The sequence below is a fragment of the Lolium perenne genome, chromosome 5 (genome assembly GCF_019359855.2).
Source record: "Lolium perenne isolate Kyuss_39 chromosome 5, Kyuss_2.0, whole genome shotgun sequence".
NCBI classification, from domain to species: domain Eukaryota; kingdom Viridiplantae; phylum Streptophyta; class Magnoliopsida; order Poales; family Poaceae; genus Lolium; species Lolium perenne.
Window position 1 is genome coordinate 196,516,946 of NC_067248.2, and position 72,089 is coordinate 196,589,034.

The 72,089-nt window shown below is 45.8% G+C and overlaps 3 protein-coding genes across 3 annotated transcripts; 2 read left to right on the forward strand and 1 right to left on the reverse strand.

Annotated features, from left to right (window-relative positions):
- Positions 1 to 17,267: 17,267 nt before the first annotated feature.
- LOC127301578 (uncharacterized) lies at positions 17,268 to 18,879 on the forward strand. The gene has a single exon (XM_051331846.2). The coding sequence runs from the start codon at positions 17,394 to 17,396 to the stop codon at positions 18,651 to 18,653; it is 1,260 nt and encodes a 419-aa protein (XP_051187806.1). The 5' UTR covers positions 17,268 to 17,393; the 3' UTR covers positions 18,654 to 18,879.
- Positions 18,880 to 21,951: 3,072 nt separating this feature from the next.
- LOC139831713 (uncharacterized) lies at positions 21,952 to 27,779 on the forward strand. The gene is made up of 5 exons (XM_071821033.1): positions 21,952 to 22,044; positions 23,195 to 24,442; positions 25,571 to 26,718; positions 26,854 to 26,921; positions 27,316 to 27,779. Exons 1-5 carry the CDS (start codon positions 21,952 to 21,954, stop codon positions 27,777 to 27,779), a joined length of 3,021 nt encoding a protein of 1,006 aa, XP_071677134.1.
- A 2,771-nt stretch (positions 27,780 to 30,550) lies between these two features.
- LOC127301577 (Golgi SNAP receptor complex member 1-1) lies at positions 30,551 to 36,790 on the reverse strand. Its single transcript, XM_051331845.2, has 5 exons — positions 36,531 to 36,790; positions 35,567 to 35,794; positions 35,221 to 35,379; positions 30,866 to 30,979; positions 30,551 to 30,786 (listed from the first exon to the last, which is right to left on the reverse strand). The coding sequence occupies exons 1-5, from the start codon at positions 36,564 to 36,566 to the stop codon at positions 30,673 to 30,675; spliced, it is 651 nt and encodes a 216-aa protein (XP_051187805.1). The 5' UTR covers positions 36,567 to 36,790; the 3' UTR covers positions 30,551 to 30,672.
- Between the last annotated feature and the right edge of the window lie 35,299 nt (positions 36,791 to 72,089).

Sequence of the window (72,089 nt, forward strand, 5' to 3'; positions counted from 1 at the left end):
CCACTCTGATTCATCATGCGGCGCTTGCGGTTCTCGCTGGCTTGGTGCAGTTTGCCTTCCATCTGGATGGCGGAGTCAACAAGGGCTTCGAGGTCGGCAAAGGGGATGTTGATCAACACAGTCTGCATCTCATCATGCAGTCCGTTCAGGAACCTTTCCTTCCTCTTCTCAGTAGTGTCGGTCTCATCCGGGGCGTACCTTGACAGTGTGAGAAACTTGTCGCGGTATTCCACCACGGACATCCGGCCTTGCTTCAGTTCACGGAATTCATCTCTCATCTTCTTTATCAGACCCGGGGGCACATGGTACTTGCTGAACTTGAGCTTGAAATCAGTCCAAGTGATAAACTGTCCCGCGTTCATGGCACGGGTGCTTGTCCACCAAGCTCTTGCTGGTCCTGCTAAGTAGTGCGTGGCAAACAGCACTTTCTCATTCTCTTCCACTCCAGCTACTTCTAGATTGTTCTCCATAGTTTGGAGCCAATCATCTGCATCAAGTGGTTCCTCAGTCTTCTTTGAAAACTGGTGGGTTGGTGTTGGAAGTTCTTGAGCTTAGATCCTGGATGATCATGGTGACCTTGATTGTTGTTGACAAGCTGTTGAAGTGCTTTGCAATGTTGGCTTGCCTTTCAGCTCTTCTGCTTCTCTATCTTCAGCATAACTTGCAACATCTGCATCATAGCGTCTTGGTTCGTGTTGCGAGTTGGAGGGGCCATCTGAGTATTGAGATTGATTATGAGAGAAGAGGGAAATTTCTATGGCTTGTTTTGTGGTTGAGTTCAGAAGTTTAAAACTTGAAGTCTTTTCATGATGACACAAACCTACATTCATTCATAGCAAACAACACACATTACAAGCTAACACACTAAGGGTTTTAAGAACCCTTCTTTTCCAAGCTACGATACATGGGGCGGGATACAACTCACACCTACGATAGTGCATAAGTGAACTACTCCTCCTCATCAACATCGATGGGGGTGTGGTCATCATCCTCGTCGTCCAGGAAGTCGTAGTCTTCCCCCTCGGTGTTCTCATCCTCCTCGAAGTCGTTGTCGTCACTCAGGTAGTTGCTTCCTCCCTGAATGTCTTCTCCATCTTCCTCCATCTTCTTCATCTGCTCTTCTTGGGCCTTGACAGTGGCCTCAAGTGCTGCGATCTTCGCGCGGAGGCGGTCGATAGTGGCATCCTTCTTTGCGCGCTGCTGGCGGAGAGTCTGCGGTCCTTGGCGAGCATCTTGATGCGATCGCCCTGCTCGATGATGCGGGCGTGAGTCTGGTTGGCGTACTCACGGGAGTGGTCGAGATCTGCTGAGTGTGGTACAACATGAAGTCGAGATGCTCCACGTGGTGCTTCAGCTGCGGGTGCGATGACATGTCCATGGGTTCTCCAGCAGAGTTACGCCTCGCGAGGTGAGAAAAGCGAGGGTGCTGGAGTGCCTCCCCGCTCATCCCGCACAAGCGTGCGAGTCCCTCCTGAAGGCCGCGAGCAAGTCCGTCCAGCCAGTTGCTCTCCATGAAGGAGAAGAGGATCCTCTCAGAAGTGGGAGGCTCCATCTTGCCCCTCAAGTCAGCGGTGATGATCCACTGCAACTCGCCTCCTGGCTGGTTCGCGATCTGCGATCCGTGGAACTCCGGGTGCGGGCGACCAAGGTGGTCGGACAGGGCGTTGAGGTCGTGCTCGAAGATCAAGCTTCCCCCATTTCCAAGCTGGTAAAACTTCGTGTTCACGGGCTCCATCTGAAAGTGAAGTAAAGGATTAAGTTAGAGAAGTGAACAAGTGTGGCAAAATTTTAGTTATATTTCTAAGGAAGAGCATGACTTCTTGTTTTTCCAAAGAGCTCAAGGAGAAGACAAAGATTAAAATTTTCAGAAGTACTTCATTTCTTTTTGAAACTCAATTTTTCAGAACGTCCATTTCTAACTAGGGTCTCCTAAGGTCAAACAATGGCTCTGATACCAACTTGTCAACACCCGGATTTTTATGTCCGGATGCCTATTATGTCATACATCGCAATCCCAGGAAAATTGTTGTTGCGAGGCATAATAGTTAAGTATCACGATCTTCATTCATTACAAACCATAATGTCTTACAACTTGGAATCACATGATCCATATTACACAAATAGTTGATCTAATGATCAACGAACAAACACCAGTTCATAGCGGAAGCGTAAGATACAAGGACTCTCTAGTCCACAGGCCAACGCTTGACGTTAGAAGCTCCTAGTTGTGGTAGACGTCCTGCTGATCGTCCTCCTCGTACTGCGGCTCGGCTTCATAGTCTGGCCATTTGAATAGCCAGGGACAAAGCCGTGAGTACTTTATGTACTCGCAATCTAGTACTAGTGTAAGTACTAACATTACTATAGAAAGTGTTCTAAGCTCTAAGTTTATTTGCATAAAGCCAAATTTTATTTCATAAACACTTTTGTAAACACTCCTCAAGTGCTAACTAACTCAAGTGGGAACATTAGTGTCATTCCCACAACTCAGTTGTGATTCAAAGTCAAAGTCACCTTTCAAGTTCAAGTTCAAAAACACCAGTTACATAAATTCTGATGACGGAAACAGAATGGCCTTTCCAATTGTCCATATCCGCGGACGCGGCTATTCGAATAGTTCTACACTCTGCAGAGGTCGCACACTTGTGCCACAACATTTGATTACATCCGTCAGGGGTAAAACCCTGAATAATCGTAACTCAGTACGCGGATCATCAACCATTAACCTTTCACTTACACACCCTAGTATAGGCACCTCTCCCCATGAGCTTGGCCTCCCGGTGAAAACCAACTGTTAACCCGGGAACTGCACAGGGCTTGGCCGTACAATTCACCTTCAATTCACATCATTTCTCAACAACGGAGGCAGCCTCAAGCATAACCCCTATGATGTGTGTTCAGAGGGAACCCATACTAAGATACATAAATTTCCAGCTAAGCCCTACCCATAATCAGGTATTGTGGGGGTACTCAAAAATTGGAATGGTATCGCATCCAATCAATCATCAGTTTTTTTAGCCAAAGTCACCAAGTCAACTTCAGTGTCATATTCACCTTCAAAATCTTTCAATGGAAATGACTAATCATTCCAAGGTTTTCACCGTCATCATTTCATCAACACAATGTTCCCATCTAGAGTAGTCATCTTAAATTTAGCACTAGCCACTATGTGTGAGGGGTGCTAAGTATTGGCTTTGCTTCTAGGCTAAGTTTGATGCTCTTGTACTAACTCCCTACTAAACTACTAAATCGTAAATCAACAAGTACTTTGATAAAACAAAAGTAAATAAAGCTTGTAAAGTAAAACTGGGAAATAGGGTTATAAGCATAAAGTAAAATGGGGTAATGCCTTGCTCATGGTGAGCTTTGCACTTTGCAAGAGTATTATCTTGCCTTGGTTGGGAAACTGGTCAAAGTGGTCTTCTTCTTCCTGGAAGTAGACCTCCTCCTCCTCCTGGTACTCCTCGGTACTAGCGTCTAAAATACGAATACGGGGTACACAATCATCACACCAAACTAATCTACTAAACTATGCACAAACATGGTTCACACACTTAAACTAGCATCACATATTACTATTAAGTTGGTGGATGGGTTCTTCTTATTAATTAAGAAAAATAATTTCCTCTCACACTAATATTAAAGGTTACTTTGAATTATTCAGAGAAATAATTTCCTCTCATTCTCTTATTAAGATTTAATTTCTCTCATGCATAATATGTGACCTAGGTTGACCCAAGTCAACCTCTTCACACTTATCATTTGGAGAAAAAGATTTAAATGAGGTGAGCACCTCATACCATTTAATTCTAGCATAACAAAGATTTAATATCACCAACAATTCCTATGGGACCTAAATAACCAGAGTCTCCACTTCATTTGGAAATTGTGGTGACAAGATTTAAATGAGGGAAAATCCCACATAAGATTTATTAATAGTTTTGGACAATATCTTTGACTAGAAAAATAGCCATAAAGGCATTTAAAACAACTAAACCATGATCATTCAAAGTAAGCATAGCATATTCTTGTAGAAACAATTAGTATAAGTGAAAAGTGAATTATTGGAGGTGGAATTAACTGAAAAGCATTTATGGTTGATTTTTAAGAATTATTACAAGGCAGAAAAGTCCCTGCTTTGTTTATTTTGCCACTTTAATTCTACACAAGATCTAGGGTTCTATCCAGTGGCAAAGTGTAGATAATTTCTTAAGGTTTCCAGAAATATAAAGTTTGTAAAATTTGGCTGAGTAGATTTGTCACAAATGAATTTCAAAGTTTGCTTCAGATTGTGTATTTTATCTAATTTCCAAATTTGAATTCAAATAGGTGGGCTTGCGCGGAAACGAACTTGGGCCGGCCCAGTACTGCGTCTAGCGCAGCGAGCCGTCTGACCGCGTGGGGGCCACGCGTCGGTGAGTATTACTCACCGAACCGGTACGGGGAAGTGAGGAGAGCGTTGGATCGAGCGATGATCCAACGGCTGGAGGTTGTCGTCGTCGACGGCGAGAAGCGATGGCGACGCGGCGGCGAGGGGGTCGGAGCCGTCGTCGGGGCTCCGACGGTCGTCGGAAGGGTGCGCCGCGTCGTTGTCGATGATGGGGAGGCGCTGGAAGCAGCGGCGCGTCCTGGGGCGGCTTCCTTCTCCGGCGAGCTTCGGCTACGGGCGGCGGCAACGAGCTAGCAATTGCAGCGGTGTGGTGGCTATCTGGTGAAGTTGAGGCGGCGAAGAGAACTCTGGTGAGGTGGGGAAGAGATTGGCGTGCTCAGTTTGGGGCGCGGAGTGCTCCTTTTATAGCGGCTGGAGGTGGCCGCGGCGCCCGGCTAGGTTCGCCATGGCCGCCGTCGGTCCGGGGGCCGCGAAGAGCCAAGTGATGGGCGCGGAGTGTTGGCGACGTCCATGCGGTGCTGACGCGCTTGATTTTGGGGAAAACGAGGCACTACAGCGGAGGTGAGCTTGACGGGAGCTCGCGGGCAGTGGCGGATGGGCGTCGACGCGTTCGTCACCTGCGGCGTTCCGCGGGCCAGCGGCGTGTCCGGGCGTGTCACGGTGAGGTGAGCGTCGGCGGCGGTGGCGTGAGGGCTGAGGTGATGCGAGGACGCGGGCGTCGTCACGCTACGAGCGTCCGGGGTGCTCGCCATGCGCGCTACGGCGCGGCATGGGCGTTACTGGCGTCACGGCGCGCTGTTTCCGGCGTGTGCGTGCGTCGTGTTGACCATGGGATGGTACGGGCGTGTCCAGGAGAGTGAGGGGAGGCTAGTGGACACGGTGGTTCAGGCTGGAGATGACCAGGTGAGGAGATGGCATGGTGAGGCCATGCCATGCCACGGCATGGCATGTTTGAGGTGATTTAATCCAAACCTGGCCAGTGCAAGTGGTGAGGTTGATGTGGTGAGGTGAGAGGGAGACTCCAGGGTGCAGAGAGGTCAAAGTTGGACCAAGTCCAAGTTGAAAATGAGGTATGGGCTCAAATTGATACCCTGCCTGCCAAGTGTTTGTGGAAATGCCCGAAAGAAAATTATTTTCGAATTTTGAAATTCTTTTTGGTGGGTTGTATTCATATATTGAAAGGAGCATTTTGGTGGTGGTGGTGGTCAAAAAGGAGTTGAGATACAAAATCACATTTTGCATATGATCTTGTTTATGTGAGAAAGTTCCAACTTTGCTTGCTTCCCATTTGAAAATGGTGAAGAATTTGGGGTGGTGGTTTTGGGCAAAGTTGTAGTGCTTGAGTTTGTCTTGGATGAGATGAAAAGGTTTGACAAAGTTTAGAAGTGGAAAGAAGAGAACCAGGGGCTCAAAGTGGCCATCAGACTAAAAATGGCATAAGTGACCATATTGCATGTGACTTGGAATTTGAGTTTGATTTTGGTTTGAATTGAGTTGGCTTGATTTCAAAGGTGTTAATAAGTGTTTAGTAACCATTTACAAGTAATGGTGCAAACCAAATTGGCCTAGATTAAGTATTTGCAAAAATGGCATAGGCCTTATGTGAGAGTGAAATGGATTTTTGGGATTTCTTTTATATTTCAATTTTAATTGGCTAAGGGTGATCAAGTGATCATTGTTAGGGTTTTAGAGTGAGAGAGAACACATAAGCCAACATCATGGCAATTGCACACTCAAAATAATTAATAAGGTGATCTATATGCATAAACCTATATGAGGAGAAAAAGTTTTTGTTAACCCTGATTTTTGGATTCTTGATCTCTCTCTTGTTCATTTTATTGAAACTTGGGATGTTACAATTGCCCCAGATGCGAAAACCCTAAAGATATCACAATATTCCACGAAGGGTTCCACAGCGCCGCCGCCATCGACGACAAGTTTCGGGTGACAGAATCTCTGTTCCGGCACGCCGCTGATACGCGTACAGCACGCGTCCGTTGGGAACCCAAGAGGAAGGTGTGATGCGTACATTGGCAAGTTTTCCCTCAGTAAGAAACCAAGGTTTATCGAACCAGTAGGAGCCAAGAAGCACGTTGAAGGTTGATGGCGGCGAAGTGTAGTGCGGCGCAACACCAGGGATTTCAGCGCCAACGTGGAACCTGCACAACACAACCAAATTACTTTGCCCCAACGTGACAGTGAGGTTGTCAATCTCACCGGCTTGCTGTAACAAAGGATTAGATGTATAGTGTGAATGATGATGTTTGCACAAAACGGTAGAACGAGTATTGCAGTTGATTGTATTCGATGAAAAGAATGGACCGGGGTCCACAGTTCACTAGTGGTGTCTCTCCCATAAGATAAATAGCATGTTGGGTGAACAAATTACAGTTGGGCAATTGACAAATAAAGAGGGCATGACCATGCACATACATGTTATGATGAGTAGTGTGAGATTTAATTGGGCATTACGGCAAAGTACATAGACCGCTATCCAGCATGCATCTATGCCTAAAAAGTCCACCTTCAGGTTATCATCCGAACCCCCCCCCCCCCAGTATTAAGTTGCAAACAACAGACAATTGCATTAAGTATGGTGCGTAATGTAATCAACAAATACATCCTTAGACATAGCATTGATGTTTTATCCCTAGTGGCAACAGCACATCCACAACCTTAGAACTTTCTATCACTGTCCCAGATTTAATGGAGGCATGAACCCACTATCGAGCATAAATACTCCCTCTTGGAGTTACAAGTAACGACTTGGCCAGAGCCTCTACTAATAATGGAGAGCATGCAAGATCATAAACAACACATAGATAGATTGATAATCAACATAGCATAGTATTCTATATTCATCGGATCCCAACAAACGCAACATGTAGAATTACAAATAGATGATCTTGATCATGTTAGGCAGCTCACAAGATCCAACAATGATAGCACAATTAGGAGAAGACGACCATCTAGCTACTGCTATGGACCCATAGTCCAGGGGTGAACTACTCACTCATCACTCCGGAGGCAACCATGGCGGTGAAGAGTCCTCCGGGAGATGATTCCCCTCTTCGGCAGGGTGCCGGAGGCGATCTCCTGAATCCCCCGAGATGGGATTGGCGGTGGCGGCGTCTCTGGAAGGTTTTCCGTATCGTGGCTCTCGGTACTGGAGTTATTATCGATGAAGGCTTCTTATAGGAGAAGAGGTAGGTCAGGGGGCGACGCGAGGGGCCCACACAATAGGGCCGCGCGGCCAGGGCTTAGGCCGCACCGCCCTGGCATGTCGCCGCCTCGTCGCCCCACTTCGTTTCCCTTTCGGACTACTGGAAGCTTCGTGGAAAAATAAGATCCTGGGCATTGATTTCGTCCAATTCCGAGAATATTTCCTTACTAGGATTTCTGAAACCAAAAACAGCAGAAAAAAGCAACTGGCTCTTCGGCATCTCGTTAATAGGTTAGTGCCGGAAAATGCATAAATATGACATAAAGTATGTATAAAACATGTGTGTATCATCATAAAACAAGCATGGAACATAAGAAATTATCGATACGTTGGAGACGTATCAGCATCCCCAAGCTTAGTTCCTACTCGTCCCGAGTAGGTAAACGATAACAAAGATAATTTCTGAAGTGACATGCCATCATAATCTTGATCAATACTATTGTAAGCACATGTAATGAATGCAGCGATTCGAAGCAATGGTAAATACAATGAGTAAACAATTGAATCATATAGCAAAGACTTTTCATGAATAGTACTTTCAAGACAAGCATGAATAAGTCTTGCATAAGAGTTAACTCATAAAGCAATAAATTCAAAGTAAAGGCATTGAAGCAACACAAAGGAAGATTAAGTTTCAGCGGTTGCTTTCAACTTGTAACATGTATATCTCATGGATAGTTGTCAACATAAAGTAATATAATAAGTGCAATATGAAAGTATGTAGGAATCAATGCACAGTTAACACAAGTGTTTGCTTCTAAGATAGAAGGAAATAGGTAAACTGACTCAACATAAAAGTAGAAGAATGTCCCTTCACAGAGGGAAGCATTGATTGCTATATTTGTGCTAGAGCTTTTATTTTGAAACAAGAAATAATTTTGTCAACGGTAGTAATAAAGCATATGTATTATGTAAATTATATCCTACAAGTTGCAAGCCTCATGCATAGTATACCAATAGTGCCCGCACCTTGTCCTAATTAGCTCGGATTTACATGGATTATCATTGCAATACATATGTTTTAACCAAGTATCACAAAGGGGTACCTCTATGCCGCCTGTACAAAGGTCTAAGGAGAAAGCTCGCATTGGATTTCTCGCTTTTGATTATTCTCAACTTAGACATCCATACCGGGACAACATAGACAACCGATAATGGACTTCTCTTTAATGCATAAGCATTCAACGACAAATAATATTCTCATAAGAGATTGAGGATTGTTGTCCAAAACTGAAACTTCCACCATGGATCATGGCTTTAGTTAGCGGCCCAATGTTCTTCTCTAACAATATGCATGCTCAAACCATTCAACTCATGATAAATCTCCCTTACGCCAGACAAGACGAACATGCATAGCAACTCACATGATATTCAACAAAGTGTTGATGGCGTCCCCAGGAACATGGTTATCGCTCAACAAGCAACTTAATAAGAAATAAGATACATAAGTACATATTCAATACCACAATAGTTTTTAGGCTATTTGTCCCATGAGCTATATATTGCAAAGACAAAGAATGGAAATTTAAAGGTAGCACTCAAGCAATTTACTTTGGAATGGCGGAGAAATACCATGTAGTAGGTAGGTATGGTGGACACAAATGGCATAGTGTTTGGCTCAAGGATTTTGGATGCACGAGAAGTAATCCCTCTCAATACAAGGCTTAGGCTATCAAGGTTATTTGAAACAAACACAAGTATGAACCGGTACAGCAAAACTCACATAAAAGACATATTGCAAGCATTATAAGACTCTACACCGTCTTCCTTGTTGTTCAACCCTTACTAGAAAATATCTAGACCTTAGAGAGACCAATCATGCAAACCAAATTTTAGCAAGCTCTATGTATTTCTTCACTAATAGGTGCAAAGTATATGATGCAAGAGCTTAAACATGAGCACAACAATTGCCAAGTATCACATTATTCAAGATATTATACCATTTACCACATGTAGCATTTCCCGTTTCCAACCATATAACAATTTAACGAAGCAGTTTCAACCTTCGCCATGAACATTATGAGTAAAGCTAAGGACATATTTGTCCATATGCAACAGCGGAGCGTGTCTCTCTCTCACACAATGAATGATAGGATACACTTTATCCAAACAAAAACAAAAATAAAAACAAACAGACGCTCCAAGTAAAGCACATAAGATGTGATAGAATAAAAATATAGTTTCACTAGAGGAACCTGATAAAGTTGTCGATGAAGAAGGGGATGCCTTGGGCATCCCCAAGCTTAGATGCTTGAGTATTCTTGAAATATGCAGGGATTAATAATCGGGGCATCCCCAAGCTTAGAGCTTTCACTCTCCTTGATCATATTGTATCATCCTCCTCTCTTGATCCTTGAAAACTTCCTCCACACCAAACTCAAAACAACTCATTAGAGGGTTAGTGCATAATCAAAATTCACATGTTCAGAGGTGACATAATCATTTTTAACACTTCTGGACATTGCACAAAGCTACTGAAAGTTAATGGAATAAAGAAATCCATCAAGCATAGCAAAACAGGCAATGCGAAATAAAAGACAGAATCTGTCAAAACAGAACAGTCCGTAAAGACAAATTTTTTAGGTGCACCAGACTTGCTCAATGAAAATGCTTAAATTTAATGAAAGTTGCGTACGTATCTGTGGATCACTCACGTAAATTGGCAGATTTTTCTGAGTTACCTACAGAGACTACTGCTCAAATTCATGACAACAAGAAATCTGTTTCTGCGCAGTAATCCAAATCTAGTATGAACCTTACTATCAAAGACTTTACTTGGCACAACAATGCAACAAAATAAATATAAGGAGATGTTGCTACAGTAGTAACAACTTCCAAGACTCAAATATAAAACAAAGGTACAGAAGTAAAATCATGGGTTGTGTCCCATAAGCGCTTTTCTTTAACGCCTTTCAGCTAGGCGCAGAAAGTCTGTATCAAGTATTATCAAGAGATGAAGCATCAACATCATAATTTGTCACATTAGGTATCTTAGATGCTCCGTTATCTATAGTGGTATTAAGAGCTTTATCAATTTTAGGCCTATAATGGTTTTTTGGTTTAGGCACCTTAGAGACATACATGAACTTTTGCTCCTTACCCACATAAGCTTTCTCCTTAAACTTAATAGAAGAAAAAGTTGAACCCAAGGTTCCCATAGCTTCTTCAAGTTCACCAATCCTTTGGGTTTGATTATCATGAATAGCACAAGCTTCTAAGATGGTAATTCTCTCATTAATTCTACCTAGAGATTTATCAAGTTTATCATTGCTCAAGTAATACTCCCAAATTAGTCTCAATACTTGGAAGATTTTGCTCTATGGTCTCCAACTTTTTCATGACATCTTCAAGAGAGATTTCAATTTTAACTTTATTAATAGGTGGTATTCCAAATAGACTCTCAATAATGCAACTAGCTTCTAAAGCGGGAGTGCCTAGGAAATTACCTCCCGCAAGACAATCAAGAACATACCTATTCCAGCTAGAGATACCAACATAAAAATTCCTGAGTAGGATAGTGGTGGAGTGTTTCTTAGTGCGCCTATTATGAGCATCACTAATTCTATACCAAGCATCTTTTAAACATTCTCCCCCTTGTTGCTTAAACGAACGAACTTCAACTTCAGGATTACTCATTTTAGCAATAGTAAATAAAGCAAACTAGATAAAGTAATTGCAAGTAACTAATTTTTTTGTGTTTTTAATATGGAAAACAAGATAGCAAGTCGTAAAGCTAGCAACTAATTTTTTTGTATTTTGTTTTAATGCAGCAAACAAAGTAGTAAATAAAAGTAAAGCAAGACAAAAACAAAATAAAGAGATTGGAAGTGGAGACTCCCCTTGCAGCGTGTCTTGATCTCCCCGACAACGGCGCCAGAAAAAGTGCTTGATACGCGTACAACACGCGTCCGTTGGGAACCCCAAGAGGAAGGTGTGATGCGTACAGCGGCAAGTTTTCCCTCAGTAAGAAACCAAGGTTTATCGAACCAGTAGGAGCCAAGAAGCACGTTGAAGGTTGATGGCGGCGAAGTGTAGTGCGGCGCAACACCAGGGATTCCGGTGCCAACGTGGAACCTGCATAACACAACCAAATTACTTTGCCCCAACGTGACAGTGAGGTTGTCAATCTCACCGGCTTGCTGTAACAAAGGATTAGATGTATAGTGTGGATGATGATGTTTGCAGAAAACAGTAGAACGAGTATTGCAGTTGATTGTATTCGATGTAAAGAATGGACCGGGGTCCACAGTTCACTAGTGGTGTCTCTCCCATAAGATAAATAGCATGTTGGGTGAACAAATTACAGTTGGGCAATTGACAAATAAAGAGGGCATGACCATGCACATACATGTTATGATGAGTAGTGTGAGATTTAATTGGGCATTACGACAAAGTACATAGACCGCTATCCAGCATGCATCTATGCCTAAAAAGTCCACCTTCAGGTTATCATCCGACCCCCCTCCAGTATTAAGTTGCAAACAACAGACAATTGCATTAAGTATGGTGCGTAATGTAATCAACAAATACATCCTTAGACATAGCATTGATGTTTTATCCCTAGTGACAACAGCACATCCACAACCTTAGAACTTTCTGTCACTGTCCCAGATTTAATGGAGGCATGATCCCACTATCGAGCATAAATACTCCCTCTTGGAGTTACAAGTAACGACTTGGCCAGAGCCTCTACTAATAACAGAGAGCATGCAAGATCATAAACAACACATAGATAGATTGATAATCAACACATCATAGTATTCTATATTCATCGGATCCCAACAAATGCAACATGTAGCATTACAAATAGATGATCTTGATCATGTTAGGCAGCTCACAAGATCCGACAATGATAGCACAATTAGGAGAAGACGACCATCTAGCTACTGCTATGGACCCATAGTCCAGGGGTGAACTACTCACTCATCACTCCGGAGGCGACCATGGCGGTGAAGAGTCCTCCGGGAGATGATTCCCCTCTCCGGCAGGGTGCCGGAGGCGATCTCCTGAATCCCCCGAGATGGGATTGGCGGCGGCGTCTCTGTAAGGTTTTCCGTATCGTGGCTCTCGGTACTGGAGTTATTATCGACGAAGGCTTCTTATAGGCGAAGAGGTAGGTCAGGGGCGACGCGAGGGGCCCACACAACAGGGCCGCGCAGCCAGGGCATGGGCCGCGCCGCCCTGGCGTGTCGCCGCCTCGTCGCCCCACTTCGTTTCCCTTTCGGACTTCTGGAAGCTTCGTGGAAAAATAAGATCCTGGGCGTTGATTTCGTCCAATTCCGAGAATATTTCCTTACTAGGATTTCTGAAACCAAAAACAGCAGAAAACAGCAACTGGCTCTTCGGCATCTCGTTAATTGGTTAGTGCCGGAAAATGCATAAATATGATGTAAAGTATGTATAAAACATGTGTGTATCATCATAAAACAAGCATGGAACATAAGAAATTATCGATACGTTGGAGACGTATCAGCCGCCGGGACGGGGAATTGCCCCGGAGTCATCTCCATCGACATCACCGCCATCTTGATCGCCGCTGCTGACTCCCATGATGAGGAGGGAGTAGTTCTCCCCCGAGGCTGAGGGCTCTACCGGTAGCTATGTGGTTCATCTCTCTCTCCCATGGTGTGAACTTTATGTGATCATGAGCTTTGTAATCTAGTTGAATATGTTGATGTTACTCTTGTCTATTATGCACTCTAGAGGTTACTTTAATATGTACTCCGGAGTCACTCTCCACGGTGTGATGGTGACAGTGTGCACATCGTGTGTGATTCCTTTATGACGTTGTGGAGCTTGTTTACTCCGGCTTGAGGTGTGCTTTTGCAGCCCTACACAATGAATGGTGTTTGTTATCCAACAAGAGAGTGTTTGAGAGTAGCATTTATTTATTCAGTTACGTGATCATTGTTGAGAGTGTTCACTAGTGAAAGTATGATCCCTAGGCCTGGTTTCTAAGCATTGAAACACCGTTTCCAACAAGTTCTGCTACATGTTCGCTTGCTGCCATTTTTATTTCAGATTGCAATTACTACTTATAATCATCCATATTACTTGTATTTCACTATCTCTTCGCCGAACTAGTGCACCTATACATCTGACAAGTGTATTAGGTGTGTTGGGGACACAAGAGACTTTTTGTATCTTAATTGCAGGGTTGCTTGAGAGGGATATCTTTGACCTCTACCTCCCTGAGTTCGATAAACCTTGGGTGATTCACTTAAGAGAAACTTGCTGATGTTCTACAAATCTCTGCTCTTGGAGGCCCAACACTGTCTACAGGAATAGAAGCGTGCGTAGACATCATACCTCGTCGCTAACGCTGAGCAACTAGAGTCGGAGCAGCCATGTTCATATATTGTGCACCTGGCAACCCCGGGCCTGACATGAGCCACCTCAACCCCGACAAACCACGCTCGGACCATTTTCCCCCGGGAAGGCCAGCTCAGCGCAATACCCTTTTGAGACTGAGATAGGCATTGGGGGGCTTGGGGTGGGAAGGAGGCTTCAAGAATGTCCCCGCAGGAGGCCCCTTCATGAAGAAAGCTCAGCTAAAGATTGATGATCACTTGACTAAGAAGGTGTCACACTGTTTGGAGACCTGACCCACTTTGTTGCTATCGGTGCGCGCCTTTCAGCGCATCAAGAGGGTGAGATAGTTGCTTTCTTGATTGAAAACGCCAACGTGTTCACCTAGGATCCATCCGAGCTTTTCGGGGTCCCCTTGGAAGTTAGCGAACAGATTTTTGCGGTGGACCCCGATGCGCGTCCTGTGAAGCAGAACGTGCAGCATCAGGCATAGGATCGTCATGACTTCATCATCGAGGAGGTTCTTAAACTAGATGTTGCCGGGGTGATAAGTCGGATTTTGCATCCCACGTGGACTACAAACCCTATCATTTTGTCGAAGCCTAATCTGAAGAAGAGGATATGCGTCGACTTCACCGATCTGAATCGCGCCTACCTGAAAGACCCGTTTCTGTTATCGCGCATCGATCAAATTGTTGTGCTTCCTGGAGGCATTTCCGGGGTACCATCCGATACGGATTTTAGTGGAAGATGAAGAAAAGACCGCATTGATCACACCCTTAGGATGCTCCTGCTATACAGGGATGCCCTTCGGGCTGAAGAATGTCGGGGCCACCTTCCAAATGGTGATGCGTGAGTGCATGGGTTCATAGATGGGCCGCAACACGAAGGCCTGCATCAACGGCATCGTCATCAAAACCAGTAACCAATGAAGTTTGATCGACGATTTGCGCGAGACCTTTGAGAACCTTTGCAGGGTTAAACTCAACCCAGAGAAGTGCGCCTTTGGAGTACCGTTCGGAAAGTTGCTGGCCTTCTTGGTGTCAAATTCAGGGATCAAAGCTAATCCCGACAAGATCAAGGCTATCGAAAATCTCTAGATCCCCCGGGAATCAAGGATGTCTAACAATTAAACGGATGCATTACTACTTTAGGGCTCTTCGTCTCCTGCATGGGAGAGCGTGCCCTTTCATTCTTCAACTTACTGAAGTCAAAAGGTCCCATCAAGTGGACTGCAAAGTCTGACAAGTCGTTTGACGAGTGCATTTTTGAAGCATATTTACCGTATATTTTTGCATATACAGTGATAGGATTTTGGTATTTTACAGCGTACACACCTTTTATGCTTGTCTCCATAAGATCCCGAATTACGAAGGTATTGATGAATATATTATTTGGAGCTGTCTTAACTTTATCTAAACTTAAATTTATTTAGACGTGATTTATTTAGGGTATAACGATGCATGCTGAACGGAGAAGTAATTCATTAGTAAAAGTTTCTGCAAGCAAGGTAACAATGCCTGTATCATTTTCAGTTGACAAAACCAAATCCTTGCAGCTCTATTTAATTTACAGATAGAAGGCGACTTGCGAGGCCCGACTCTATCCGCTCGTTGAATAATTCGATTGACATTTACATGCAGGGAGTAGTACGATAGTGATATGAAGGTGGATTATTTTGGTGTCACGATGAAAGGACCAAATTAAAGTCTCTCTTGGAACAACCTAAGAGCATCTCCAGTCGCGTCCCCCAAACCGTCCCCCAAAGGGATTTGGGGCGCGCCGGATAGAAAATGTGTTCCAGCCGCGTCCCCCAAAGCCCTTTTTTGTCCGGCGCGCCCCTATACGGTGTCCGGCGCCCCGAGCCCGTCCCCGTCCCACAGGGGACGCTCCGGGGACGCCGGATACAACGAAAAGCGAGGCGGGGAGTGGCGGGGCCGACCCGTCAGCGGCACAATTAATTTAAACCTAACCGTCGCCTACCTCGCGACGGAAGTTATTGGCGCGCAGCGACGGTGCAGTTCCGCGAGAGGCGCGGCGGACGCGTCCGTCGCGCCCTGGCTGCGTGCTTGGCGTTAATGAGCGCCACCGCTCCTCCGCCTCCCTCCGGCCTATAAAAAGGGGCGCCTCTCATCGTCCCTCTCACACACAAACCCTAGCGCCTCTCTCCCAAACCCTAGCCGCCACCATCTCTCAACAAGACTCGACGCTATGTCCTGGTAGGCGGAGGCCGACCTCGCGGCCGCGGCCGTGGTCGTGGTCGTGGTCGTGGCCGCGGCATAGCTGAACGCTCGCCGTCGCCTCCCACGCCGTCGTCTTCATCGTCGGAGATGGACGTGGAGCCGGACGTCCTGTTCGAGTTCGTCCACGTCCTCAAGGGCGACCCGCGCGGCATCCAGAGGCTGCCGGACTCCTTCGCCGAGTACGTCGGCGGCGTACGCCCGCGCACGATGCATCTGCGGGAGCATTCGTGCGGCTACTGCCGGTGGATCGTCAAGGCGATCTACGACGCGCGCGGCAAGATGTACCTCAACATCGGCTGGGAGAAGTTCGCGCGCCACCACAGCCTCGAAGCCGGCTTCATCCTCGTGTTCTCCTACTTCGGCAACAGGGACATGAGCGTCAAGGTCTTCGACGAGAGGCGCTGCCTCCGGGACTACCACGTCGACAGGGACTCCCACGACGACAGCACCGACGAGGAGGACGACTGAATGAGTGTTGTTTCTTCGCAGCGAATACGTGCACGGAGGTTTCTGCCTGTTCGCCTCATCGGTAGAATCAACAAGGGCACCATCCTCCCGCTGGATTTTCCAGTTTAGGTGACTGTGTGTGCCCTCGAGTGTTCTTTCTTAGCAGCGAACACAGGAAACCTTCGATGCACGGCCTAGTTAGGTTTAGTTTTTTGCAAAATTTTATATTTGTGTCCACGACGGTTCAAACTATGTATTGTGGAAAACCACGTTCCCAATTATGTATTAGTTTGTGGAAAACCACGTTCCCAATTATGTATTAGTTTGTGGAAATTGAAATAAAAATGCCAAAAAAAAGTATTTTAAATGTTTGGGGGCGGCGTTTGGGGGACGCGGCTGGGGAGCGACGTCCCCCAAACGCGGCACGAATAAAACACGTCCCCCAAACGCTCAATCCGGCGCGGTTTGGGGGACGGTTTGGGGACGCGGCTGGAGATGCTCTAAAACGAGCTCAAAATCGAGGAGAGGAGAGCCTCCAAGCCCGGTCCAAGCGAGTGTAGTCGCAGCATTCTGGCACGGTCGCAGGGCCCCACCTCCAGCTGGGTCCAACGTGTGTGGGGCCCACAGTACCAGAGTTATATTTACCTCCAGCCTCGCTCGCGGCCGGTCCAGTCCAACCCCACTCTTCCTACCCTCTTCTCTCGGAGCCAAATCGAAGCCAGAAAATTCCCCAAAAAGCTACCGTTTTTCCGGCCGACGCGCCGGCGCCGCAGCCGCAGCGATGCCAAACGCGATACCGGCCTTCTTCCGCGCCTCGCCGGGAGGCGCGGCCGCGGCGTCGGGGTCGGGGGCGGGGCCCAGCCTCGCCACGTCGGTCTACGAGACCCGCCTCGGCCTGGCGGCGCTCTCCTGGTCGCGCGCCGCCTTCGGGCTCAGCCTCCGGGCCGTGCTCCGCGTCGGGGCGCTCGTCTCCTCCTCCTCCGCCTCCGACTACGGCTGCTACGACGACGGGCCGGAGCTCGACGAGGAGGCGGCCATCGCGGTGCGCGTCCGGCCGTGGCTCTTCTGGCGGCGCCGCGGGTCCAAGCGGTTCCACGCGCACGACCGCCGGGTGGACATCGCGTGGGACCTCACGCACGCGCGGTTCGCCTCGCCGGGCTCGCCCGAGCCCTCCTCCGGCTACTACGTCGCCGTCGTGGTCGACGGCGAGATGGCGGTCGTGGCGGGGGACATGCCCGAGGAGGCGTACAGGAAGACCAAGGCCCAGCGCCCGGCGGCGGGGCCCGGCCACGTCCTCGTCTCCCGCCGCGAGCACGTGTCCATGCGCGACGGCGGGCACGGCCGCGGCCACAAGACCTGCGTCACCGTCCGCGGCAAGGAGCGGCAGATCTCGCTGGATCTCGTCTCGCGCGGCCACGGCAGGGACAAGGAGACGGACAGGGACAAGGACAAGGGGGCGGAGGTCGGCCTGTCCGTCTCCGTGGACGGCGACCGCGTCCTCCACATCCGCCGCCTGCGCTGGAAGTTCCGCGGCAGCGAGAAGGTTGACCTCGGCGGCGGCGACCGGGTGCTCGTCTCCTGGGACCTGCACAACTGGCTCTTCTCCGCGCGCGAGCCGCCCCTCGCCGACGCCGCCTCCGTTCTCGCCGCCGCGGCGCCCCCGCCCGCGCAGGCAGTCTTCGTCTTCCGCTTCGAGCTCGGCGACGCCGCCGCCGGCGAAGAGCGCGAGTCCGCAGAGGCCAAGGAGAAGGAGCTGCTCGATAAGGCCAGGAGAGGCGGCGGCGCCGGCATCCTGTCGGGCTACCTTGGGAGATGGGGCAGAGGGGACTGGAGCGAGACCAGCAGCAATGGGGAGAACCGGAGGAAGAGGGGGCAGGCGCGCAGGCTGGCAAAGGGAAGCTCCTCGTCGTCGGCGTCGATCGCATCCTCCTCGGCCTCCTGGGCGAGCAGCTCGACAGTCATGGACTGGGCCAGCCAAGAAGAGGCCGAGCTGCACCGCGGCGACGGCTTCTCGCTTCTTGTCTACGCCTGGAAGAGCTAGCTAATGGCTGCCACGACGCTCGGCGTCGCTGCAACCAGCTGCCCGGCCGGCATTGTTACATTTGATGATGGATGGTTGGTTCTTCATTCGTTGGGAGTTTCTTCCCCTTCTGATTGTTGTAAGTTGCGATTGTTTTCCGAGCAAATGATCTTGTGCAGTTTTGAGTGACCAAATTGTTCATTACAACTACGAATATTGAACACAGCTAGCTGAATTCATATTACGACCGATGTTTGTCAAATTAGGTGGCAAATTGCTACATTTACGACCTATTCGTCAAATTAGGTGGCAAATTGCTACATTTACGACCTATGTTTTGTCAAATTCAGGCGGCAAATTGCTACATTCTTCTAATCATCATTTGTCCGGTTGGTTGATTAGGCAACACATTGTGGACTTTGAAACACGACCTTAATCTAGCGCAAGGCGATAAGACTAAAGTGGTTAGTGGTTACATGACTAGATCTCTTCACTTAGAATAGCTTGCAGCTACGCTTAGAGGGTTCCCCTGTCTCCCGTGCCACTTGCGAAGAAAAGGAGAAGCATCTGATGGACTATTATGAGAAGCAACAAATTCAATCCTCAATCATAGGTATGATGGATGACAAATGCCGGGTTGTTTAGATTGAGACATCTACATGCTGGTGCTTGGCTGGATTGGCATTGCTGGTTGTTGCCTTGCTACTTATATTTTTTTTTCCCTGAGGAAGAAGAGAACCTTCCTAATTAATTAGCTTGTTTGAGCTAGTGGCTATGGTTTTGGTTAAACAACGACAATGCGCTGTGGGGGCTCTGCTATGAGTGCCGCAGCAAAACAATGTGCTACCCATGCAGTTCTTGGTATGCTGTCATGGACCATCAGCAAGGGGGGCCATTCTCTCATAGTGGAAGAGGTTGAGGTTTTCTTAATTGCCCTGATTTGCATCAGGGGGCCTGCATCTTTAGTTCCTTTGCAAAAACACCAATCATCTCCATTCTTTCAAGCCCCAGGATGTTACCAATGTGCTCTTGTCGATCACTCTCTGGTTTTAAAAGCCTATAGGTAGGACTTTGAAGAGAATTTCTGTGAAAAGTGATGACCCGATTGATCATTTCTCTCGGTGGGTTGGAACTTGGAAGATAGAAAATTGACAAGCTTTAACTATTATTATTACTACTTTCTCCCTCCCATAAAACATGTTGCAAATTTGTCCAAATTTAGATGTATGTAGATACTATTTAGTGTCCAGATACATTTGAATTTAGAAAAAACGGAGACATGTTCAATGAGACAGAGGAAGTACCTTTGTTTATTATTATTACTACTTTCTCCGTCCCATAAAATATGTTGTAGATTTATCTAAATTCGAATGTATGTAGATAGTGTTGTAGTGTCTAGATACATTCAAATTTAGAGAAATCGGAGACATGTGTAAATGAGACGGAGGAAGTACATTTGTTTAGGATGTCTAGAGCCTTCTAGAAGATTTTAGTGTATAGATACATCGACATTAGATAAATTTTCGACATTCTTTTATAAACAGCACGGAGGGTGTTCTGTAACTATAATACTAATTATATTCATAAAAAGATGTCGAAAATTTGTCTAATTGGATGTACTTATACAGTAAATTCGGATATATATGTACATCAGAATTTAGACACTTTTAGTGTATAGATACATCTAAATTCAGATAAATCTTCGACATATAGGTACATGTAAATTTAGACAAATTTGCCATATTCTTTCATGGACAGCTTATACTGGCTGCCATCCATTCAGACTTGATTTCCTAGTTGCTCTCAGAACTAGTACACAGAAACTGGGTCGTATGCGAAGAGCTGGTAGAGCCGATGCTGAGGACGAGTAAAGAACTTGCAACGGCTGGGCAACAGTTGGAAGACCATGGACCGTTTCCGATTGCGCTGGATTCAGATTAAGCTCGCTTTGACTGGAAGCCGGCGGTGATCTGCTGTGCAAGCGTCCACATTAGAGCATCATCATGTGGGCGATCTAGTACCGCCATTTTATAAGAAAAAAATGGCGATTTCCTGTCAGGCATCACCGAATCTTGCCATGGAAGGTTAGCCGGGACGGTTGACCCGGATCAGACGCCGGCAAAACACTCCTGGTAGCTGGAGGCGCCGGAAGAAGGAAGTGTCATGGCCGTTGGTCAAGCAACTACACTACGCTAGTATCTAAAACAAGCAACCATGCACACCGGATTCAGTTCCGTTTACCTTTGCAAGCAAGTTGTGCATCGGGCTCCAATTCGTCTCTGCTCTATCCGCCACCTCCTCGAAATAGCGCAGCCTCCACCTTCATCTTGGTTTCCCATCTTTCGGTTAGCCTCCTCAGTGTCAGGAGGGGCGGAAAAGTCCGGTTTTCAATAAAAAATAGTGTGTTCATAGTTTAGGTTGGAATTTTAGTATTTTTTTTTTCTTGGACTCCATCTCAGTGGAGTTGATATCATCTACAATAAGTGATCTTCGTTCTCTTCATTTGGCGGCGAGATCTTCTTTCTGATGTCAATGGTGGCGCTCGAAGATTATAATTCTCTAGGTATGGACTATCAGATCTTACTTCACTAGATCGATTTTGGATCTTTTCTTAAGATTGTCGTGAGGAAGTTTGTCCTCGCAATATTTGTCTCCACTGCTACGTTTTTGACAATGGTTATTTGTACTCTAGGCTCTCAAGCGATGTTGACCAAGTTGTTCAGTTATTTTTTCCCTGGTATATTAGTGTTGGTACTCTTGCCGATGTTGATTGATTACTTTAATGGTTATGCACGCGGACATAGCTTTGGCCTTGCGGTTTAAATTAAAATTTTGAAACTTTCATTGGTATTTACAGGTCTATGATTGGCTACCTATCTTGAGTTGCTTTTAGAAAAGTACAAGATTGTATTATGGACAAGAAAGAATTTGAAGACCTTAAAGATTTGCTTATTTCGTTTAGACTTTATTTTGTAATCGTTGAAGTTAGATCGTGTATCTCTACCATGTATTATTTGTTACTAAAAATATATATGGTATTGATTGTCAAAAAAAAAAAATTGTGTGTCGTGCTCTGGCTGGAAACATGCTTTGCTACAGAATCTCCAAGGTGATCGCCATCCCCTCCCAGTCTTTCTGAAATACTCCGCGCGACGTTTGGTGGATTGACGTTGAGCGTCATGCTCGGCCTCGAACCATCGCACCCACAGGGCGAATCAACGGTGTACACGGTTTTCCGCTGCAAATCCGGCGGGAGGAAGGCCATGCGCCGCAAGATCTCATGACGGCGCGTCGGCATCACCGGAACAAGCACGCAGGCATGGTTCAGATGCCATCTGTGGGGCAGGTGGACATCTGGCCTAGGCAGTGGCTAGCCTGCCTCGACGAACTGTCGCGCCACCTTGACCTCCACGTAGACATGGCGCTCGGAGCGTGGTACAGGAGGTCGTCGCGCTAGCCTGGCGCCCTTGGCCGCGCACAAGAAATGGCGACTGCCGAAGCCGCCCGCCTCGTGGTCATTACGGTCGGGACGGAAGCACTGGTTGCCCTTCGCCATTGCGACGAGGCTAAGGTTTTGGACAAGGCAATGGAAGCTCGAGTATGGACTGGTGCTCGGGAACTAGATGGGGACTTGGGAGAACGAAGAGTCCCATTATTTTTCTTAAACAGAGGCAAGACTTGCCATTTTTATTAATAGAGAAGAATAGGTGGCTGGTTTACCCACTGAAGCTGCACAAACACCCCCGAAGTGAAGATCGTCGTCGAGGTTGCTCACCGGCGTCATCGTCATCACTCTGCAGCAACTCCGACTTCCACGAAGAACCAACCACCAAATAAGACCACGCCGAAGCGGCACCACGAGGCTCAAGCCGGCCTATACCAAACAGATATCTCATCGCGCAGAGGAAAGCAGCTCCGACTCGGATGACGAGCTCCAAGGGGGGATGCGTGTGACCCGCACCGAAGGAGAACTTCACCTGGACCGCCCCTTGCAGGTCATCATACGCCACCCCGATCGAATACACTCGAAGAAAGGAAGACCAACATGAAAAAAGAAAACCCGGGCACGCTGAGTATGAAGCCGACTAACAAGGTCTTGCCGCGACCAAACCATCAATCTTCACGCTATTGTTGCCACATATGCCGCCACGCGAAACTCCCGCATCGCCGGTCGGACACATGCCAACCACGATGTTGTGTGCGTCCAGCCCACAGGAAGTGAAAGAGCAGGCGGTGGGTGGATTGCGTGGTGTATGTTGCCCTCCCTCGGTCGCTGATGCACAAGCCCGAAAATAATCAAGGGAGGGCGTATGCGCTGTCCATGGCCGGCCACCGTAAAGTCAATCTAAATTTATGCTAAAAATAGAGAAACCAAACAGACTGAAATGGACACATGTGTTAGAGATAGTTTTGGAGTCGGTATGTGTAGTCGTATACGACGTGTACTCTGTTCTCTCCCCCCCATGATGTACTCCTCTTTCCATCTATATAAACAGAATAGAATCAATCTCGGGATTTATCCGAGTAGCCATAAACTACCTGATCGTCTTATATGGTATCAGGCCGGCCTCTTCGCCGACAAAACTGATCGCATCGAGTTCATCCTCGCCACCGCCATCTACTTCGTCGACGCCATGGCTTCGTCGTCTGCTCAGCTCATCAACCTGGGCTCCCCGCCGTCTGACAAGCTGACGCGGGCGAACTACTCTGGATGGCGTGCTCAAGTTCTTCCTCCGATCCGTGGCGCTCGTCTCTTCGGCCTTCTCGACGGCAGCGATGCCGCACCTCCCAAAACCCTGGAGGTTTCACCGGCCGACAAAACAGTCGACGATCAAACGCCCAAGACGGTAAACAACCCTGCCTACGATTCCTGGATCTCCCGTGACCAGATCGTGTTAGGCTACCTCCTTCAGTCGATCGGACCTGAGGTTCTACCTCACGTTCAACGAATCGAGACTGCCGCCGGTGTCTGGCAGGCAGTTGAGGAGATGTTTGCATCAGCATGCCAGACCAAGGTCACGAACCTTCGCATTGCACTGGCAAATACCAAGAAACTACAGATGAGTACTGACGCCTTCCTCACCAAGATCCAGACCATCGTCGACGAGCTTGCAGCCGCCGGCGAGTCCATCCGTACCTCTGAACAAATCTCGTTCATCCTTGCGGGTCTTGGGGGACAGTACAACTCTCTCGTCGCTGCTCTGGGCGCGGTTCCCACACCCTTGACACTGCCGTCTCTCTATGCCCAACTCCGGGCGTATGACGAGCGTCAGGCCATGCTCGGCGGCACATCTGATGCTGACTTCGAGACGTCCGCGAACGCTGCCCAGCGCCAAGGCCGTGGTCGCTTCACCAACCGCTCCCGCGGTGACTACGGTGACCGCGGTGACCGCGGCAACTATGATCGGCGTGATCAACGCCGCGACGACAGGCGTGATGGTCCCCGCGATGATCGCCAGCCTCGCCAGGGACGTGGGCGCGCACCATCTGGAGGGGGCCGCGGTCGTGGTCGCGGTCGACGCCGCACCTCGCCATGGGTAGACGTGACCTGTCAGATATGCGGCAAAGAAGGTCATGCTGCCAAAGATTGCTGGTGGCGCTTCCAGGAGGACGATGATGATTCTGATGACAAGGAGGCCCATGTTGCCTCATACGGAGTCGATATAAACTGGTACCAGGACACTGGTGCTACCCACCATATCACCGGGGAACTCAACAACATGACGGTCCGTGACAAGTATCGCGGCAATGACAGGGTCAACACTGCAGGTGGTCAGGGTATGTCTATCTCTCATGTTGGTAAATCAATTGTTCGTACCCCTGCACAAAATTTCCGTCTTAACAATGTGCTCCATGTTCCACATGCTTCTAAGAATCTGCTTTCTGTTCACCAATTCACCTATGACAACCGTGTGTTTATTGAATTTCACCCCTTCTTCTTTTTGATCAAGGACCAGGCCACGCGGAAAATCATTCATAGAGGACGCTGTGTGGGTGGGCTTTACCCACTCATATCATCACTGGTGTCATCCCGATACTCCAAGCATGCATGTGTCGCCGCCAAGCCCTCACAAGCAAGGTGGCATAGTCGTCTAGGTCATCCTTCATCAGCCATTGTTAGACAGATTATTAGCAAAAGTAAACTTCGTTTCGTTAAGGATTCTAGTTTTGAGTTAGTGTGTGATTCCTGTCAACAAGCCAAAAGTCATCAGCTTCCCTACCCCATCTCCACGAGTGTATCTACTGCTCCTCTTCAGTTAATCTTCTCTGATGTTTGGGGTCCTGCACCTACCTCTGTGGGTCGCCATGATTACTATGTAAGCTTTATTGATGACTATAGCAAGTTTACATGGATATATTTGCTTAAAAAGAAGTCTGATGCTTATGCTGCCTTTGTCAATTTTCAAAAACTTGTTGAACGCAAACTTAATGCCAAAATTCTCACTGTTCAGTCAGATTGGGGAGGAGAGTATGAAAAGTTAAACCCCTTATTTCAATCTCAAGGAATTTCCCACCATGTGTCTTGTCCCCATGCTCACCAACAAAATGGCTCTGCTGAACGAAAGCATCGCCACATTGTGGAAGTTGGTCTAGCCCTCCTTGCTCATGCACATATGCCACTAAAATTCTGGGATGAAGCTTTTCTTACTGCCACATATCTCATCAACATGCTTCCCAGCAAGGTCATAAACAATGATACACCTGTTCATCGTCTCCTAGGAACACGACCTGATTATAATTCTCTTAGAGTTTTTGGTTGTGCTTGTTGGCCCAATTTGCGTCCATACAACAAACGCAAACTTGCCTTCCGATCCAAACAATGTGTCTTTCTTGGCTATAGTCCTCGTCACAAAGGGGTCAAATGTCTTGAAGTTGCCACGGGTCGTGTGTATATCTCTAGAGATGTTGTCTTTGATGAAACAGTGTTTCCCTTTCAGCACCTTCATCCAAATGCTGGTGCTCTTCTTCGCAAGGAACTCTTGTTACTTGATCCTTCTCTACACAATTTTGAGCATGGGAACGAACACTTTGATGATCCACATGATGATAATATACATGCTACTAATCCTACCTCAAGTGTCCCTCTTATTGTTCCCCAGGATGCTGCAGGTCGAGCTAGAGGTGCACCAGAAAATTTGGGGTCAAATGGTGCTCAAAACTCTCAGAACAGCTCACATGAAATAACAGAGGAAGAAGACAACGGCGCTGGACACGAGGTGGATTCTGGCAGTCAATCCACCCCGGGATCGACGTCCTCGGATCGCGCGTCCCCCCGGTCCACTGCCAGCCCTGTCGCGCCGCACGCGCGCGCATCTGCCGCGTCAGACGCGCCCGGATCTTCTGCGGCGTCTCAGCGATCGCCTGCCTCGTCATCCAATCCGCGCACGCCCTCATGGCCCCCGGGATCTCCTGCGGCCTCGGACGGGACCACTGCTGCTCAGCCCTCAGATTCTGCAGCTGCTGGTCTGCCTGGATCCTCTATGCCGGGTCACTCTGTGGCTCCTGCTGCTGCTGATATTCCTCGCCGTGTTACACGTGCATCGCAGGGAATTCTTCGACCGAAGCAGTATTCCGATGGCACCGTCCGCTGGCTCCTGTCTACCACTAAGACTGAGCCGCCAGACGTGCAAGCTGCATTGGCTGATCCTAGATGGAAGCAAGCTATGGATGAAGAGTTTCAAGCATTGCAAACAAATCAAACATGGCGTCTTGTACCTCCCAAGCGTGGTGCCAATGTTATTGACTGTAGATGGATCTACAAGGTTAAACACAAAGCTGATGGGTCTGTTGATCGTTACAAGGCTCGTCTGGTTGCTAAAGGCTTCAAACAACGCTATGGCATTGACTACGAAGACACTTTCAGTCCAGTTGTCAAGATTGCTACAGTTCGACTTGTTCTCGCTATTTCTGTTTCTAGAGGATGGAGCTTGCGACAGTTGGATGTCAAGAATGCGTTTCTTCATGGTGTTCTCGAAGAGGAAGTCTATATGCGCCAGCCTCCTGGTTATGAAGAGAGGGGGAAGATGAATTATGTGTGCAAATTGGACAAGGCCTTGTATGGACTGAAACAAGCGCCAAGAGCGTGGTACTCTCGTCTTAGCTCTCAACTCATTCAATATGGGTTTGTTGCCTCTAAGTCTGATACGTCTCTATTCATATATCATAAGTCCAATATCACCATATACATGTTGATCTATGTTAATGATATCATAGTTGCCAGTTCTTCTTCTGCTGCCACAGATGCTCTACTCAAGATCCTAAGTGGTGAGTTTGCTCTGAAGGATCTAGGTGATCTTCATTATTTCTTGGGCATTGAAGTTCACAAAGTCGATGATGGTATAATACTTAATTAGACAAAGTATGCTCAGGATGTACTTGCTAGAGTGGGTATGACACATTGTTCAGGCTCTCCTACACCATTGTCTTCTTCAGAAAAGATAACAGCAAGGGAGGGTGACTTATTGGGTCCCGAAGATAGCACCAATTATCGAAGTATGGTAGGTGCACTTCAGTATTTGACCCTTACACGTCCTGATATTTCATATGCTGTTAACAAGGTGTGTCAATATCTGCATGCTCCCACTACTGTTCATTGGACTGCTGCAAAGCGTATATTGAGATATGTGAAGCATACGCTTAGCATGGGACTTACCTTTATGCGGTCCAACTCCACATTGGTCAGTGCTTTCTCGAGATCTTGTTGGGCGGAGTTGTCCAGATGATCGCAGGTCCACTGGAGGTTTTGCTGTGTTCTTTGGACCAAATTTGATCTCCTGGAGTGCTAAGAAGCAGGACACTGTTTCCAGGTCTAGTACAGAGGCAGAGTATAAATCAGTGGCAAATGCAACGGCTGAAATAATATGGGTACAGTCTCTTCTTAAAGAACTTGGAGTTAAGTTAAGGCAACCACCATGTTTATGGTGTGATAATCTGGGAGCTACATACTTGTCAGCAAATCCTGTGTTCCATGCAAGAGCTAAACACATTGAGATAGATTTTCATTTTGTCAGAGAAAGAGTGTTCAGGAGACAGCTCGAGATACGGTTTATTCCATCCAAAGATCAAGTGGCAGATGGATTCACCAAACCGCTTCCTGTCAGAAGTTTTGAGGAGTTTAGGTTTAATCTCAACTTAAAAAAGTTGTGATTAAGGGAGGGTGTTAGAGATAGTTTTGGAGTCGGTATGTGTAGTCGTATACGACGTGTACTCTGTTCTCTAACAACATGATCCGTTTGCGGTTCTGTTCAGAGCCTCCGTTGGAGATCACTTCAGAAGCGTATTTCTGATCCTATGGGCTGAAGCGACTAGGAGCGGGAGAGGATCTTCTATGCGACTAGGAGTGGGAGAGGATCTTTGATGCGGTCGTTGCAGATCTGGCTCTCTGAGATTGACCGCACATGGTGGTCAATAGATCTGGTTACTGCCGCGGTAAAGAAGCTGACAAAGTTACAGCTGACACGAGCCGGTTCTTGATCCCAGGTTCCACCGGGGTAGAACAAGCCAAAGGGGCATCTCTCCCGGAAACGCGCTGCACTGTTGTATCGTGACGACGTGCCCGCCAAGTGAACTGTAGTTTCGTCATGTTGTCATGCACATGCCGACGCCGATTAGCCGGGGACTCGGGGAGAGATGCCTGACACGAGTACACCTACGAGCAGCTGAGCTCTTGGGACCATGGATGACGCCGGCGACGACGGGGCCTTGCCGTGGGCGATCGGATGAAATCAGCAAAAATAAGCTAATCTTGGGAATTTTGCATGAAATAATCTGTTTTCATGGCGCTTCACCTCATGAAGGTGCAATGTTATTTTCTTTAACATTTTCTTTTTATTGCAATCTTAAATATTTTCGGTGCAATGTCTTCTGGGGCACTCCATTTATCCAAGCAGGTTCTCAAAAGAGGGCCTTCGCCCCCTTTTCTAATGGTGACCACCATAGCCGTCGTGAAGGGGTCATCATCTTTTGTGGTGCAAGGGTTCCCAAGCCCCATCCATGGTTTGGGGTCCTCCGCCCACTCGTTCCATAACCGTCGCCAACCACAATGCCAATGCGAATTTAGAGACACTGAGGATCCCATGTCCTCCAAAATGTCGGCGCGACACGGCGACATGCTTGAGAGCATCTCCACCGACGCCTCTGATAGCATTTTGGGGGCCGGCATCGAAAATGGGCTCACACCGGTGCGCCCTAAAAAGCATCAGCGCTTTTTTTAGCCCAATAGAAGCGCTGGCAACCTCGTGTTGGCCCCTTCGCGAAGGGCGCGATCGGGAGCGCCGGCGTCTCGTGAGACGAAAATTTTGGGGCATGGGAGCCGCCTGTCAGTAATGACAGGGCGCCGCGCGGGAGATCTCCCGCCACGACGCCAGGCGGAAAACTCTCCCGCCACGATGCTGCGCGGGAGGTTTCCCGCCTCGCCGCCGGTCTATATTATCCCTCCTTCTCCGCCTCTCACTTCAGTAGTGAAAAAATCTAAACCACCAATGTTCGATGCGTGGGAGGAGGCGGCGCTAGAGGCGGCCGCAGAAGTCGTGGAGGAGGACCCGTAGAGTATGAGGCGTGGGAGGAGACGGCGCTAGCGGCGACTGTAGAAGCATTTGCCGCGGACGAGAGGCAAATGCTGGAGGCGGGGCGGCGTCACCGGGAGGCGGAGCGGCAGCGTCGGTGGGAGGTGCGCCGACAACAGGGGTGGGAGCAGCTTGTGCTGCGACGGGAGATGCGGGAGCAGCAGCAGCGTGAGGATGAAGTCTAAGAGCGGCGACGCTTGGTGGAGATGCAGCTGCGGCTACGGAGGCAGGAGGTGGAGCACCGTCGGCGGCGGGAGGAGTTGGAGCAGCAGCTGCGTCAGGAGGCGGCGGCCGCGGATAGAGCGGCCTACTTGACGTTCGTGGAGGAGCAGCAGAGAGAGCAGCGGTCGATCGTCCACCTCCATAGAGTCGGGTGGCCAGTAGGTAGTAAGCTAGCTATGAAGCAAGTTTCACATCCGGGATTGAGGAGTGAATAATGTTTTACTTGGATTTGCCCTAAAACATTATTTATTCCTCGATCCAGAATGAAATGAAAATAAAACTACAAGTAAATATTTAGTTTGTCTTAAAAAATCGTATCGAGGCAGCCTGTTTGGGGGCACAGGTGTGGAAATAGCACCGCCAAATAAAGGATGCAGTGTCGACGCCCCCCATACAGCAGTGTCGGCGTCTATTTGGGAGCACCGGTAAAGATGCTCTTAGAGCAAGACTCCTTTGATGACCACGGGGGTCATGCTATAGATTATGGCTCCGTGAGATATTGCGTCATGCAAAACAAACTAGGTTTTATGCCGAGTTCTAAAAAATAGGTTGTTTTTCGTCGGGCGATCCTCACTGGAACCCGTGTGCCGTGCCGGCGTGCCCAGCTCAGATCTAACGCATCACCGGATGGAGTGGCAAGTGGGCGAGGGTCCCCGTGGCGCGGCGCTGTGCCGGCCGTCGTCCCATCTCGTCCCCTTTGGCCACTTGCGGAGCTGGGGTACACTTCTGTACATCACCATCACATCCCGTCGTCGTCCTCGTGGAAAATTCCGCTCCTCTTGGAAGCTTTCGTAGCGACCTGGTCCTGCAAGGCTGCAAGTACAAACGGTCTCTGAATTATGTCGTGTGGATATGCCTATCCGTTCGCAAAGATTGAAGATTAAACTTCCGTTCGCTGGAAGAGTGCAGAGAAGCTATTAACTCTCCAGCCAACTAGCAGTCCAGGCCACAAGAACGAATGGTTCAGGGTCCATCCATACTCAACACACCCAAATCCGGACGGTACGGATATAGTTCGACAGAGAAGCCATCGCCAGCAAAGCCACGTCCAAGAGGTCACGCATATTTTTATTTATGTACAAGTACATCAGGTATAGCTGGAGAAACGGGGACACGCAGCTGGAGCACGACTTCAAAAACTTAATAGCATTGAATCGAGATATTGTACAAGCACCAATCATCATTATCTGTACGGGGCAGTGTGATCCAAACTTACAACACTATATGATGCCTTTCTGCTCTGGCGAAACGACCTACTTCGACAGCCAGTAGATGAACATGAGGAATGCGCAGACAGACGCGACCAGCGAGAGGATGATGGTGTCCATCGACTTCTTTCTCCTGATTGACGCCAAGACGTGATTAATCTGACAGGTTCAGTGGGAAACATTGTGAGGCTCGCATCATTCGAGGACATGGAACGAGTAGGTTGCTCACGATACGTACCGTGGGGATCCGGCTGCTGACGTTGCTTATTTTGGTAGTAATGCCACCGAACGTTGACCGTTGAGACATGAGGGCACCCAGTGTTGCTTGAGCTTGTGAAATCACGGTGTCCACCTAATCATGCAAAAAAGTAAGGTTTCAGAAAAGCTATTATTCCGGGTAAAAGTCAGCTGTTACCTAATTCTGGTATAAAAAGGTTATTGGCATTCTTATGATTTATTATTAAGATAACACAAGACCATCCCAGTCATGCCTTGTGAGTATAACCCACAGGATAGCAGTACATAATTCACGTGTAGAAAAGTGCATGACTGACAGTACACTTTTCTAATAATTTGGAAAAATGCATAATTTCTAAACTATTTGTCTGGTTTTAATTTGAGGAAGCTATGGGTAGCATGATGAGGCTATCCTAGCTAAGTTGGCAGTGGAATCAGATGCACCTAACGATTGACCAAAAGTATTCTCCAGTCAGCAGCCCCTTCAGCATGAAGAACACATGTAACAATGCACCCTAGGATTCATACGGTTAATAAGCAACAAGCAGCAAATATACTAAGGGCCACTTCTTTTGAGCTTATGCTTATTCAGAAGCTGGCTTATGGAGTGCGGTGGGAACAAACTCCAGTGGGGAGAAGCTCGCAGAAACTGGCATTTCTATTCTTTTCGGCTTACGGAATTTGGGCTTATCATATGTGTTGAGCCATGAAAAGTTATTGCCTTGTTCTATAATTTTGCATGATAGCTAAACTATATTTTTGTAAAAGTCGGAATTTAGTGCCAGATGTCACTGGTAGGGGTGGACATTACTAACCGATTAATTTGGTTCAGTTTTTCAGGTTATTAAGAAATTCGGTCTTCTGGAACTAATGACCGATCGGTCTTTTGAGAAACAGCTAACCGAGAATTCGGTCCCCATAAAGCTTGGTTAGGTCTCGGTCTTAAACCGAAGTGACATGTTCACACGCTAGATGCATATGGAATATTGAAGAGGATACCTCACGCTCCCTGCCACAGATCAAAGGTGCAGTCTCGAGTGTCAGCAGGTGCAAAGCAGAAGAGGCTGCCTGCCGCCGAGAAAAAAGAAGAGAGGAGATTGAGTCGGCCCCTGGGATGGATTGAGAGGGAGGAGGTGGAGCCGGCCGCTGAGATGGATGGACTATGGAGAGGGAGGAGATGGTGCCGGCCATCAGTGTAGAGGAACAGGGAGGAGACGGCGCTGGCGGCCGGGATGGAGGGACAGGGAGGAGATGGCAGGGGTGGCCAGGTATGCCGAGCGATGCGCAGAAGCTGCTAATGCAATCTAGCCTGTAGGTGCGACTAAAAAAGTACAAAGTTGGTGTAGGCTCTGTTTGCAACGTGAGGGCCTTAGAATAGGAGAATAGGCTGTGGGCCTTATTACAGCTTTTGGCCCATGTCATGTTACTTTTGGTCCGTTCGGTTAGTTCAGGTACCCAATGCTTAAGAACGAAATACCAGAGGTAAATTCGGTTTTCCAGAGTTGATGAGCGGATTTCTAGCCAGAATTATTGGTTTCGGTCTATTCGGTTTCAGTCTTGGTCTTTCTGAGTTCGGTCATCGGTTTTTATGCCCACCCCTTGTCACTGGAACTATTGCACCATTCACTACAAATTGAACTGTCGACAGTACGAGATGTAAAGTGCAGTCTTCCACAGTTTCATATACAAAGGTAGCCAATTAATTCCATCTTAATCAATAGATGTACTATTAGCTGTATATTTTTATTTAAGTTAAGATGTATTAGCAAATTAAATACTCCCTCCGTTCCTAGATATAAGGTGTATAGTTTTTGACATGGAAATTACAGCAGATTTGGGCGGGATTACCCTTGGACAATTGACGTGAGAAAATAGAGGAGTTTGCATAAGATAAGAAAATGTAATCAAATTCTAAAAAAGTTGTCCAAACAATGGTGCTACGTAATATACCCTATATTCTGGAATTTTTCTCCAAAAAACTATACACCTTATATCTGGGAACAGAGTGAGTAGCATCTTGTAGATGAAATTGTAGATGTGCAACCGCTGCTGCAGATCCTAGCAAGTTTCAGTTAACATCTGTTGCTGGGGTGGCGGCGGGTTCAGGCAATAGCTGAGCTGGGCGCTGGCCAAAGAAGCAGCTGGGCACTGGGAGGGACAAGGTGCTGAGCGCTGGCCAGAGAAGGTGTTGGCCGCCGAGAGGAGCTGCTGGCCACCGGTAGTGAGGAATGGCAGGAAGAAGAGTGGCCAGAGGCGCCGCCGGGTGGAAGAGGTGGTGCAGGTCAAGGTCCCAGTCGGTGAGCTTGATGGGAGCTGTGGCTGCTGAGGAGCTGCAGTCGCAGCGGTGCTCTCGATGGGAGTGGCGGCTCAAAGTCATCGCGCTTCCTTTCGGACGAGCAAGTGGTCGTTGGGCAGCGGTGGAGCGTGAAACCCTAGCAGCAGCCGCGCTCTGTCATGTCTCGCGAGAGAAGAACAGAAATCGTGAGTGGGTAGGCCGCACGAGGGAGAGGAAAACGTTTCAGGGCTTGTGGTGGCATTCTTACCATAATTACAATGGAAAATAGTGACAATCTTGAATACCGGTTCAATTAAGGTGCACAAGCTACGGAAACACCTCCAAGGTGACTTCTGGAATTGCATTATGCAGTCACAGTGGAAATAAGCTGGGCTGAAGCCAGCCACTTCTTTTGGGCTTCAGCGGTGCATGGCCTCGAAACCAGCCAGGAAGCTGAAAAGAAGTGGCCCTAACTGTGTGATGTCAGTCAAGTATGTTGAATTCAATCTGCGGAATTCAGAGGGACGACTTCAACCGCTCTTCATTGTGCAGCCGTAGTTCCCATGATAGTATAGGACTCAACAAAGGCAACCAAGCATGTTTAGGGCACTATTGGGTATTTGTAATGACAGGCCGTTTTGTAGCCTCAGTGAAAAAAGCAGGCATGTTTTCACTCTGTTTCTACATTCTAAGCTGTGTTGTTTGCTTGGACATGCAACTTCTGATGATGACTACTAATGCAATAGGCACTAGGGTGGTTTGCTTCTCGAGTTCTCATTACAGGGACTGTCTTCTCCAGTGTTGGCAATCATAGTTGTAAATGCTGCTATGTTTACAAAGGTCATTTGTGGAAAGGTTAAGCATTGTTATGGACAGTGTGTGGACACGAATAGACTTCATGTGCTGTAGAAATGGTCAGAACATCCTTCTCACGGGCTAGTCCATCCTATGCTTACTGGTCAAGGGAATAACCCTTAATTTCTCGTAGAAAATGAAAGCCTAGGAAGCTGCATTCAAGAAGCGACTATCAGCTTTTAAGCCAGCAGCTCCTATTTGCAAGATACGGTCCAATATTGGCATCAGATTATCTCCTCATACAAATAACATGTAATCTTGCTAAAAGCTGCACCTACAGACTATCTTCTCTCTTCACAGCTCCCAAGGTAAGCATGCAAACAATATCACTTTCTGCGCATCATTCCATTTATTTCAGGATGGGTTAGAAACTAGGCAACTCCAGAAACTGAATGAATCCCCTACTGCTGAACTAAGCCAAAACTCCTGAGTGCTGATATAATACCTAATGCCTCTCTAAGTTTCCCCTCAACAATGACTACCAGAGTCCAGAACCCCATCAAATGGAGCTTTGAGGCCTTGATTTTTTCATATTTGTTAAGTTCAGTGTAATTCTCAATGAAAGATAGATTTCTGAAACAGAAATTTCACAAGCATATGGGTTGAAATTCAAGATATTTGGCTCAAACTGGAGTAGACACACTGACACACACATGCAATTATTACTACTTTAGTACTCCTTCCATCCATAAATAGATGTCTTATATTTGTCTAAATCTGGATGTATCTAGACACTAAATAGTGTCTACATATATCCAGATTTAGATAAATCTAAGACATCTATTTATGGACAGAGGTAGTATATACTATAATCAAGCCAAAACTGATCATGGATTGAAAATTAATATATGAACCTTTGTAGAATTCTGCCCAAGTAAAATGGAATCCAAATACATATTAATAAGTAAGAACACTAGAAATGTGCAGAATATGCCATGGTGGGTGTGCAAGAACAGGGACATCAGCATGATTCCGTCTTTCACGTGGCAGGTACAGTTCTCTAAATTAATAATATATTTGCAAATACACCAGGCCAAGATTTGAATTATCTCCTACCAAGAGAGCTAAGTGAATCTACTTCTATTTGGAATGCTCGAGAAATCATGTTGGCATTCAATGCAACCCCACCCATACAGGAAGGCTGTTCCTATGTTCCTTTGTTTCCGCATGTACATTTATCCAAACAGAATTAGAAAAAAGGCAAATACCAGAAAGGACAATCCTACCTGTCCGGAATTCCTGCCAATTGCAGCTTGTTCTCTAAGAAGAGCTTCCGACTCTCCAGCCTCTTCGACGTCAAACTTTGCTCTGTCAAAGTCTCTCAAGTCAAGGAGGGACGCATGTTGTTGCTTCACTCGGAGGCTTGATCGAAGCCGATAGAATTCCTGCGTTGGATTAGCAACTTTTGGAATTACAAGGGAAGTCTAGCTGTCTTATATGTGGTGTTTAAACTTCAAAAGGTATTTGTCTACAGGATATTATGATTCAAGAAGATTATTAATTAACAGATTGAAAGTACAGTTACGAAGAATGAAATTTCTTAGTGTGGTTGGTGTAAGAGGCGATATGAACCTGAGTAAGGTCTTGCAAAATCTCCATGTGACGAGTCAACGTATGAGAAAGAACTTCAGAGCCTCCCGATGACACCCATGTTTGCATTTGGGAATTTACTTGCTGAAGCTGCTTCAAGGATCTCTCTATATCAGCCTCGATGTCATTCTCCGAGCCATCTGATTTCATGGAAACCAATTTACGGTATGCAATCATCTGGTCATCTAACTGAGCCTCCAACCTCCTCGCCTAAAAGGGGGAAATTGTGTGCAGACAAAGGTTAGGTCGAGTACAGCCAAAAAACACTTTAGCCCGACTACTCGAAATATCTTCATGAAAACGTAATGCAGCAACCGTATTCAGTAGTGACATCATTACAGAGAGCAAGTTGGTGTGGCACCTTCCTAGTCTAGAAAGGGATGGTTTCAGCCATACTCGGCGGTAAAAGTCTGAATTCTGAAACACGAAAAGTGCGAGGCCATACTACCAGATTTCCATACGGATGATTATGCAACAAGCAGGTGAAAACGAGGTCGTTTGATAGGATCAAAATTCTAGTGAGTTTGGCACTGGATCAGTGTCACATTGCTCCGGGTTTACTTCTCTATAAGAAGATATGGCGCATGGGGGTGCAGGCGAACATCTGCAGCACAGTTTCTAGAACCTTGCCTGTATGAAACTAGTCTAGTAGTAACGAGAAGGCTAAATTTCAAAAATGAAGGGGAAAAAACATTTCGCCCCACAGGCAGATACTATGGACTCGACCAACAAGAAGGAAGACAGTCGGTCTAATTTGCATATGTGTCGCTATCAGGAATTCAGCGGGCGACCGGGGGAGGGAGGGAGGGAGGGGGAATCGTCGGCACGAGTACCGCGTCCCACATCCACCGGACCGCTCAGGTTGCGGGCGGAGCCAGATCTCCGGCGAATAGACACCGGCAAGAGGTTGAGGGGAGCGGGGGAGGGGATCCGGAAGGGGTTTCACCTGCTTCCGAAGGGCGTCCCAGGACGACGCCTCCATGGCTGCGAACTCGTCGGCGGCGGCGCCGTACCAGTGATCCGCGGGGCGGGCGGGAGATCTCGCCGGGTGCGCCGCTGGATCTCGCGCGCGCCGCGGCCGCGGCGAGCGAATCAGTGGGGGAGGCGTGGAGGGGTGCGGTGGGTTGCCGAAGGGAGAGGCGTCGCGTCGGGTAGCCTAGCCACGGACCACGGTGGTGATGGTCAACTGGGCTTCGGCTCGGTGGCGCGGTGCACCCACTAATCCGGGGCCACCTTGTTCTTGTTCCACTACTCACCCAGAAAGCGACGAGTGGAAAGCATTTTTAGCCTACCAAACAATAAAATGTTCATCTAAAAAAAAGCAATAACATGTTCCACCTATCTACATATACTTCTCCGTTTTTTTCAAAATGGTTAGGGCATGTCATCCTTCCCTTAGCGTCAGATTTTTACTTAGTTGGAGGAGAGAGAATGAAGAGAGAAGATTATCTTCCCTTAGCTAATGGATCATCTCTTAGAAAATAAGGGATGACTATTTTCACCATTGTATCACATATGTCTTCCCTTAACAACAAATTTCTTATCAAAATTTAACTATTTATATTAATTGCTATAGATGGTTGTAAGAGATAATGCATTATATGACTTATATCTAATGCTTTCTCTAGCTAATGTGGTGGGGTAAGGGAAGATATGCCTTCTCTACCATTAGTTCTACATCTGTTCTAAAACTCTTATAGAAACTAGTGCTAACAGTGATCAAAAGACAGCTTCCTCGTGTAACTTTACTTGGTCGACCTATTTTTTAGGTCTAAGATTAGTCAGCCAAGACAACTATACACTTTATGTTGTGTTTGGTTGCACTGAAACTAGGCATAGAATTGGAATTTGGGTCCAATTCCACGCTTTCTGGCGTTTGGACTGCGCTCAGAATCTTCTCTCGGAATTAGAACAAATTTCCGCGCTCGGAATCCTCATGTGTAAAGAGCGGACCAACAATTCCGAGCTCGCTCCCTCGGAAAGGCACGGAAACAGTCCATCGAAGCGAAGCGATACGTCTCTCCTATCTTCGCTTCTCTCCTCCCTTTTCGTCCATTCCCTCCTCGCGAGCTCCTCTCCTCCCTTCCCGTCCTCTCCAACTCCGGCAGCGGTGGCGGCGCACAGCTTCGCCCTCCCTCCCATTCGCCCATCCCGCGCCTCCCCCTCGAGCTTCTCGTCTCTGCCCGCGGGAGATCGAGGCGGTGGTGGTCAGAATAACATCTAGGCGGCGGCTACCAGGCGGAGCGTCGGGGCGGCCGGATCTCCTCCAGGAAAGTTCCCGGCGGCGGTGGCGCTGGTTGCAGGGGAGGACGGCGGCGGTTGCAAGGCCTGCGGCAGCGGTGGTTGGGGCACGGGCCCGCGGTGCCGATTGCAGGGAAGGACGGCGGCGGTTGCAGGGCCCCCGACGGCGGTGGTTGGGGCACGGTTGCAGGGCCCCTAGCGGCGGCGGTGCAGGGCCCCCGGTGACGGTTGCAGGGAAATACCACAAATTCATTTCCATAGTGCAGTCCAAACAAGATTAGGAATTTGTACTACCATTTGATTCCAAAGGCAAATTCTAAGCACACCCAAACAACCGATTTGGAATTTTAGTCCAATTCATTTCCATCATGGATTTGGAATCTTTGCCCAATTCAGTTCCAAGACCAAATTCTGTGCATCCAAACACAGCATTAGACATTGTTGTCACACAAAGGGAACACCGGGTGGTAGACGTACACTCGTACATTGCTAGTGAAGGAGAAAGTAGTTGATTTCAATTTAACAAAATGGCCATCGCCATCTTAAATCTTCGAAATAGACTTTCATCCCGCTATATTAATATAGCAACGAACTGATACAAGATAGAGATCACCGCTGGGGCAAACAGCACAACAAAGCCCAAAAGAAAACAAAAGAAGAAGAAAAAAGAAACAAAGGATGAAAAAGTCGGATCGACGAAAATGTTGATGAACCGGAACCGCTGCGCCCTCCGAAAGATTCTCACCACGAGCTTAGCCCTCCGAAGTGCCACAAACCAAAGAAACACTTTCAAGAAGGGATGCAACGATGACGACGCTGCTGCCCGAACAAGCCTAGGGTTCCCCCGGTATGCGGATGGGAAGTGGGAAGGGGAAACCCCGATGCCCCTCAAGAAGAAATGGTGGCGCCCGCGAGCATCACCGCGTCGGTGTCGGCCGTCCGACAAGGATTTTTTCGTCCCCCAAAGACCCACGGCTGTTGTGGGTATACTTCATGGGTGTACCATCGACAGTGCCTAGATCCGGCAAGCCCGGGTGGCCCATAGTTGGTGATGTGGCATGTGGTCCATCGGGCGGCCCAGTTGCTGTTGATCCGGAAGGATGAAGTCCAGCCCAGGAGAGGGAAGCCGGATCCCAACCGACCTTCGGAGGAACCCGGATCCATGGAGGCCCATAAGGGAACCCGGATCCAGTACGACGTATAAGGGAAGGCGGATCCTTGATGTACACGGCAAGACATTGTACCGTAGTTAGGCAACCTGTAATCCGGCTAGGACTCTCCATGTAAACCCTAGATCCGTGCGCCTTTATAAGCCAGATCCTGGGAGCCCTAGAGGCAGAACAACAACTCATTGTAACAACGCGAAAGTGCCCAGATAATTCCAGACAAGCAGCAGTAGGCCCTGTCCTCGTGCAGGTGTTCCGAAGCTGGGTAAATCGCGTACCACCGTCCCGAGTGCTCTCCGCCCTATGGCCCCTACTTCTTCTCCCCCTCGTGAGGATCCCTCCTCCGAGGTACCGTCGATTAGGCAACGACAGTTGGCACCCACCGTGGGGCCTGCGGCGTCTGGAGGCCAGAACCGGTAGGGTTCCGCCATGGGAAGCTACGACGACACCATCGCTGTGGGGCGCGTCCTTTACGCCGGAAACCTTCCGTTCGTCCCTCCGGATGAGTGCTGGATTCCGGCCAAGACAAACCCCATCAAGCTCTCCATCGTCCCAGTCGGCGGCATACACATCTTCATCGGTGAAACCGTTGATTCCGACGGAAACGCCCTCGTAAGTAACGCAGACGCGACCGCCGCTGAGCAGAACGCAGTCGCGAAGATCCGATCTGAGACGCAGGAACTTCCCCGGGAAGATTCCACCTTAGATCTGGAAAAATCAAAGCCCACCCAATCCGCCCCTGAGCAGGAAACAAAGGTGGAAGACCAATGCAGATCCGCCTGGGTCTCCCAGGTGTTAGAGAAGCAAAGGTGTCACTTCGTACACTTCTTGGCCCATACCGCCGGAACCGCCCCTCAGGAAGTCGGAGCTGGTCCCGAGAAGGTCGTGGTACCGAAAAACAACGCCGCTCCGGATCAGCAGGAGGTTGTTGGAGAAAGCGACGCTCCGGGTGAAGAGTCAATTTTGGGCAATCTGAGCCCAATTTCCGGGGATTCCCCCTCCATGAATACTGAAGAGTTCGATCGTAAGGTCTCGGAACTCGGATATGGTGAACAGTCTGAAGTTGAATCCGCCCAGCCTAAACAGGTTCTTGCAACTTTGGCGGCGCTGGATCAGCGACATTCTGATGACAACACCTATTCCGATCCATAGCCATCCCGTGCAGGATCTCCGCTCTCGCGGGAGCGTCCGCACAAGGAAGTGCTGTCCCCAGAAGAGCTGGTTGAGCAAGCAGGCATGGAGGCAATCGCACACTCGGATATTCTCAACAAACCCATAACCCCTGACGATGCCGCAGATCTGGAGGCTCTAGAAGCTAAAAGACAGGAGATGCTGGCAACAGCCCAGAAATTCGCCAGAACCGCAGCGGCAATGCTGGATGAGAGGAAAGAAGCCGCGCACTTCGTGAAAAATTTCCACCAGCGAGAGCTTGAGGTTGACGAACAACTGGTAAAAGTCAAGGAGCTCCAACAACACTGGAAAGACAAGGTCACCGAGCTTCAACGGGAGGCCGATAAAATCAGGCGGGATGATATACCTCCCCGCAAGATTACCTTCACGACCCCCACTGAACAACAGCCACTCGCAACCCCAAAGGATAACATGAAAATGGCTGCGGCGATCTTGAAAAAGAAGGACGAGGAGATTGATATCGACTACGTCCGAACGCTGGTTGCCTCATCAATGAAGCAGCAAAGCAAGGCAGACACTTCGCGCAGGCTGGAATCTAATCCGGATCACTGCGTGTCCACCGCGCAGAAAGACGCCTACGACAATCGCCACCACGATGACGAATCGCGCACTGGATCCTCGGAGCGCAGAAGGAGAACCAGAGAGCACCCAAATCCAATCCCTATACCATCAAAGACACCTCCGTCAGATCCAAACAAGGGAAAGGATGCGATGTACTCTGGTAAAAACAAGTACCGGAACCCGTCACCTCCACCCAGAGGATACCCGCGTCCTCCGCTCCCCCGCCGTCGTAGTCCAGCCGGAAACACCAGGCCCCATGGGCCAGGTGGAATCAATATCCGCGACAATGTGGTACCTGAGAGGAATAGGAGCAGGGAGCGCATGCCGGAACCCTGCCGTAGCCGGAATAACGATCATGAGCCCGAGCCAAGGAGGAGCCGGAACGAAGACCGCAAGCCGGAACCTCGCCGAAGCCGGAACGACGGCGGCAGCCAACACCATGGTGAAGGCAGCCACCGAAGCCGGAGTCAGCACCGCGAGGGGCGCGGGGAATCAGAAGGCGGAAGCAAAAGGTCAAACCGGCCCCCTCGCAGGTCTCCCTCCCCGCCACCTAGCGGTGGAGGCGGAGGCGGTGGCCGAAGATCTTGCTCACGCTCAAAATCTCCCCGCAATGGCCCGCGTGACGCACGGGAACGTCTCAACGAATACAGATCTGATTACATCGGCCCAAAATGTTTTGGCAGGATGATTCGAGAGGAACCAAAGCCAAGGATGAACCTCAAGCTACCCGGAAACCTGAAGCACTATGATGGCACCGAAAGGCCGGATACCTGGATCGAAGATTACTACAATGTTGTGACCTTCGCCGGAGGAACCCCTAATATCGCCTGCCGCATGCTCCAGTTGTACCTTGTAGGTCCAGCCCGGATCTGGCTCAGCGACCTCGAGAAGAACTCCATCTTTTGCTGGTTTGACCTGAAGAACGCCTTTGAAAAACACTTCAGGGGCACCTACAAAAGACCTGCCACAACAAGCGACCTCCAGGCCTGTATCCAGAAGAAGGGCGAAACGTCAAGAAACTTCCTTACCCGATGGCTGGCATGCAGGAACGAGTGTGAGAACGTCGACCACACCACTGCTATGCACGCCTTTATAGGTGGACTGCAGCGAGGAGGATTGCTGCGGCACAAGCTCACGTGCTTGGCCAACGCAAATAAACTGACTCTGGATGACATGATCTCCATTGCCAGCGATCATACTGCCGCCGATGACGACGCAGGCGGAGATCTAGCGGCCACAGCAATCCCCCTGCACCAACAGAAGAAGAACCGTGACAACGGTAACAGCAGCGGCAGCAAGCGGAAAAATCCCCCTGATGACCAGAAGAGTGGCGGATCAGAGATGGTCGCCATGGCGTTCCAACGCGGAGGTCAAGGAGGTGGACGAGGACACGGTCGCGGAGGCGGGGCCGGCAGGGGCAGCAGCGCGACGAAGTCACTGCCGCCGGAACCCGCGCCCCCCAAACCTATGAAGAGTACAGAGACATGCCCTGCCTGGCCCACCTGGATCCGGCTACGGGGAAGTCCACTCACACCAATCGCAACTGCAAGTGGGTCAATGATCTCAAATCTGACCCGGAAGCAGGCTACAAACGAGCCCGGAAGCACCGCCCGCGCGGCAAAGGAGGCAAGGGCAAAAACAAGGACAAGGAGGAGGACAATTCTGAGGCAATGGACGAGGATGACGCTTCGCCGGATCCCAAGGAGGGAATCGCAGCTAAATCTAACCCCTTCGGCAAAAAGAGTGTAGGCGTGTACCACACCTTCCTCGGAACCCCAACGGTCCGTCACAGCAAATTAGCTCTCCGGATCCTGAACGCCATAGTTCCGGCTGTGCCGCAGTATGTCAGGTGGTCGGAAACTCCGTGTACGTTCGACGGGAAGGATCACCCTACTGTCGTTCCGAAAGAGTGCTACGCATTGGTTGTAAGTCCCCGCATAGACGGCTATGACTTCTCCAAATGCCTCATGGATGGCGGGGCCATCTTGAACATCATGTATCTGGAGACTCTGGAGCGGATGAACCTTACCAAGGAACAGCTCAAACACAGCACCACTGAATTCCATGGTGTGGTTCCGGGTAAAAAGGCAAACTCCCTTGGCAGCATCAGACTTCCCGTGGCCTTCGGCGATGTTAAAAATTTCCGCGAAGAGATGATCACGTTTGAGGTCGTGCCCTTCAAGAGCTCCTACCACGTCATCTTCGGCAGGCCCACCTAGCATAAGTTCCACGCAAGAGCATGCTACATCTACAATAAACTCAAGATTCCGGGTCCCAATGGCATGATTACCATATCCGGAGACTACAAGAAAGCTCACGAGTGCGAATTGGGCGAAGCCGCCTTCGCAGAATCTGTGATTTCCGGGGAAGAGCTGGAAGGCTACAGAGCCGCGGTGGATCCGACTGAGATGCAAACCACCAAGAGGCAAATCTCCGAACAGAAAAACTCGTTCAAGGCCGCGATAGAGACCAAAAACATCGACCTCAAGAAGGGAGATGCATCTAAGCAGGTCTCGGTCGGAGCCAACATGGACCCCAAATAGGAAGACGCGCTCGTCGAGTTCCTCCGCGCTAACATGGACATCTTCGCATGGCAGCCTTCTGACATGTCCGGAATACCTAGGGAACTCGCCGAGCACTACCTCAACATAAATCCGGGGGCTAAACCGGTAAAGCAAGCTATGCGGCGCTTTGGAGATAAGAAGCGCCGCGCCATAGGAATGGAACTAGCTAAGTTACTAGAGGAAGGTTTTGTAATAGAAGTTATCCATACTAATTGGATCGCAAACCCCGTCCTTGTACCCAAAAAGAATTCTGAAATACTAAGAATGTGCATCGATTACTCTGGCTTGAACAAGCACTGTCCGAAGGATCCATTTCCCCTGCCGCGCATTGACCAAGTCATTGATTCGACGGTAGGGGCGGAACTTCTGTGTTTTCTTGACGCATATTTCGGGTATCATCAGATCCGGATGAAGAAGTCTGACCAAAAGGCAACCTCGTTCATCACCCCATTTGGCACTTACTGCTATGTTACCATGCCTTTTGGCTTGAAAAACGCAGGTGCCACCTACCAACGTACGATGCAGCTGTGCCTGAAGGACCAAATTGGCCGGAATGTACATGCTTACGTCGACGACATCGCGGTCATGACCAGGAAAGGATCCGACTTGATCAGCGATCTCACAGAAACCTTTGAGAATCTCCGAAAGTACAAGATGATGTTAAATCCGCTGAAGTGCGTCTTTGGCGTTCCAGCCGTAAAACTCCTTGGCTTCATTGTCTCTAATAGGGGCATTGAGGTGAACCCGGAGAAAATCAAGGCAATCATGTGCATCAAAAGGCCAACTTGTCTCAAAGACGTGCAGCGACTAACTGGTTGTGTTGCAGCAATCAGCAGGTTTGTCAGCCGTCTTGGCAAGAAGGCGCTACCCCTGTACAAGCTATTGAAGAAGACAGACAAATTTGTCTGGGACGAGGCAGCAGATGCAACACTCCAAGGGTTGAAGGAATTACTCACCTCCCCACCTATTCTACCAGCCCCAGGAGAGTCAGAGCCTATGCTCCTTTACTTGGCAGCTACCAACACAGTCGTCAGCCTCGTCATCATAGTGGAGCGACAGGAAGAAGGACACGAGTATGGAGTCCAAAGGCCAGTCTACTACATTAGCGAAGTGCTTACGGAATCCAAGCAGAGATACCCTCACTTTCAAAAGCTAGCCTAAGGAGTACTCCTAGGTAGCAGGAAGCTGAGGCATTACTTCCAGGAGCACCCTGTAACAGTCGTGAGTAAAGCTCCGCCGTCAACAATTCTCAATAACGCTGACGCAACAGGACGCACAGCAAAATGGGGCATTGAATTATCCGCCTTCGACATCAACTACAAAGCCAGGACTGCGATCAAGTCCCAGGTCTTGGCGGATTTCGTCGCAGATTGGACAGAAGCTCCGGACAAAAGCCTGGAGCCGGAACCAGAGACATGGGTTATGCACTTCGACGGATCCAAGCAGCATCAAGGCTCAGGAGCCGGAGTCACTGATGTCTACGGGAGCTTCTATTCTTGTTGACAGTGTTGGGCCTCCAAGAGCAGAGGTTTGTAGAACAGCAGCAAGTTTCCCTTAAGTGGATCACCCAAGGTTTATCGAACTCAGGGAGGAAGAGGTCAAAGATATCCCTCTCATGCAACCCTGCAACCACAAAGCAAGAAGTCTCTTGTGTCCCCAACACACCTAATAGGTGCACTAGTTCGGCGAAGAGATAGTGAAATACAGGTGGTATGAATAAATATGAGTAGTAGCAACGGCACCAGAAAAGTGCTTTGCTATCCAGGACTGGCGTGTGGTTGATGGTGGTAATATTGCAAAAAGTACAGATGCAATAGAACAGTAAACAAGCAGCGATTTCAGTATTTAGGAACAAGGCCTAGGGATCATACTTTCACTAGTGGACACTCTCAACATTGATCTACACCCTCTTGTTGGATGATGAACACCACTAACTGTGTAGGATTACACGAACCCTCAATGCCGGAGTTAACAAGCTCCACAATATTCGATGTTCATGTTTAAATAACCTTAGAGTGCATGACAGATCAACATAACCAAACCAAGTACTAACATAGCATGCACACTGTCACCTTCACACTACGAAAGGAGGAATAGATCACATCAATACTATCATAGCAATAGTTAACTTCATAATCTACAAGAGATCACAATCATAGCCTACGCCAAGTACTACACGATGTACACACTGTCACCATTACACCGTGCAGGAGGAATAAACTACTTTAATAACATCTCTAGAGTAGCACATAGATGAATAGTGATACAAAACACATTGCAATCATAAAGAGATATAAATAAGCACTTCACTATGCTCTTCATAACAGTGAATAAGTATTCTGTGAAATATAGCCTAAGAGACCCACACGGTGCACACACTGTCACCTTTACACACGTGGGACAAGGAGTCTCCGGAGATCACATAAGTAAAACCCACTTGACTAGCATAATGACATCTAGATTACAAGCATCATCATATGAATCTCAATCATGTAAGGCAGCTCATGAGATTATTGTATTGAAGCACATAGGAGAGAGATTAACCACATAGCTACCGGTATAGCCCCGAGCCTCGATGGAGAACTACTCCCTCCTCATGGGAGACATCAGCGGTGATGAAGATGGCGGTGGAGATGGCAGCGGTGTCGATGGAGAAACCTTCCGGGGGCACTTCCCCGTCCCGGCGGCGTGCCGGAACAGAGACTCCTGTCCCCCAGATCTTGGCGGCGGCTCTGGATGGTTTCTCGTACCGTGGCTTTTTTGGTATCGAAGTTTTAGGTCAGGGACCTTTATATAGGCGAAGAGGCGGCGTCAGAAGGTCGACGAGGCGGTGACACACTAGGGGGGCGCGGCCAAGGCCTGGGCCGCGCCACCCTGTCGTCTGGTGGCCCAGTGGCCCCCCTCTAGCCTCTCTCGGGTGTTCTGGAAGCTTCATGTGATTCTAAGATGTTGGGCGTTGATTTCGTCCAATTCCGAGAATATTTCCTTACTAGGATTTCTGAAACCAAAAACAGCAGAAAACAGGAACTGGCACTTCGGCATCTCGTCAATAGGTTAGTTCCGGAAAACGCATAAATATGACATAAAGTATGTATAAAACATGTAGATATCATCAATAATGTGGCATGGAACATAAGAAATTATCGATACGTCGGAGACGTATCAGCATCCCCAAGCTTAGTTTCTGCTCGTCCCGAGCAGGTAAACGATAACAAAGATAATTTCTGGAGTGACATGCCATCATAACCATGATCATACTATTGTAAGCATATGTAATGAATGCAGCGATCCAAACAATGGTAAATGACATGAGTAAACAAATGAATCATAAAGCAAAGACTTTTCATGAATAGTACTTCAAGACAAGCATCAATAAGTCTTGCATAAGAGTTAACTCATAAAGCAATAAATCAAAGTAGAGGTATTGAAGCAACACAAAGGAAGATGAAGTTTCAGCGGTTGCTTTCAACTTGTAACATGTATATCTCATAGATAGTTGTCAATGCAAAGTAATATAACAAGTGCAATATGCAAGTATGTAGGAATCAATGCACAGTTCACACAAGTGTTTGATTCTTGAGGTGGAGAGAAATAGGTGAACTGACTCAACAATAAAAGTAAAAGAAAGGTCCTTCAAAGAGGAAAGCATCGATTGCTATATTTGTGCTAGAGCTTTGATTTTGAAAACAAGAAACAATTTTGTCAACGGTAGTAATAAAGCATATGTGCTATGTAAATTATATCTTACAAGTTGCAAGCCTCATGCATAGTATACTAATAGTGCCCGCACCTTGTCCTAATTAGCTCGGATTACCGGGATTATCATCGCAATACATGTGTTTTAACCAAGTGTCACAAAGGGGTACCTCTATGCCGCCTGTACAAAGGTCTAAGGAGAAAGCTCGCATTGGATTTCTCGCTTTTGATTATTCTCAACTTAGACATCCATACCGGGACAACATAGACAACAGATAATGGACTCCTCTTTAATGCATAAGCATGTAGCAACAATTAATGTTCTCATATGAGATTGAGGATATTTGTCCAAAACTGAAACTTCCACCATGATTCATGGCTTTAGTTAGCGGCCCAATGTTCTTCTCTAACATTATGCATGCTCTAACCATTCAACTAGTGGTAAATCTCCCTTACTTCAGACAAGACGGACATGCATAGCAACTCACATGATATTCAACAAGGTGTTGATGGCGTCTCCAGGAACATGGTTATCGCACAACAAGCAACTTAATAAGAGATAAAGTGCATAAGTACATATTCAATACCACAATAGTTTTTAAGCTTTTTGTCCCATGAGCTATATATTGTAAAGATAAAGAATAGAAATTTAAAGGTAGCACTCAAGCAATTTACTTTGGAATGGCGGAGAAATACCATGTAGTAGGTAGGTATGGTGGACACAAATGGCATAGTGGTTGGCTCAAGGATTTTGGATGCATGAGAAGTATTCCCTCTCGATACAAGGTTTAGGCTAGCAAGGTTTATTTGAAACAAACACAAGGATGAAGCGGTGCAGCAAAACTCACATAAAAGACATATTGTAAACATTATAAGACTCTACACCGTCTTCCTTGTTGTTCAAACTCAATACTAGAAATTATCTAGACTTTAGAGAGACCAATTATGCAAACCAAATTTTAGCAAGCTCTATGTATTTCTTCATTAATAGGTGCAAAGTATATGATGCAAGAGCTTAAACATGAGCACAACAATTGCCAAGTATCACATTATCCAAGACATTTTAGCAATTACTACATGTATCATTTTCCAATTCCAACCATATAACAATTTAACAAAGAAGAAACTTTCGCCATGAATACTATGAGTAAAGCCTAAGGACATACTTGTCTATATGCAACAGCGGAGCGTGTCTCTCTCCCACACAATGAATGCTAGGATCCATTTTATTCAAACAAAACAAAAACAAACAGACGCTCCAAGCAAAGTACAAAAGATGTGATGGAATAAAAATATAGTTTCAAGAGAAGAAACCTGATAATTTGTCGATGAAGAAGGGGATGCCTTGGGCATCCCCAAGCTTAGATGCTTGAGTCTTCTTGAAATATGCAGGGATGAACCACGGGGGCATCCCCAAGCTTATACTTTTCACTCTTCTTGATCATAGTATATCATCCTCCTCTCTTGACCCTTGAAAACTTCCTCCACACCAAACTCGAAACAAACTCATTAGAGGGTTAGTGCATAATCAAAAACTCACATGTTCAGAGGTGACACAATCATTCTTAACACTTCTGGACATTGCACAAAGCTACTGGAGGTTAATGGAACAAAGAAATCCATCCAACACAGCAAAAGAGGCAATGCGAAATAAAAGGCAGAATCTGTCAAAACAGAACAGTCTGTAAAGACAAATTTTTTAGAGGCACCAGACTTGCTCAGATGAAAATGCTCAAATTGAATGAAAGTTGCGTACATATCTGAGTATCACTCACGTAAATTGGCATAATTTTCTGAGTTACCTACAGAGAATTAGGCCCAGATTCGTGACAGCAAGAAAACTGTTTCTGCGCAGTAATCCAAATATAGTATCAACTCTACTATCAAAGACTTTACTTGGCACAACAATGCAATAAAATAAAGATAAGGAGAGGTTGCTACAGTAGTAACAACTTCCAAGACACAAATATAAAACAAAGTACTGTAGTAAAATAAACACATGGGTTATCTACTTATCTCCCAAGAAGTTCTTTCTTTATAGCCATTAAGATAGGCTCAGCAGTTTTAATGATGCACTCGCAAGAAATAGTATTTGAAGCAAAAGAGAGCATCAAGAGGCAAATTCAAAACAACTTTAAGCCTAACATGCTTCCTATGCATAGGAATCTTATAAATAAACAAGTTTAAGAAGCATAATGCAACAAGCATAGAAAGATAAAACAAGTGTAGCTTCAAAAATTTCAGCATATAGAGAGGTGTTTTAGTAACATGAAAATTTCTACAACCATATTTTCCTCTCTCATAATAATGTCCAGTAGCATCATAAGCAAACTCAACAATATAACTATCACATAAAGCATTCTTATCATGAGTCTCATGCATAAAATTATTACTCTCCACATAGGCATAGTCAATTTTATTAGTAATAGTGGGAGCAAATTCAACAAAGTAGCTATCATTATTATTCTCATTGATACGTCTCCAACGTATCCATAATTTCTGATGTTCCATGCTTGTTTTATGACAATACTTACATGTTTTGCTTGCACTTTATAATGTTTTTATGCGTTTTCCGGAACTAACCTATTAACAAGATGCCACAGTGCCAGTTCCTGTTTTCTGCTGTTTTTGGTTCCAGAAAGGCTGTTCGGGCAATATTCTCGGAATTGGACGAAATCAACGCCAAAGATCTTATTTTTCCCGGGAGGCTCCAGAACACCGAAGGAGAGTCGGAGGAGAGCCAGGGGGCCCCACACCATAGGGCCACGCGGGCCAGACCCTGGCCGCGCCGGCCTAGGGGGAGGCCACCCTGTCGACCCTCCTGCGCCGCCTCTTCGCCTATTTAACCCCTTTCGACCTAAAAACACAGTACCAATTGATGAAACTCCAGAAAGACTCCAGGGGCGCCGCCGCCATCGCGAAACTCCAATTCGGGGGACATAAGTCTCTGTTCCGGCACCCTGCCGGGACGGGGAAGTGCCCCCGGAAGCCATCTCCATCGACGCCACCGCCTCCATCATGCTCCGTGAGTAGTTCCCCCATGGACTACGGGTTCTAGCAGTAGCTAGTTGGTACTCTCTATCCCATGTACTTCAATACAATGATCTCATGAGCTGCCTTACATGATTGAGATCCATCTGATGTAATTGGTGTTGTGTTTGTTGGGACCCGATGGATGATACATTATGATTAGTCTATCTATAAAGTTTGTGAAGTTATTGTTGCTGCAATCTTGTTATGCTTAATGCTTGTCACTAGGGCCCGAGTGGCATGATCTTAGATTTGAGCTCTATACTTATTTGCTTAGATTGTATCTACAAGTTGTATGCACATGTCACTGTCCGGAACCAAAGGCCCCGAAGTGACAGAAATCGGGACAACCGGAGGGGATGGCGGTGATGTGAGGATCACATGTTTTCACGGAGTGTTAATGCTTTGCTCCGGTACTCTATTAAAAGGAGTACCTTAATATCCAGTAAATTCCCTTGAGGCCCGGCTGCCACCGGCTGGTAGGACAATAGATGTTGTGCAAGTTTCTCATTGCGAGCACGTACGACTATATATGGAAAACATGCCTACATGATTAATGAATTGATGTTCTTTCTTAATGCTTTATCAATCCTATCAATTGCCCAACTGTAATTTGTTCACCCAACACTTGTCACTTGTTATTGGAGAGTTACCACTAGTGTAGATCGCTGGGAACCCCGGTCCATCTTTCATCATCATATACTCGTTCTACATGTCACTGGAAGTAGTATCAACTATCTTCTGGTGCCATTACCTCTGTGTTACTATTACTGCTGCTGTGTTACTGTTACTATTGCTCTCATATTACTGCTACTTTCACATCACCCCTGTTACTAGTGCTTTTCCAGGTGCAGCTGAATTGACAACTCAGTTGTTAAGGCTTATAAGTATTCTTTACCTCCCCTTGTGTCGAATCAATAAATTTGGGTTTTACTTCCCTCGAAGACTGCCGCGATCCCCTATACTTGTGGGTTATCAAGACTGTTTTCTGGCGCCGTTGCCGGGGAGGCATAGCTCTACTCATAAGTTCACCTGGGGAGTATACTCTACCTCTCTCTCTGTTTTTATTTTGTTTTATTTTGTTTTGCTTAGTTTACTTTTGTTTAGTTTATTTGTGCTTAGTTTATTTCTGCCTAGTATTACTTTGCTTAGTTTACTTTTGTCTAGTTTCTTTTTGTCTTGTTTTATTTTCCTCATATACCTAAAAATCCATAAAAATTTGAAAAACCTAAAAATTAAAAACTGCTATTATGGGAGAACCAACAACCTACTTGGAGCTTATAGAATGTTATAATAATTATAGAGAATCAAGAACTGGTAAAGTAATGAGTGCTATGATAGAAAAATTGAATACAATGGCTAAAATCTTGCTTAAACGCCATGATATAAACTGTTGCTCTCAACAGGATACTAAACATCTTAAATTTCAATGTGGCTTTAGTGAGGAATTTTTAATTAAGAACTATAATCGGAATTGCTATATTCATTATGGGTTCGAAGAGGTAGAACAATTTGTCTTATTTATGGGAGCCTCTGAGATAGAATCCTTCATGGTTGAGAATTATGAAACTTGTGCTGTTTGTAAGGACCTTAAAGATTATGTCTCTTCTATACTTAATTGTTACATAGAATGCTACAGTGATAATCCTTATATCATTGATTATAAAGAGAGACTCATTAATGCACAAGAATGCACTCACAATTTGCAGGAACCTGTGGAAGAAGAAATTGATGAACCTGAAAGCGCATTGGATGAAAAAGAGGAGGAAATTGATGAACCTAAAAGCTCATTGGATGAAAAAGAAGAGGAAAGCGACGAACAAAAAGAGGAAGAATGGATTAGCTACCCATGCCAACCTTCTAATGAGAGTAACTCTTTATCTCTTACACTATTTGATTGTCCTCCATGCTTACCGAAAGAGGTTGAATGTTATGTTCCTGTGGATTCTCTTGAAATATTTCCTATGAGTAAAACTTGTGAGAATAATTATGCTACTGTTATATATGATAACCCATGCTACTTTGATAAATCTTATGATAGTGCTTTGTTTGTGCCTGATGTCGAAATGCATGGTACTAAAGAATTTTGCTTGGCAAATGTTTATGATAAAGCTCTAGATGATGGTCCTATGTTACTCGATAATATTAATTGTAGTACTAATGAAAATGGGATTGGAGAGTTCTTGACATTATCTATGCGTCCCATATCTCTTGAGATTGATCATTCATCTTGTTATATTATTGATAAAAGTGTGTTCGAAAGTTTTAATTCCACTATTTTTGAGCTTGATAAAAATTATATGTTTGTGGATCATGAAAAGTATGCTGCATGTGATAGTTATATTGTTGAGTTTGTTCATGAAGCTACTGAAATTATTATGAGAGAGGAAAATATGGTTGTAAAAATTTGCATGGTACTAAAACACCTCTCTATATGCTTAAAAATTTGAAGTTACTCTTGTTTTATCTTCTTATGCTTGCTACTTCGTTCTTCATGAATTTATTTGTGTACAAGATTCCTATGCATAGGAAGTGGGTTAGACTTAAATGTGTTATGGATTTGCCTCTTGATGCTCTCTTTTGTTTCAAATACTATTTCTTGCGAGTGCATCATTAAAACTGCTGAGCCCATCTTAATGGCTATAAAGAAAGAACTTCTTGGGAGATAACCCATGTGTTATTTTGCTACAGTACTTTGTTTTATATTTGTGTCTTGGAAGTTGTTTACTACTGTAGCAACCTCTCCTTATCTTAGTTTTGTGTTTTGTTGTGCCAAGTGAAGCCTCTAATCGAAGGTTGATACTAGATTTGGATTTCTGCGCAGAAACAGATTTCTATCTATCACGAATCTGGGCTGTTTTCTCTGTAGGTAACTCAGAAAAATATGCCAATTTACGTGCGTGTTCCCCAGATATGTACGCAACTTTCATTAGTTTTGAGTTTTCTGATTTGAGCAACGGAAGTACCACTTTAAAATTCGTCTTTACTGGCTGTTCTGTTTTGGCAGATTCTGTCTCTGTTTTTTTGCATTGTCTCTTATGGACTTTAAGCAAGACTTTCTAGACGTGGAGAGCTGTAGCTAATGTTTTATTGAGTTCTTGCAATGTGTCACTATAGGACCAAGGTGGATTCAAATTTTTTGAGTACTAACCCCTCTAATGAAGTTTATGAGAAGTTTGGTGTAAAGGAAGTTTTCAAGGGTCAAGAGAGGAGGATGATATATGATCAAGAAGAGTGAAAAGTCAAAGCTTGGGGATGCCCCCGTGGTTCATCCCTGTGTATTTCAAGAAGACTCAAGCGTCTAAGCTTGGGGATGCCCAAGGCATCCCCTTCTTCATCAACTTATCAGGTTCCTTCTATTGAAACTATATTTTTATTCGGTCACATCTTATGTGCTTTACTTGGAGCGTCTGTGTGCTTTTATTTTCGTTTGTTTGTGTTTGAATAAATTCGGATCCTAGCAATCCTTGTGTGGGAGAGAGACACGCTCCGCTTTTTCATATGAACGCTTGTTCTTCGTTTTACTTTTAATGTTCAATGATAAAAGTTGGAAGCTACAATAATTATTTTTACTTGGTTGGAAACAGAAAATGCCTCATAATGTCTTGGATAATTTGACACTTGGCAATTGTTTTGAGCTCTCAAGTAGATCATGATTAAAGTTTTTTCATGTAGTTTAAACCTATTAGTGGAGAACTACCGTAGAGCTTGTTGAAATTGGTTTGCATGATTGGTCTCTCTTAAGGTCTAGATATTTTCTGGTAAAAGTGTTTGAGCAACAAGGAAGACAGTGTAGAGTATTATAATGCTTGCAATATGTTCTTATGTAAGTTTTGCTGTACTGGTTCATACTTGTGTTTGCTTCAAACAACCTTGCTAGCCAAAGCCTTGTATTGAGAGGGAATACTTCTCGTGCATCCAAAACCTTGAGCCAAAACCTATGCCATGTGTGTCCACCATACCTACCTACTATGTGGTATTTCCTGCCATTCCAAGTAAATACTTCATGTGCTACCTTTAAACAATTCAAAATTTACTATCTCTTATTTGTGTCAATGTTTTATAGCTCATGAGGAAGTATGTGGTGTTTTATCTTTCAATCTTGTTGGGCAGCTTTCACCAATGGACTAGTGGCTTGATACGTCTCTGACGTATCGATAATTTCTTATGTTCCATGCCACATTATTGATGTTATCTACATGTTTTATGCACACTTTATGTCGTATTCGTGCATTTTCTGGAACTAACCTATTAACAAGATGCCGAAGTGCCGATTCTTGTTTTGCTGTTTTTGGTTTCAGAAATCCTAGTAAGGAAATATTCTCGGAATTGGACGAAATCAACGCCCAGGGGCCTATTTTTCCACGAAGCTTCCAGAAGTCCGAAGACGAAACGAAGAGGGGCCACGAGGCAGCCAGAGCATAGGGCGGCGCGGCCCCTGCCCTGGCCGCGCGGCCCTATGGTCTGGGCCCCTCGCGCCGCCTCTTGACCTACCCTTCCGCCTACTTAAAGCCTCCGTGACGAAACCCCCAGTACCGAGAGCCACGATACGGAAAACCTTCCAGAGACACCGCCAACGCCGATCCCATCTCGGGGGATCCAGGAGATCGCCTCCGGCACCCTGCCGGAGAGGGGAATCATCTCCCGGAGGACTCTACGCCGCCATGGTCGCCTCCGGTGTGATGTGTGAGTAGTCTACCCCTGGACTATGGGTCCATAGCAGTAGCTAGATGGTTGTCTTCTCCCCATTGTGCTATCATTGTCGGATCTTGTGAGCTGCCTAACATGATCAAGATCATCTATCTATAATTCTATATGTTGCGTTTGTTGGGATCCGATGAATAGAGAATACTTGTTATGTTGATTATCAAAGCTATGTCTATGTGTTGTTTATGATCTTGCATGCTCTCCGTTATTAGTAGATGCTCTGGCCAAGTTGATGCTAGTAACTCCAAGAGGGAGTATTTATGCTCGATAGTGGGTTCATGTCTCCGTGAATGCGGAGGGGTGACAAGAACCTCTAAGGTTATGGATGTGTTGTTGCCACTAGGGATAAAACATTAGTGCTATGTTCAAGGATGTAGTCACTAGTTACATTACGCGCAATACTTAATGCAATTGTCTGTTGTTAGCAACTTAATACTGGAGGGGGTTCGGATGATAACCTGAAGGTGGACTTTTTAGGCATAGATGCAGTTGGATGGCGGTCTATGTACTTTGTCGTAATACCCAATTAAATCTCACTATACTCATCATGATATGTATGTGCATGGTCATGCTCTCTTTATTTGTCAATTGCCCAACTGTAATTTGTTCACCCAACATGCTGTTCGTCTTATGGGAGAGACACCTCTAGTGAACTGTGGACCCCGGTCCAATTCTCTTTACTGTAATACAATCTACTGCAATACTTGTTCTACTGTTTTCTGCAAACAATCATCTTCCACACAATACGATTAATCCTTTGTTACAGCAAGCCGGTGAGATTGACAACCTCACTGTTTCGTTGGGGCAAAGTACTTTGGTTGTGTTGTGCAGGTTCCACGTTGGCGCCGGAATCCCTGGTGTTGCGCCGCACTACATCCCGCTGCCATCAACCTTCAACGTGCTTCTTGGCTCCTCCTGGTTCGATAAACCTTGGTTTCTTTCTGAGGGAAAACTTGCTGCTGTGCGCATCATACCTTCCTCTTGGGGTTCCCAACGAACATGTGAGTTACACGCCATCAAGCTCTTTTTTCTGGCGCCGTTGCCGGGGAGATCAAGACACGCTGCAAGGGGAGTCTCCACTTCTCAATCTCTTTACTTTGTTTTTGTCTTGCTTAGTTTTATTTACTACTTTGTTTGCTGCACTAAATCAAAATACAAAAAAATTAGTTGCTAATTTTACTTTATTTGCTATCTTGTTTGCTATATCAAAAATACAAAAAATTTAGTTTACTTGCATTTACCTTATTATAATGTCTATTCCCGTAGTTGTTACTCTATCACCTGAGGAATCAATCTTCACCTTTAAACAAGGAGGTGAAGAGAATTTTAAAGAAGCATGGTCTAGAATTTTTGATGCTTATAGTAAAACTGAACCTAAAATGACCTTAAGTTTGCTTCTTAGTAATTTCTATTTCGGGCTTATTCTTCGCTATAGATATGCCTTAGATGCTGTAGTGGGAGGAGATTTCCTTCATTGTGATGGGGATCAAGCTTTTAATGCTATAAGGAAATTGATTACATCATTTAGCTCCGATAATAATTTTGATTCATCTCATGCTAGTATGAATAATAGATTAGACACTATTGAAACAAATATATCCTGTTTAAAAGAAGTGTATAATCGAATTCGCGAATATTATGATTATGTTCCATTAAGCTTTGAACCTTCAATGTGGGTGCCTACTGTTAAAGTTACTATTGGTGGTGAAACTTTTCCTGCTCGTTGTGATATTATGTCCGAGTTTTGCCTCATGCCTGAAAAAATTTATAAATCTTTGACACTTTGGGGGCTTACTGAAGGGGGAGAAGAAATAACTCTTGCGGATAACTCTGTTGTAATTCCTATGGGCATAGCTGAAGGTGTTTTCACAACCTTTCTTGGAAGGACGGTATCCATTAATTATCTCGTTATTGAATGTGTAGGGACAGGACAAATCACACTTGGAAGATCCCTGATGAAACTCATGGGAGCAATCATAGATGTTGGGAAAGGCACTCTAAATTTTACCTCTACACCCGGATGCGGTCATGTATTCCCTAGACCAAAGAGTAGGAATAAGAGTAAGAAAGGTAAGAGTAACACCCCTGGTAAGAATGCCGATGCACTATCCTTTGATAATACTTGATGCACACTTTCTGCGCCTAGCTGAAAGGCGTTAAAGAAAAGCGCTTATGGGAGACAACCCATGTTTTTACCTACAGTACTTTGTTTTTATTTTGTGTCTTGGAAGTTGTTTACTACTGTAGCAACCTCTCCTTATCTTAGTTTTGTGTTTTGTTGTGCCAAGTTAAGCCGTTGATAGAAAAGTAAGTACTAGATTTGGATTACTGCACAGTTCCAGATTTCTTTGCTGTCACGAATCTGGGTCTACCTCCCTGTAGGTAGCTCAGAAAATTAAACCAATTTACCTGCATGATCCTCAGATATGTACGCAACTTTCATTCAATTTGGGCATTTTCATTTGAGCAAGTCTGGTGCCATTTTAAAATTCGTCAATACGAACTGTTCTGTTTTGACAGATTCTGCCTTTTATTTCGCATTGCCTCTTTTGCTATGTTGGATGAATTTCTTTGATCCACTAATGTCCAGTAGCATTATGCAATGTCCAGAAGTGTTAAGAATGATTGTGTCACCTCTGAATATGTTAATTTTTATTGTGCACTAACCCTCTAATGAGTTGTTCTAAGTTTGGTGTGGAGGAAGTTTTCAAGGATCAAGAGAGGAGTATGATGCAACATGATCAAGGAGAGTGAAAGCTCTAAGCTTGGGGATGCCCCGGTGGTTCACCCCTGCATATATCAAGAAGACTCAAGCGTCTAAGCTTGGGGATGCCCAAGGCATCCCCTTCTTCATCGACAACATTATCAGGTTCCTCCCCTGAAACTATATTTTTATTCCATCACATCTTATGTGCTTTTTCTTGGAGCGTCGGTTTGTTTTTGTTTTTGTTTTGTTTGAATAAAATGGATCCTAGCATTCACTTTATGGGAGAGAGACACGCTCCGCTGTAGCATATGGACAAGTATGTCCTTAGGCTCTACTCATAGTATTCATGGCGAAGTTTCTCCTTCGTTAAATTGTTATATGGTTGGAATTTGAAAATGATACATGTAGTAATTGCTATAAATGTCTTGGGTAATGTGATACTTGGCAATTGTTGTGCTCATGATTAAGCTCTTGCATCATATGCTTTGCACCCATTAATGAAGAAATACATAGAGCATGCTAAAATTTGGTTTGCATATTTGGTTTCTCTAAGGTCTAGATAATTTCTAGTATTGAGTTTGAACAACAAGGAAGACGGTGTAGAGTCTTATAATGTTTTCAATATGTCTTTTATGTGAGTTCTGCTGCACCGGTTCATCCTTGTGTTTGTTTCAAATAAGCCTTGCTAGCCTAAACCTTGTATCGAGAGGGAATACTTCTCATGCATCCAAAATACTTGAGCCAACCACTATGCCATTTGTGTCCACCATACCTACCTACTACATGGTATTTTCCGCCATTCCAAAGTAAATTGCTTGAGTGCTACCTTTAAAATTCCATCATTCACCTTTGCAATATATAGCTCATGGGACAAATAGCTTAAAAACTATTGTGGTATTGAATATGTAATTATGCACTTTATCTCTTAATAAGTTGCTTGTTGTGCGATAACCATGTTCACTGGGGACGCCATCAACTATTCATTGTTGAATTTCATGTGAGTTGCTATGCATGTCCGTCTTGTCTGAAGTAAGAGCGATCTACCACCTTATGATTAAGCATGCATATTGTTAGAGAAGAACATTGGGCCGCTAACTAAAGCCATGATCCATGGTGGAAGTTTCAGTTTTGGACATATATCCTCAAATCTCAAATGAGAAAATTATTAATTGTTGTTACATGCTTATGCATAAAAGAGGAGTTCATTATCTGTTGTCTATGTTGTTCCGGTATGGATGTCTAAGTTGAAGAATAATCAATAGCGAGAAATCCAATGCGAGCTTTCTCCTTAGACCTTTGTACAGGCGGCATAGAGGTACCCCTTTGTGACACTTGGTAAAAACATGTGCATTGTGATGATCCGGTAGTCCAAGCTAATTAGGACAAGGTGCGGGCACTATTAGTACACTATGCATGAGGCTTGCAACTTATAAGATATAATTTACATTATGCATATGCTTTATTACTACCGTTGACAAAATTGTTTCATGTTTTCAAAATCAAAGCTCTAGCACAAATATAGCAATCGATGCTTTTCCTCTATGGAGGACCATTCTTTTACTTTCAATGTTGAGTCAGTTCACCTATTTCTCTCCACCTCAAGAAGCAAACACTTGTGTGAACTGTGCATTGATTCCTACATATTTGCTTATTGCACTTGTTATATTACTCTATGTTGACAATATCCATGAGATATATATGTTACAAGTTGAAAGCAACCGCTGAAACTTAATCTTCTTTTGTGTTGCTTCAATACCTTTACTTTGAATTATTGCTTTATGAGTTAACTCTTATGCAAGACTTATTGATGCTTGTCTTGAAGTGCTATTCATGAAAAGTCTTTGCTTTATGATTCACTTGTTTACTCATGTCATATACATTGTTTTGATTGCTGCATTCACTACATATGCTTTACAAATAGTATGATCAAGATTATGATGGCATGTCACTCCAGAAATTATCTGTGTTATCGTTTTACCTGCTCGGGACGAGCAGAACTAAGCTTGGGGATGCTGATACGTCTCCGACGTATCGATAATTTCTTATGTTCCATGCCACATTATTGATGTTATCTACATGTTTTATGCACACTTTATGTCGTATTCATGCATTTTCTGGAACTAACCTATTAACAAGATGCCGAAGTGCCGATTCTTTGTTTTCTGCTGTTTTTGGTTTCAGAAATCCTAGTAAGGAAATATTCTCGGAATTGGACGAAATCAACGCCCAGGGGCCTATTTTTCCACGAAGCTTCCAGAAGTCCGAAGACGAAACGAAGAGGGGCCACGAGGCAGCCAGAGCATAGGGCGGCGCGGCCCCTGCCCTGGCCGCGCGGCCCTATGGTCTGGGCCCCTCGCGCCGCCTCTTGACCTACCCTTCCGCCTACTTAAAGCCTCCGTGACGAAACCCCAAAGACCGAGAGCCACGATACGGAAAACCTTCCGGAGACGCCGCCAACGCCGATCCCATCTCGGGGGATCCAGGAGATCGCCTCCGGCACCCTGCCGGAGAGGGGAATCATCTCCCGGAGGACTCTACGCCGCCATGGTCGCCTCCAGTGTGATGTGTGAGTAGTCTACCCCTAGACTATGGGTCCATAGCAGTAGCTAGATGGTTGTCTTCTCCCCATTGTGCTATCATTGTCGGATCTTGTGAGCTGCCTAACATGATCAAGATCATCTATCTGTAATTCTATATGTTGCGTTTGTTGGGATCCGATGAATAGAGAATACTTGTTATGTTGATTATCAAAGCTATGTCTATGTGTTGTTTATGATCTTGCATGCTCTCCGTTATTAGTAGATGCTCTGGCCAAGTTGATGCTAGTAACTCCAAGAGGGAGTATTTATGCTCGATAGTGGGTTCATGTCTCCGTGAATCTGGAGGGGTGACAAGAACCTCTAAGGTTATGGATGTGCTGTTGCCACTAGGGATAAAACATTAGTGCTATGTTCAAGGATGTAGTCACTAGTTACATTACGCGCAATACTTAATGCAATTGTCTGTTGTTAGCAACTTAATACTGGAGGGGGTTCGGATGATAACCTGAAGGTGGACTTTTTAGGCATAGATGCAGTTGGATGGCGGTCTATGTACTTTGTCGTAATGCCCAATTAAATCTCACTATACTCATCATGATATGTATGTGCATGGTCATGCTCTCTTTATTTGTCAATTGCCCAACTGTAATTTGTTCACCCAACATGCTGTTCGTCTTATGGGAGAGACACCTCTAGTGAACTGTGGACCCCGGTCCAATTCTCTTTACTGTAATACAATCTACTGCAATACTTGTTCTACTGTTTTCTGCAAACAATCATCTTCCACACAATACGGTTAATCCTTTGTTACAGCAAGCCGGTGAGATTGACAACCTCACTGTTTCGTTGGGGCAAAGTACTTTGGTTGTGTTGTGCAGGTTCCACGTTGGCGCCGGAATCCCTGGTGTTGCGCCGCACTACATCCCGCCGCCATCAACCTTCAACGTGCCTCTTGGCTCCTCCTGGTTCGATAAACCTTGGTTTCTTTCTGAGGGAAAACTTGCTGCTGTGCGCATCATACCTTCCTCTTGGGGTTCCCAACGAACGTGTGAGTTACACGCCATCATGGCTTCATCCGCTTATCCAATAATTTTGCAAAAAGAGCTGGCGCGGGGTTCCCAGCCCCCAATTAATTAACTTCATTAATAATTCTCTTCACATGTTTTGCTCTGATTCATCAGTAAGCAACTTAATTTTGCAAATAGACACTCCTCCATGGTATGAGATTGTTGGAAGGCACCCGAGGATTCGGTTAGCCATGGCTTGTGTAAGCAAAGGTTGGGAGGAGTGTCAACCATAAATAAAACTAAAGTACGTACATGTGTAAACAAAAGAGAAGAGGGATGATCTACCTTGCTGGTAGAGATAACGTCCTTCATGGGAGCCGCTCTTTGAAAGTCTGTTTAGCAAGGGGGTTAGAGTGCCCACTACCATTCGTTGACAACAACAAACACCTCTCAAAACTTTACTTTTATGCTCTCTATATGATTTCAAAAACTTAAAAAGCTCTAGCACATGATTTAATCCCTGCTTCCCTCTGTGAAGGGCCTTTCTTTTACTTTATGTTGAGTCAGTTTACCTACTTCTTTCCATCTTAGAAGCAAACACTTGTGTCAACTGTGCATTGATTCTTACATACTTGCTTATTTGCATTCATCATATTACTTTATGTTGACAATTATCCATGAGATATGCATGTTGAAAGTTGAAAGCAACCGCTGAAACTTAAATCTTCCTTTGTGTTGCCTCGATGCTTTTACTTTGAATTTATTGCTTTATGAGTTAACTCTTGTGCAAGACTTTTGATGCTTGTCTTGAAAGTACTCTTCATGAAAAGTTTTGCTATATGTTATCTATTTGTTAGCAACTATAGATCATTGCCTTGAGTCACTTCATTCATTTCATATGCTTTGTAATAGTATGATCAAGGTTATGTAAGTAGCATGTCACTACAGAAATTATTCTTTTTATCGTTTACCTGCTCGGGACGAGCAGGAACTAAGCTTGGGGATGCTGATACGTCTCCAACGTATCCATAATTTCTGATGTTCCATGCTTGTTTTATGACAATACTTACATGTTTTGCTTGCACTTTATAATGTTTTTATGCGTTTTCCGGAACTAACCTATTAACAAGATGCCACAGTGCCAGTTCCGGTGTTCTGCTGTTTTTGGTTCCAGAAAGGCTGTTCGGGCAATATTCTCGGAATTGGACGAAATCAACGCCAAAGATCTTATTTTTCCCGGGAGGCTCCAGAACACCGAAGGAGAGTCGGAGGAGAGCCAGGGGCCCCCACATCATAGGGCCGCGCGGGCCAGACCCTGGCCGCCCCGGCCTTGGGGGAGGCCACCCTGTCGACCCTCCTGCGCCGCCTCTTCGCCTATTTAACCCCTTTCGACCTAAAAACACAGTACCAATTGACGAAACTCCAGAAAGACTCCAGGGGCGCCGCCGCCATCGCGAAACTCCAATTCGGGGACGAAGTCTCTGTTCCGGCACCTGCCCGGACGGGGAAGTGCCCGGAAGCCATCTCCATCGACGCCACCGCCTCCATCATGCTCCGTGAGTAGTTCCCCCATGGACTACGGGTTCTAGCAGTAGCTAGTTGGTACTCTCTATCCCATGTACTTCAATACAATGATCTCATGAGCTGCCTTACATGATTGAGATCCATCTGATGTAATCGGTGTTGTGTTTGTTGGGACCCGATGGATGATACATTATGATTAGTCTATCTATAAAGTTTGTGAAGTTATTGTTGCTGCAATCGTGTTATGCTTAATGCTTGTCACTAGGGCCCGAGTGGCATGATCTTAGATTTGAGCTCTATACTTATTGCTTAGATTGTATCTACAAGTGGTATGCACATGTCACTGTCCGGAACCAAAGGCCCCGAAGTGACAGAAATCGGGACAACCGGAGGGGATGGCGGTGATGTGAGGATCACATGTTTTCACGGAGTGTTAATGCTTTGCTCCGGTACTCTATTAAAAGGAGTACCTTAATATCCAGTAGATTCCCTTGAGGCCCGGCTGCCACCGGCTGGTAGGACAATAGATGTTGTGCAAGTTTCTCATTACGAGCACGTACGACTATATAAGGAAAACATGCCTACATGATTAATGAATTGATGTTCTTTCTTAATGCTTTATCAATCCTATCAATTGCCCAACTGTAATTTGTTCACCCAACACTTGTCACTTGTTATTGGAGAGTTACCACTAGTGTAGATTCGCTGGGAACCCCGGTCCATCTTTCATCATCATATACTCGTTCTACATGTCACTGGAAGTAGTATCAACTATCTTCTGGTGCCATTACCTCTGTGTTACTATTCTTTGCTCACGTATTCTTGTTACTATTGCTCTCATATTACTGCTACTTTCACATCACCCATGTTAGTAGTTCTTTTCCAGGTGCAGCTGAATTGACAACTCAGTTGTTAAGGCTTATAAGTATTCTTTACCTCCCCTTGTGTCGAATCAATAAATTTGGGTTTTACTTCCCTCGAAGACTGCCGTGATCCCCTATACTTGTGGGTTATCACTCATCATCAAATATAGGAGGCATATTTTAATCATAATCAAATTTATCCTCCATAACAGGCGGTACTAAAAGACTACTATCATTATAATCATCATAAATAGGAGGCAAAGTATCATCAAAGTAAATTTTCTCCTCAATGCTTGGGGGACTAAAAAGGTCATGCTCATCAAAACCAGCTTCCCCAAGCTTAGAATTTTCCATAGCATTAGCAACAATAGTGTTCAAAGTGTTCATACTAATATGTTCCATGGGTTTTTTAATTTCCGCATCAAACCATCCATGTCTTAAATCAGGAAATAGAATAAGAAGCTCATTGTTGTCCATTATGCCTAACTAGTGTAAACAAGAAACAAAAAGATGCAATTGCAGGGTCTAAAGGAAATAGCTTCGAGCACACACACAACGGCGCCAGAAAAGTACTTTTACCTGGGACCGGAGTATGAATGCCTTTTACCTTTCCTCCCCGGCAACAACGCCAGAAAAGTGCTTGATGTCTACGGGAGCTTCTATTCTTGTAGACAGTGTTGGGCCTCCAAGAGTAGAGGTTTGTAGAACAGCAGCAAGTTTCCCTTAAGTGGATCACCCAAGGTTTATCGAACTCAGGGAGGAAGAGGTCAAAGATATCCCTCTCATGCAACCCTGCAACCACAAAGCAAGAAGTCTCTTGTGTCCCCAACACACCTAATAGGTGTACTAGTTCGGCGAAGAGATAGTGAAATACAGGTGGTATGACTAAATATGAGTAGTAGCAACGGCACCAGAAAAGTGCTTTGCTATCCAGGACTGGCGTGTGGTTGATGGTGGTAATATTGCAAAAAGTACAGATGCAGTAGAACAGTAAACAAGCAGCGATTTCAGTATTTAGGAACAAGGCCTAGGGATCATACTTTCACTAGTGGACACTCTCAACATTGATCACATAACAGAATAAATAGATAGATGCTAGACTCTACACCCTCTTGTTGGATGATGAACACCACTAACTGTGTAGGATTACACGAACCCTCAATGCCGGAGTTAACAAGCTCCACAATATTCGATGTTCATGTTTAAATAACCTTAGAGTGCATGACAGATCAACATAACCAAACCAAGTACTAACATAGCATGCACACTGTCACCTTCACACTACGAAAGGAGGAATAGATCACATCAATACTATCATAGCAATAGTTAACTTCATAATCTACAAGAGATCACAATCATAGCCTACACCAAGTACTACACGATGCACACACTGTCACCATTACACCGTGCAGGAGGAATAATCTACTTTAATAACATCTCTAGAGTAGCACATAGATGAATAGTGATACAAAACACATTGCAATCATAAAGAGATATAAATAAGCACTTCACTATGCTCTTCATAACAGTGAATAAGTATTCTGTGAAATATAGCCTAAGAGACCCACACGGTGCACACACTGTCACCTTTACACAAGTGGGACAAGGAGTCTCCGGAGATCACATAAGTAAAACCCACTTGACTAGCATAATGACATCTAGATTACAAGCATCATCATATGAATCTCAATCATGTAAGGCAGCTCATGAGATTATTGTATTGAAGCACATAGGAGAGAGATTAACCACATAGCTACCGGTACAACCCCGAGCCTCGATGGAGAACTACTCCCTCCTCATGGGAGACAGCAGCGGTGATGAAGATGGCGGTGGAGATGGCAGCGGTGTCGATGGAGAAGCCTTCCGGGGGCACTTCCCCGTCCCGGCGGCGTGCCGGAACAGAGACTCCTGTCCCCCAGATCTTGGCTTCGCGATGGCGGCGGCTCTGGATGGTTTCTCGTACCGTGGCTTTTTTCGTATCGAAGTTTTAGGTCAGGGACCTTTATATAGGCGAAGAGGCGGCGTCAGAAGGTCGACGAGGCGGTGACACACTAGGGGGCGCGGCCAAGGCCTGGGCCGCGCCACCCTGTCGTCTGGTAGCCCAGTGGCCCCCCTCTGGCCTCTCTCGGGTGTTCTGGAAGCTTCATGTGATTCTAAGATGTTGGGCGTTGATTTCGTCCAATTCCGAGAATATTTCCTTACTAGGATTTCTGAAGCCAAAAACAGCAGAAAACAGGAACTGGCACTTCGGCATCTCGTCAATAGGTTAGTTTCGAAAAACGCATAAATATGACATAAAGTATGTATAAAACATGTAGATATCATCAATAATGTGGCATGGAACATAAGAAATTATCGATACGTCGGAGACGTATCAGTCACCCTGAAGTCCCCTACCGGAGAAGAACTGCAGTACGTCCTGCAGATCCACTTCCAAGCTACAAACAATATGGCGGAATACGAGGCTCTACTACATGGACTGCGCATCGCTAAGGAGATAGGGATCAAACACATCATTTGCTGCGGAGATTCCGACTTGGTGGCAAAGCAGGTAGCCGGAACCTGGAACGCCAGAAACTCCGTCATGGCGGCTTATAGAGACGAAGTTGACGAGATCGCCAAATGCTTCCTCGGATACAAAGTCAAGTACGTCAGGAGAGACGACAACGCAGCGGCAGATATGCTATCCAAGCTCGGATCCGGCAGGAAAACAATTCCGCCTGGCATTTTCCTGGAGCATCTACGGATACCCTCGGTGAAGGGCGCTAACCCGGAAAATCCAGAGGTGGCAGTATCTCCGGCTAGAGAAGTGATGGTTATCATTCCAGCTTGGACACAGCCTTTCCTGGACTACCTCATTGATCAAAAGTTGCCAGAGGACGAGGTCCTCGCACGACAGATCATCAGACGAGCAAGATCCTACACAATTGTTGATGGACAGCTCTACGAACGAAGCGCAACAGGGGTATTTCTTAGATGCGTCTCTAACCAAGACGGCATCGAAATCCTCAGAGAGATCCACGCAGGGGACTGCGGGCATCATGCCGCTCCCAGGTCACTTGTTGCAAAAGCTTTTCGGCTTGGTTTTTACTGGCTCACAGCTAAAGAAGACGCTGACAAGCTAGTTAAAACATGCCGAGGTCGTCAGTACTACGCTACTCAACCAAACACTCCAGCCCAAGAGCTGAAGACCATCCCTATCACCTGGCCATTTGCGGTCTGGGGGCTTGATATGGTTGGTAAATTAAAGAAATCATCTCCTGGCGGGTTTGAGTACCTCCTGGTCGTTGTTGACAAGTTCAGTAAGTGGATCGAGGCAAAGCCAGTGAGAAAAGCCGACGATGCTACGACACTAAAATTCGTCTGCAGCCTCGTAATGAGATTCGGCATCCCACACAGCATAATCACAGATAACGACACTAACTTCGCACAGGGAGAGCTGAAAGATTACTGTGAGGACGTAGGGATACGGCTCGACCTTGCTTCTGTGGCTCATCCACTGTCCAATGGACAGGTTGAAAGGGCCAATGGTCTTATATTATCAGGAATTAAACCACGCCTCGAAGAACCGTTGCGACGTGCAGCCGGAGCTTGGGCTGATGAGTTAGATTCTGTTCTATGGAGTTTACGAACTACCCCTAACAGATCAACTGGATTTACTCCCTTCTTCCTGGTATACGGATCCGAGGCCGTGCTCCCCTCCGACATCATTCACGACTCACTGCGAGTTTCCGCCTACGATGAAGAAACTGCTGACGAGGCCAGACAACTATCTGTGGACCTGATCGAAGAAGCTCGGAACTTAGCTGACCAACGCTCCACCATATACCAGCAGAAGCTCCGACGCTATCATAGCCATCGAGTCCGGAATCGCTCGTTTATGGCCGGAGACTTGGTCCTCCGCCTTCTTCAGGTGAAAGACCATAAGCTACAATCTCCATGGGAAGGACCTTTTGTCGTTAGCAAAGTGCTTCACAATGGATCGTACTATCTCGTTGATTTCCGGGAGCTAAAGGACAGACCTGCAAATTGGTACCGGAAACGCAAGCGAGAGGATCCGGGTGACATATACGATGAAACAGATCGTCCTTGGAACATTTCATAGCTACATCCTTTCCACACTTAGCATAATTTTCCGAGTATCATACTCTGTAATAGTTATACATGATCAAATGAAATAAAGTTTCTGGTTCTCTCTTTGAGTCCTTTACCTCCTTTACTTGTTCATTTTTAGATCGTGTATGTTTTCCGACTAAAACCGCAGAGCTGGATATTTCCGCCTAGGCGTGTATGAAGTTGTGATTTTCAAAAATAGTCCTTCAGGATGTAAGCTTAAGTTTTCTGATGGAAATGTTTTCTGTTGCGAACTCATGGATTCCTGATACGTCCAATTTGCATCACTATTTTGTATCATAATTTGCTGTTATTCATTGATATATTTCATGTTTGGACACAATACTTATGTTATTTCATCTATTTTGCATGTTTCATCATTATTGGAGGATCAAGCACCGGAGCCAGGATTCTGCTGGAAAAAGCACAGTCAGAATGCAATATTTCGGAAGATCAACTGTAGAAGGAAATTATACCAAAAATCCTATTTTCCCAGATGACGAAGGAAGCCAGAAGGGGGAGCCAGGTGGACCCAAGGTGGGCCCACACCACAGGGCGGCGCGGCCCATGGCCTGGCCGCGCCACCTGGTGGTGAGGGGGCCCCACAGCCTCTTTCGCCTCCTTTTCTTCGCGAAATCCTTCGTCCCGAAGACCTAAGCCACAGAGGGTACCTCGCGACGAGTTCCCGCCGCCTCTGCGGGGCGCCGACCACCCGAGAGAAACGAGCTCTCCGGCGGCTGAGCTCCGCTGGGAAATTCCCTCCCGGAGGGGGAAATCGACGCCATCGTCACCGTCATCGAGCTGGACATCATCTCCATCACCATCACCATCATCTCCACCATCATCACCGCCGTCTCCACCGCTGCACATCGTCACCGCCGTAGCAATTTGGGTTTGATCTTGATTGTTTGATAGGGGAAACTCTCCCAGTATTGATTTCTACTTGTTGTTGATGCTATTGAGTGAAACCATTGAACCAAGGTTTATGTTCAGATTGTTATTCATCATCATATCACCTCTGATCATGTTCCATATGATGTCTCGTGAGTAGTTCGTTTAGTTCTTGAGGACATGGGTGAAGTCTAAATGTTAGTAGTGAACCATGGTTGAGTAATATTCAATGTTATGATATTTAAGTTGTGGTGTTATTCTTCTAGTGGTGTCATGTGAACGTCGACTACATGACACTTCACCTTCATGGGCCTAGGGGAATGCATCTTGTATTCGTTTGCTAATTGCGGGGTTGCCGGAGTGACAGAAACCTAAACCCCCGTTGGTATATCGATGCAGGAGGGATAGCAGGATCTCAGAGTTTAAGGCTGTGGTTAGATTTATTCTTAATTACTTTCTTGTAGTTGCGGATGCTTGCAAGGGGTATAATCACAAGTTTGTATTAGTCCTAGGAAGGGCGGTACATTAGCATAGGTTCACCCACACAACACTTATCAAAACAATGAAGATTAATTAGTCATATGTAGCGAAAGCACTAGACTAAAATCCCGTGTGTCCTCAGGAATATTTGGTCATTATAAGTAAACAAACCGGCTTGTCCTTTGTGCTAAAAAGGATTGGGCCACTCGCTGCAATTGTTACTCTCGCACTTTACTTACTCGTACTTTATTTATCTGTTACATCAAAACCCCCTGAATACTTGTCTCTGAGCATTTACAGTGAATCCTTCATCGAAACTGCTTGTCAACACCTTTTGCTCCTCGTTGGGATCGACATTCTTACTTATCGAAGATACTACGATACACCCCCTATACTTGTGGGTCATCAAGACTATTTTCTGGCGCCGTTGCCGGGGAGTGAAGCGCTATTGGTAAGGGAAACTTTTACTGTTAGTGCTGATTTTATTTCTGCCTGCTGCTATAATTCATTATGGAGAGATCTTCTCTGGAATGTTTGTTTGGAAAATCTACTACTACTGCAAAGGTAGTGGATAAGGCGCCAGGTGAGGAAGAGATACCATACAAAATACCTATGAAAATTATTGAACGTGTAGTGGATAACCGTTATACAGGGGATGGAACTGTCCACCCTGGAGATCATTTACTGTTTTTACATGAATTATGCGGTTTATTCAAGTGTGCAGGTATTGCTATGGATGAAGTGAGGAAGAAACTATTCTCTATATCGCTGTCTGGTAAAGCGGCGCATTGGTATAAATTACTGGATAATGGGGATTCTCTTGAATGGAATGATATTGTGCCCCGGTTTTATTCTAAGTTCTATCCTCCAAGTGAAATTCATAAGGATCGGAACCGCATATATAATTTTTGGCCTCATGATGGAGAGAGTATTGCCCAAGCGTGGGGGAGATTGAAGTCTTTAATGCTCAAATGCCCCATTCATGAGCTTCCTGGTAATGTTATTATTGATAATTTCAATGCAAGACTTTCTTTTGAAGACAAGACCTTGCTGGATACTTCTTGTTCTGGATCATTCACGCGCAATAAGGAAGAGTTTAAAAGGGACCTTCTTAATCGGATCCAGGAAAATGCTGAAGGATGGGAAATCGACAAAGAAAGAGAATCAGGTATAAATTATGATTACAAATGCATTGAAGCTTTTATGGATACTGATAAATTTCGTAATATGAGTGCTACTTATGGTCTTGATTCTCAAGTTGCTGCAAATCTTTATAAAGCTTTTGCCTCTCATTATGAATTGCCTAAGAAGAATTTTGATAAGTATCATGAACCGTATAAAGAAAAAATTGATGCATCTATTAATAAATGCGTTGTAGTTGAAACTGTTGATCATGTTATTCCTGAAGCTTATATTGAAAAAACTCCTTTCCCTGCTAAAATGAAGGAGTACTCTGTTATAAATAGTGCGGTTCATAAAAGTGAAAAGAAACCTATAGAACCTGAAGAACAAATAAAAGTTGAACCTTTGTTGCAATAGTTAAAGATCTTGTATTTGAAAATGTAGAGGATGGTCATATTATTTTTTGTGAAGATGCTTCTAATATTGTTTCACATCCTAATAAACCCAAGCAAGCTAGTGTTCCTATGCTATCTGTTAGAATTGGTGATCATTGCTATTATGGTTTATGCGATATGGGTGCAAGTGTTAGTGCTATTCCTTATGAGCTTTACACGGAGATTATGCACGAAATTGGTTCTTGTGAACTTGAAGATATTGATGTGGTTATTCAGCTGGCTAATAGAGAAACTATTTCTCCAATTGGTATTGTTCGAGATGTGGAAGTTCTATGTGGTAAGATTAAATATCCTGCTGACTTTTTGGTACTTGGTTCTGCTGCTAGTGATTATTGTCCTATCATTTTTGGTAGACCTTTTCTAAATACTTGTGGAGCTATTATAGATTGCAAGAAAGATAAAATTTTGACTAAATTTGCTGGTGAATCTTATGAGTTTAACTTCTCTAAATTTACCAAAACTCCTTATAAAGCTGATTTGCCTAATGATGATTTTAAATTTGAAAATTGTGCATCTATTGTTCTTGTTCCTAATAATCCTTTGCAGCAACATTTGGAGAATAGCGAGAGTGAAGTTTTTAGGAAAGAAAGAGATGAGCTTGAGGAAATTTTTCTTCGCCAACCTATTCTTAAGCATGATTTACCGGTGGAAGATCTGGGTACAACACCGCCACCAAAGGAAGATCCTGTCTTTGATTTAAAACCTTTGCCTGATAATCTTAAATATGCTCATATTGATGATAAGAAAATATATCCTGTTATTATTAGTTCTAAGCTTACAGAGTTTGAAGAAGAAAGGTTATTGGAAATATTGAAGAAACACCGAGATGCTATTGGCTACACTCTTGATGACTTGAAGGGGATTTCTCCCTCTATTTGCCAACACGCCATTAATATGGAAGATGATGCAAAGCCTGTTGTTGAACCTCAGCGTCGTCTAATTCCTAAGATGAAGGATGTGGTAATAAATGAGGTATTACGACTTCTTGAAGCTGGTATTATATATCCTATTGCTGATAGTAGATGGGTTAGTCCTGTGCATTGTGTTCCTAAGAAAGGAGGAATGACTGTTGTGCCTAATGATAATGATGAGCTCATACCTCAAAGAGTAGTTGTAGGTTATAGAATGTGCATTGATTTTCGTAAAGTTAATAAAGTTACTAAGAAAGATCATTATCCTTTGCCTTTTATTGATCAAATGTTAGAAAGGTTATCCAAAAATACTCATTTTTGCTTTCTTGATGGTTATTCTGGGTTTTCACAAATTGCTGTTGAAACTAAGGATCAAGAGAAAACCACTTTCACTTGTCCCTATGGAACCTATGCTTATAGACGTATGCCTTTTGGTTTATGTAATGCTCCTGCTACTTTTCAAAGATGCATGTCTGCTATTTTTCATGGCTTTTGCGAGAGTATTGTAGAGGTATTCATGGATGATTTTTCTATCTATGGGAATTCTTTTGATAATTGTTTGCGGAACCTTGATAAAGTTTTGCAGAGATGTGAAGAAACTAACCTTGTTCTTAATTGGGAGAAATGCCACTTTATGGTTAATGAAGGAATTGTATTGGGACATAAAATTTCCGAGAGAGGTATTGAAGTTGATAGAGCTAAAGTTGAAGCAATAGAGAAGATGCCCTATCCTAGG

Bases quoted from the DNA above. Each gene is read 5' to 3' on its own strand.
- LOC127301578 (XM_051331846.2), top strand. From the start codon at position 17,394: ATGCCAAACGCGATACCGGCCTTCTTCCGCGCCTCGCCGGGAGGCGCG.
- LOC139831713 (XM_071821033.1), top strand. From the start codon at position 21,952: ATGGTTCAGATGCCATCTGTGGGGCAGGTGGACATCTGGCCTAGGCAG. The intron at 22,045-23,194 runs GTAGACATGGCG...ATATGGTATCAG, and splicing joins CGCGCCACCTTGACCTCCAC to GCCGGCCTCTTCGCCGACAA. The intron at 24,443-25,570 runs GTTCGTACCCCT...TTTCCCTTTCAG, and splicing joins CTCATGTTGGTAAATCAATT to CACCTTCATCCAAATGCTGG.
- LOC127301577 (XM_051331845.2), bottom strand. From the start codon at position 36,566: ATGGAGGCGTCGTCCTGGGACGCCCTTCGGAAGCAG. The intron at 35,380-35,566 runs GTTCATATCGCC...AATCCAACGCAG, and splicing joins TTTTGCAAGACCTTACTCAG to GAATTCTATCGGCTTCGATC. The intron at 30,980-35,220 runs GTAGGATTGTCC...TTGCATGATTAG, and splicing joins TTGGCAGGAATTCCGGACAG to GTGGACACCGTGATTTCACA.